Source organism: Arachis ipaensis, chromosome B9, assembly GCF_059453495.1.
Source record: "Arachis ipaensis isolate K30076 ecotype BB chromosome B9, ASM5945349v1, whole genome shotgun sequence".
NCBI lineage: Eukaryota > Viridiplantae > Streptophyta > Magnoliopsida > Fabales > Fabaceae > Arachis > Arachis ipaensis.
The window spans coordinates 132,675,745-132,747,833 of NC_142444.1; the positions used below are offsets into that span (position 1 = coordinate 132,675,745).

At 35.6% G+C, this 72,089-nt stretch overlaps 1 protein-coding gene, 1 long non-coding RNA gene, 1 other non-coding gene and 1 pseudogene across 4 annotated transcripts; 1 reads left to right on the forward strand and 3 right to left on the reverse strand.

Annotated features, from left to right (window-relative positions):
* The first annotated feature begins 6,766 nt into the window (after positions 1-6,766).
* On the forward strand, positions 6,767-24,699 carry LOC107617708 (uncharacterized). Of its 2 annotated transcripts, none has more exons than XM_088498318.1 (24): positions 6,767-7,081; positions 18,031-18,248; positions 18,687-18,792; positions 18,885-18,986; positions 19,100-19,159; positions 19,268-19,346; positions 19,455-19,602; positions 19,855-19,978; positions 20,084-20,264; positions 20,687-20,715; positions 20,918-21,066; positions 21,312-21,414; positions 21,514-21,609; positions 22,040-22,095; positions 22,180-22,303; positions 22,607-22,669; positions 22,787-22,846; positions 22,936-23,097; positions 23,281-23,354; positions 23,449-23,542; positions 23,645-23,781; positions 23,881-23,961; positions 24,100-24,205; positions 24,348-24,699. In XM_088498318.1, exons 1-24 carry the CDS (start codon positions 6,908-6,910, stop codon positions 24,417-24,419), a joined length of 2,598 nt encoding a protein of 865 aa, XP_088354444.1. In that variant the 5' UTR covers positions 6,767-6,907; the 3' UTR covers positions 24,420-24,699. The 2 variants fall into 2 exon arrangements, 1 of the variants encoding a protein (XP_088354444.1); XR_015899381.1 differs by having other exon boundaries at positions 6,841-7,081; positions 23,436-23,542.
* LOC107617709 (uncharacterized) lies at positions 13,920-14,542 on the reverse strand. Its single transcript, XR_001615049.3, has 2 exons — positions 14,408-14,542; positions 13,920-14,317 (listed from the first exon to the last, which is right to left on the reverse strand). It is a non-coding gene; the product is annotated as an uncharacterized LOC107617709 (long non-coding RNA).
* A 2,921-nt stretch (positions 24,700-27,620) lies between the features above and the next one.
* LOC148546378 (dof zinc finger protein DOF5.8 pseudogene) lies at positions 27,621-28,268 on the reverse strand (annotated as a pseudogene).
* Positions 28,269-42,254: 13,986 nt separating this feature from the next.
* Positions 42,255-42,362, reverse strand: LOC148546379 (small nucleolar RNA R71). The gene has a single exon (XR_015900225.1). It is a non-coding gene; the product is annotated as a small nucleolar RNA R71 (small nucleolar RNA).
* Positions 42,363-72,089: the final 29,727 nt, after the last annotated feature.

Sequence of the window (72,089 nt, forward strand, 5' to 3'; positions counted from 1 at the left end):
TGAAAGATGTCAAGCTAGTGACAATAAAAGAGCGCTTGTTGGGAGGCAACCCAACCGGAGGTAACTTTCTTTTCATAACTATTTCAATAAAAAGGTTAATTAGTTTTATCTATATTGAGAGAAGCTAAGTTTGGTGTTTCACACCAAAACAATCTAAGGGAGAATGAAGGATTCTAAGTTTGGTGTTCCACCAAAATCCCATCATAAAACACATTCTCATTTTCTGCATCATGCTAGCTTCAAGCATTTGGATAAACTAGTTAACTATTTTGCTGTTTCCTAGTTTTCAGTTTTACTACTTTTAGCAAAGAAAAAGAGTTTCACATCTGGTTAGTTTGATGAACAAGAACCATTGGCAAGGTACTAAGTTTGGTGTTCCCACACCAAAGTAAGTACAAAGGCCCACAAATAAATCGTGCATGCTAACCATTGTTTCTAAGTGCTTGGGGAACAAGCAACTTTCAATATCACTGCAGAATATCATACAAACTCTTGGGAAGATTTAGCATCATCAATCAAAGAGATGAAAGAGGAATGTGAAGACCAGCAATGATGATGAGGAAGAGGACAGCAAGTAAACTCCAAAAGGTTGTATTATTCATTATTAGATATTGCTGTGATTGAAAGTTATATTATACCCCTATCTGCCCTTCTGTCTAGTATAGTTTTTCTGCAAATCAATAATCAAGATGCTTGATCATTTACAACACTATACTCTCCAAAACTTGTTTGCACTCAATATTTCAAAAAAAAAATGCATTACATGAAAGTTCTTTGAAAAGAAGGATTGAGGAATTAAACCATTTTGAGGCAAGCAAAAGATTAGGAGAAGTGGTGGTTCTAGTTGTACGATTATGCATTGAGGTTGCATGCTTATGAAAACTTGCATGGGAGCTCATAGGCAGGACATAGAGTTCAAAGAAGTATTGTGGAGATTCTCAAACATTTATTGATCCAAGAAGCAGTGACCAAAAGAAAATAAAGAAGACATCAAAACAAAAAGAACATAGCCCAAGGCTCTGAGCATCAATTACTAGGCAAAAAAGAAGAAAGAAACAAGAACTCAAAGAGTTGTTATCCTAGTAAATGCTTGTGGTCGAACTGTGTCAAAGAGAGAGGCTTGAGCAAGTAAATCCTAAAGGGTGCTTCAACACCTAATACCTTAAAACCAATTGGTTTAGGAGTATTGATTGAAAGCTTATCTAAAGAGCCGCTTTGAGACATGACACTTAGAGTCAAGGCCAAAGCACAGAAACGATAAGCTGCTTCAAGGTGATTACCTATAGAGAGATCTCTATGATATTATTTGGATGAAAGTTCTAAGACCTAAGACTCCCAAGATGTAGGGACTAGTAAGCATTGAAGCCCTTGCATGAGCACATAATTTAGAGTTCACCCCACTGTCACTTAATCACTTCACTCACAGGATAGTACATGTAATTCTTCAAATCCATTCTAATTGAAAGGACCTTTTAGCATAATTCTTTTCTTGCTTGGGGACAAGCAAGTTTTAAGTTTGGTGTTGTGATGACAAGTCATCTTAGCCTAGTTTCACTAGTCTTTTTCCTTTGTTTTCATTTAGTTTTATGCACTTTCTTAAGCCACAAGTAAGCCAATTGGGTGGAATTTCATGTTTCCTTAGATTCAATCAACTATGGATGAATTGATGCATTTTCATGAGTTTTATACCATAATTGCTTATATGACAAGAAAAAGAATAACTCTCATGATTAGAGCATAGCTTTGATGCAATTGTTGGTTGATGATAGGTAGAAGAAAGCTTGGAAGAAGGTTGAGGAAAAGGGTGATAGCAAGAGGCAAGAGGAAGGACTCACGTTTGAGCCAAAGTTTGCCTCAAACTTGGGCTCAAACGTGAGGAAGAGTGCAACCACACCCTGGAGAAGAGCCAACGTAGGCTGAAGAAGGAGCAAGGGAGGGCAACGTTTGCGCCAACATTTGCCTCAAACGTGAGGTCAAACGTTGGCGCCAAAGAGAAGAGAAAGAGAACTCCTGGGCATGGCAACGTTTGAGCCAACGTTTGCCTCAAACGTGAGGTCAAACGTTGGCCACATATTAGCAAGGAGAAGCACCCCTGGAGCAAACCAACGTTTGCGCCAACGTTTGCCTCAAACGTGAGGTCAAACGTTGGCGCCATAAAAGCAAGGAAAAGCACCTCTGTTTGATGCATTGAGTGAGCCACGTTTGCGCCAACGTTTGCCTCAAACGTTGGGCCAAACGTTGGCCAAAGGAGTAGCATGGGGGAACCACGTTTGAGCTCACGTTTGACCTCAAACGTTGGCTCAAACGTGGAAGACAGCAACTTGGCCGAGCTGCATAATGTCACACAAGGGACATTTGAGTCAACGTTTGCCTCAAACGTTGACTCAAACGTGAATGGTTCATGGCCCGGTTCACTAATGAATTTCTTCCCAACACCAAGAGCAATCAACGGAGGCTACTATCAACCCAATTCCATCAAGGCTAAAGGCCCAATTCAAGGCTTAATGATCATTTGAAGAAAGTGTATAAATAGCTTAGGATTTGAAGTTTTAGAGAGCTTTTTTTCTTTTAGAGTTTTCTTTAAGAGTTTTCATAGTATTCACAGTAGAGAACTTTTGGGTTTTGAGCTATTTGGAGATTTAGAGTCTTGGGTGTTGAAGAATTGAGGAAATTCTGTCTCAATCTCACCTTGAGATCTCTTTTTGTTTCTTTCACTGCACCATTGGAGAATTGAGATTTGAATCCAAGTTTTCTTCTGTTTTGATTTTAATCTCTTGCAATTGAATTCTAAATTTGGATCTAAGAAGGCAGTGAGATCTAGACTTGGTTATCTAGTCTCTTGAGTCCTGAGATCTACATCTTTCAATTTCAATTTCCTTGTTACATTGCTACACCAAGTTTATTTTCATTTGCATTTAAGATCCGGTTCGATTAGATCCATCTTCTACGTTTCTGTTTGTTGATATTTACTGTTCTCTTGTTTAATTTTTGCAATCCCACATCCCTGATCCATTTACAATTCAAGCCATTTATATTTCTTGCATTCTAAGATTCTGCAATTTACATTTCTTGCATTCTAAGATTCTGCAATTTACATTTCTTGCGTTCTAAGTTTCTTCCATTTAATTTCTTGTTCTTTAAGATTCAGCACTTTTATTTTCTGTTCTCTTTAATTTCCTGCAATTTACCCCTCTCCCTTTACTTTTCATGCAATTTAATTTCTGTTAATCACAAATCACTCAACCAACTCTTGATTTGCTTGACTAAATCAACCACTAAACTAAAATTGCTCAATCCTTCAATCCCTGTGGGATCGACCTCACTCATGTGAGTTATTATTACTTGATGCGACCCGGTACACTTGCCGGTGAGTTTTGTGTCGGATCGTTTTCCGCACATCACAGACTATCTCAAGAATCGACATAGACCCTTAAAAAAATTCACTATTACATATATGTATATATGTCAGCAGGTGAATATACTAACAAAATCATGTAATAATAGAAGCAATATAGAAAAATAATGGACAGTTTGAGAGTCAAGCTATTCTCCCAATGCGGCTACTAAATCTTCGTCAAACTCAATTTTATATACATAAAGTCAAGGAATAAAATCCGTTTGTTATACTCAAGAATTTTTTTTAAACAAAAAAATATAGGCAATAACAGCTAATACACCCAACAAATTTAGAAACTAGAAAGACGTGAATTTATTCTAAAGTTAATAAAACGGGCTAATCACAATGTATTTAGTCAAAGTTAATGAGGTACAAATATACCATTCTTAAAATTCTCTCGTAACAGCGGAAGAAACCACTTCCAATTGTCTTTCGTTTTTGCAGTAACAATTGCATAGACTATCAGATAGATGTGGTTGTTAGCATCTTATCCGATAGCCATCAACAGCTTCTCCCCGTAGTACCCTTTAAGAAACATCTCATTTAAGCATATAAAGGGTTGACATCCATCCAAAAAATCCTTCTTGCAAGTATCAAGACAGATATATATTCTCTTAAACAGATTATCCAAATCAGACATCAGTGTTTTTTCAATAATCACATTTGATCTAGGGATACATCTTAAAACCTTAAATCCATAGTCTCGAAACAATGAAGATTGTGCCTTTTCCGATCCCTCAATCCTCTTCCTTGTTTTGACTATATACTGGTAGATCTTTCTTTCATTCTAATATCTTATTTTATATCATTTTAAAAATTATCACGATTTTTTTTTATATTTTTGAAAATGTTATATATAGTATTTTGTTTTATTATTCATGAGCGTAAGTTTTAAAGTCAAGTATGATGACGTGACACGTTTTGATGCTAGTCTACATATTGATGCTATTTTTGGAAAATGTTATGTATTAAATTATTAGATTTGTTAATATTTAATGATTAATTATGGTAAAATTTATCAATAATTATAATATTTTATATTATATCTTTTTAATAATGATCTTGATTCTTTTTTATATCTCTATAAATATTATATATATCTTATAAATAATTTTTTATTTTTATATAATATTTTGAGTGTAGTATATTTTTTATTTTTGTCTATTAAATTTATCTAAATTGTTAGAATATTATTTTTTAATATTTTTTAATAATATATTTTTATTTTCTACTACTCAAATTAATATTTTTTATTATTATTATTATTATTATTATTATTATTATTATTTTGACAACATTTAATGAATACATATAAGATCCACTTTAAAATATTTTAATTCATTTTTTATAGACATTGAGTTATTTGTTTTGCATAGGCCAATTTTTTTATTAAATATAATTACTTTGTTAATTTTTTATTTTATAGATTATTTGGTATGAGTACAAATAACAAAAGAATATATGAAGCTATTTTAGACAATATAAATATATTCATGAATAAATTATATTAAAAATGTATTTCAGACATAAATATAAAAAATAAATATTTTTTTGTACATGTATAAATATATACACAGTAAATTTTAATACAACAAAGAGAATATATTTGTTTCTCGCTTCTAACTTTAAAGTAGGATCAATATTAAGTGTGTTTAGTTTAGCGTTTAAAGCATTAAACATACATTTAATTTTTTTTTAAAGTTTCACTTTTTTTTTATTATTTTTTTCTTTTTCTAAACGCAAACATAAATTCTACCCTCTAATCCATGTTTACCTAAAAGTAAAAATTTTAGTTTTTGTGTTCACTTTTTCTATGTTAGATTAAAATTTATTTTTTATCTAATAATTTTATCCTTATAAATTTTATTATTTTTTTATAATATTTTTTCTAATGTTCTCTTATATATTATTATTATTATTATTATTTTTATAAAATTCTTATTATTTTTTGTTTATATAAATTTTTTTTATCATTATTGTTATTTTTTTTGTATAGAATATTTTTTTGCTTTATATTATGATTCTATTAATTCTATTAGAGTACTAAAGAATATTACTAAGAGTATTAGAAAAAAGAATATTACAAATTATTTAAATATTTAAAATAAAATATAAAATAATATAAAATAATTATTTAAATTTATATATTTTTAATAATTTTTTATCTAAAAATAATTTTAAATAATATAATCTAAATAATATTTAATTTATTACGATCCATTTTGATATAAAAATTATCAAACATAAATTATATTAATATCAATTTATTTTTTATTAAAATTAATTTTATAAAATTAATTTTATACAAATTTTTATTTACAATTTTTTATCCAAACACACACTAATAATGAATTGGTACCCAGGGTAAAAGGTAAATACCCAAAGCTGATTAAGAACAACCCACAACCACAAAACCCAAGATTTTTTTTATTATCAAAAGTCTCTCACCTTCTCTCTCTCTCTCTCTCAAACAACACTAAAATAGACCCTCTTATAATTAAATTTTCACAATTCAAAAATAACAAAACCCCCTTTTTTTTTAATTTTGTAAAACACAGACCGGTTGAATAAAAATTTAATTCATTTCATAAAAAAAAATATCAAAGTTTAAATTCTCTTATAAATTATTTTTTATCCGCAATTCATCATATAAATGTATAGCATTGAATTTCTTTTAACAGCTTATAGTGGGATTAAAGAAAATAATTGAACATCAGCGAATCCAATTAAATAGGCCACGTGAACAAAAATATATATATTTTTTGGTGTCTAAACATAAAATAAAAATATATTTATACATTTGTCATATATAATATAAATTTAATTTTAATATATTATTTAAATAAAATAATTTTATACATATATTCAATTATATAATATTACATTAATTAAAATAATTATTTGTTATATTAACTACGTAAATAATTATCTAAAAAAAAATATAATTATACGATTGTATAAAATATTTTACATTATCAATATATCAAAATTAAACTCATATTATATATTATATATAAAAAAATGTTAGTAACTATTAAAATTTATTATTTTTTATTATTATTTAACTATTAATTTAATTTTTTTAATTTAGTAATTCAATAATATATTTTATTTCATATTTTTAAATATCAATAACTAATTAATGATAAAAAATAATAAATTTTGATAATTATCTAAATTTTTTCTTATATATAATCCCACAAAAGTCACGCACAAAATTACAATATTCATAACACCTTATAAAGCTGTTTGCCGGTCAAAATATCCACCAATGCCACTCCCTTAATACTGAGCACACACCACGTGTTTTAAGATTGGATTGACAACAATGCAAAAAGTACAAGGCGTTCCAACTGCCTCATTTGGTCAGGTGTAGGCTAGAACTCACCTCACAAATAGGGATAGTGTGTGCGCCTACATATATAAATTTCACTGCGAGCAATTTATATTTTATACAACTGAATAGTAGTATTAAGGGGAAAAGAAAAAAGAAAAAAGAAAAAAGAAAAGATGAGAGTGGCAGTGGTGGGTGGTGGAATAAGTGGATTGGTTTCAGCGTATGTATTGGCCAAAGAGGGAGCGAAAGTGGCACTTTACGAGAAAGAAGATTATTTGGGAGGCCATGCCAAAACTGTGAATGTTGATGGTATTCATTTGGACCTTGGATTCATGGTCTTCAACCGGGTAATAATTACTTGACTCAATTTTTTCATTGCATTGTTTTTCTTTTTAATTCTCACATTGTTTGGTATATTTCGATTTGCATATTATGAATGCTGAAAGGCTGAAACATTCTTGTAGGAATACTTTGAATGATTTGGTTTGTTGTTAACTACTCCTATTTCGTTGCCTTCAATTTTGGTTTTAATTGTTGCCACTCCTCTTCTGCTATTGGTTGGTTCGTTGGTTGCTTTCTACTACTTATTTGGAGAGATTGAATACTGCAAAAATTGTTCTTGGTTTCAAAATCTTGGCCGCATTATCCAAAACAGTACTAACAAGGGAGATAGGCAACTAGCTTTAAACTAGAAGGATTTTTCTTTTTTGTAAAAGAAGGAAAATTAAAAGAAACAATTGGATATTTTCTTTTTCTTGTTATATTAAAAAAATGCTAAGAGACTAATATTTTTAGTGTAAAAAACAAAGTATAGTATTAATTACCCAATTTTTTTTCAACTATATTAAAATATATATTAAAATATAAAATACATACTAAAAAATTAAATTATAATATATTTATTTATATTTATATATAAATATATTAATAATTAATTTTAGTATGTAAATAATATTTTTAAATTTTTCAATATAAAATATTACCTAGTACACACTGATGATGAGCATGGTAAGTCGTTATCATTATTCTTAATCTTACGCTATTCATTTCGCTGACTAAATGACAAAGTGATCAGGATGGAAAAAATGCATTAATGCTATTGATAGCAAATAAAAATTCTATTTATATATTAAAATTAGTTATTAATAATTAATTTTAATTGTTGATTTTGGTATATAATGAATCAGATTGATAACAAACTCAACATCCATGTAATTACATTAGTTTCGTAGATAATATATGTGTTTCTACTTTCTCCAATTAAATAATGATATTTTATCAATTTTCTTAAAAAGGTGAAAATTGATTTCTTTTGTTAGTTCAGTAATCAGTACCATAAATATATTGATGAGTGCATGTATCGACACGTAATAGACTAATAGTAGAACATCGGATCGGAATTGACTTGTCAAAATAGAAGAATTTTCCTTTGATGATGCTTTGATTGCGATAAGTGGAATAAAACCTAGTTAGCGTTTGTAGTGTTTAATTAGTTTGTGTTGGGTCATTTTTAGCCGCATATAAACATACACGTTACTAATGTCTATTTTTTGTCGGATGAATTATCAAAATTGTATAAAAAATTTATATTACTGATAAAAATTATAAATAATAAATAAATCTTAAAATATTTATGAACATGACATAAATAATTAAATATTAAATATATATTTAAAAAATACAAAATTATATTTGAATGTGATTTTTTTTAAATATTAATAAAAATTGAGACAATTTTGTTTCTAAATTTTATGATTTTATTTAAATTGAATATTATTTATTTATTTTTTTGAATGACGAAAATGTTTCTTATAAAAAAATCTATAAATTAAATTTTATTTGAATCTTTTTATACATCTTTCAAATAATTATCTAAATATTTACACACAAAAATTTAATTAACTGAAGAAGTCATTTATTATATATAATAATCGTTATTTTTAAATTATTTAAAAATTTATTTATCGTTCGTATCTCCTAATAAAAGTTATTTAATTTTTGTCGAATATGAACATTCAATACTGTTTTGGTAGTTTGAGCATTCTTTTTATAAATATTTTTAATTAATTTAATTCAGAAAAGCTAAAGAGGAAAAAATACAAAAAAATCTACAAAAATAACATGTGTTTCTGTTTTTGTTCACTGAATTGATAACTACTGAATTGATAACAATCTGTGGACCAAAGCATGGTGGGTGTCAGATGTGGTCCTGGTGATGTGGTGCAGTCCTCATTCCTCCTTTCCTTATTTGGGGGGCCGCCTCTCTTTTATTGGCACACCACTCATTCATTTTATTGACAAAATTACCCTTTTCAATCAATTTGGGATTTTGTGTTACTCAAATAGTTAATTCACTCATTCGCCAAAGTATAAAGGTTTAAATTTTACTTTGTACATGTAATAATTTAATGGCTAATAGTGACAAACCCTTAATGAAATTTAAATTTGCGACAGATCAATTTTTAATGGACAAAAAAAGATCTACTTTTTTTAAGAAATTTTAAAAAATAAATTATTATATTAATTATTATATATCTATGTATAAATATATTATTTAGTTTATTTTTAATATATATTTTATATTTTATTATGTATTCTATATCAATAATTAATTTAATATTTTACTTTTTATGTGCATATGACTGTAAATTAAAAGAAAAAAATTTCACTAATAAAGAGTTTTAAAAATATTAGTTAAAGTGTTTAATAAAAAATTTATGAAAAAATTAACTAATTAAAATTTTTAATATATTTATAATACGTAGAGATATAACTATTTATATTATTTTTTTGTTAATTTAAATTTTTTTAAAAAATAGTATCATAATATGTTATTTTTATTAAAAAATAATTTTAAAATTTTTATACATAATAACCTTGAATAATACTTGACGCATGTCAGTACAAATTTTAATTTTATTATAAAAGAAGTGTATTTAATGGGTAATTACTCAATTAAGCCAATCAGAGTTTAAAATTACACAATTCAGCCAGAAGAAAAAATGCTTCATGAATGGGTTAAGTACTGCCGTTCCTAAGGTCGGGGGCGAAAATCAAATTCGTCCCCGACCTTTTTTTGTTATTAAAATCATCCCTAACGTTACAAAACATTATAAAATCGTCCTTTTTTATCTCAATTTTATTTTTTGACCAAATTACCCTTAACTATTAATAAAAAATAAAAAATAAAAACAAAAACAAAAACAAAAAACTCCTCCCCCACCCCCACCCCCACCTCCGATGTCTCTTCCCAGTGAGAAAACACAGCTTCTTCCTCTTCTTGTTCAACTTCAACATCGCCACCCTCCTTTGCCCTCCCTTCGCGCTCTCTCTCCTCTACTCCTCCGCCACCAGCAACTCCATTCTTGACCCCTTAACGCCTCTCACTTCTTCCACCCCTTCCTCCGCCACACTCACTGGCCTTGGATCTTGATATCCCCTTCCTTATGCTCTTTGCAAACTTCCCCTTCTTTTTTTCTTCTTCACCAGCAACAACAACAAATCCAGCAAATTGAACAATAACAAATTCAGCAGAATAAATCACTAACAAATTTAAATTTGACAACAGTTCAACAATCATCAATTGCACTTCAAATCCAAAATCAACAACCACAGAAATTAAAAAAAATTTTAAAAAATGATGTTCATGTTCTTAAATCTCAGCATGTCGAACACCGAAGCTGAGCACCGCGAAGAGGAGGAGGCTCCTACCGGCGAGGACGAGGACACCCAGAGCTCAGGTAGCTCCGATCGTCAGACTCAAAGAGGTCGCCGTCTCTGGTGGAGAATAGCATCTTCGTTTTCTTCTCCAGTGAAAAAAGTTCAAGCAGAAGCAGAAGGAGAAGCAGAGGCAGTCAATCACAGAAGAAGAAGCAGCGCCGGCTTCCTTTTCCTCCCCCAAGATCTGCCGCAAAACTGCCACTGTTATCGAGCCCGAAATGGAGAGGAGAGAGCGCGAGTGAGAGGAGGAGCTGTTCATTATTGCGTCTGTTGCTGCAAGGGATTCGTCGTCGTCATTGTTGGGCCATCGCCGAACTGCTGCCGCCATTGAGTGCGCTGTGGCCGTGGTGGTCGCTGGAGGAAGAGAGAGCCAGAGGAGAAAGAGAGCAAGCGAGATCTGAGGAGAGAGAGAGCGCTCGGGTGCAGAGGAGAGAGAGGAGAAACCCGTGCTCAGCCACCGCCGTGCCTCTGCCGCCGAGAAACGCCGTCGGGAGGGTGAGTGAGGGAGTGGGGTGAGGGAGTGAGGGAGGGGTGAGGGTTGAGGGGTGGGGGTGAGGGAGTGGGCTGAGGGGGTTACGGGAGGGTGAGTGAGGGAGGGGGTGAGGGAGTGAGGGAGTTACGAAGGGGTGAGGGGTGAGGGTTGAGGGTTGAGGGTGGGGGAGGGAGGGTGTTTTAATTTGTTAATATTATTTTTAATTATTTTTATTAATAATGAAAGGGTAATATGGTAAAAAAATAAAATTGAAGTAGAAAAGGACGATTTTATAACGTTTTGTAACGTTGAGGATGATTTTAATAACAAAAAAAGGTCGGGGACGATTTTGATTTTCACCCCAGACCTTAGGGACGATTTCAGTACTTAACCCTTCATGAATCAACCAGAGACACAAATCTATATAATTCGAATTAGGTTAATTCGAATTGCATCTCTATGTAATTCGAATCACACTAATTCGAATTACACACACACGCACACATTCACTAATTCGAATCAACCTGATTCGAATTACACACACGCTGCACTTAGTAATTCGAATTGGCCAGATTCGAATTACTCAATCAAGGCATAATTCGAATTATACTGTTTCGAATTATACAGGGCCAGAGGTGTATAAATATGGTGTGAACGTAAATTGATCCCATTAGAGTGAGAAAATAGCTAGTGAGGAGAGTTTTGTAGTATTGGTTCATCACAGAGGATCGATTAAGAGAAAATACGATCTGGTGTGAAGTTCACTGATAAGGGTCCTCTTAGTATTTTTATCAGGCCTACGACGAGCTATGATGAGTTTGTGAATTCTATACTACAGAAACTTGGTCTGCAAGGCGTGAAACGGGTTCAGAAGTTATTCTATCGCATTTTGATCTCAGTGCTGCAAGAAATCGTGAAGTATGATTGTTTCATGATAGGGAGTGATGAGGACTTGCAGGTCCTGTTTCATTATCGTCGGCAGTTTTTCGAGGTTAGGACATCTGAGCTGTTGGCGAAGCTGGTTGACGTGGTATCTAGCTCGGGAGGTTCGAACCGAAATACCCACACTATAGGCACGGTAGCCGGTTCTAGCTCCAGACCTGTTGGTGCATCTTCACCCGTCCGTATGAATGAACCTCCGGACGAACCTGTCGCCTCCCCGTCGTTCGCTGTTGATCTCAACTGTAGTGGAGGCGGAGAGGTTGGTATCGTGGATAGGGTGCCGACTTCTTTACAGTGTATGGCACCGGCTGGTCTGGGCGATGCATTGTTGGATGATGTTGACGATGATGATGTCGAGCCGGATCTCATTGCTGATGATAGTAGCGACGAGATTGTAGCGAGTAATCCAGGTGGGGCTGGAGGTGGTTCTAGCTCTGGGACACAGCAGTACCCTCCGCACTTTTCATCTTTGGACTTGGATGCCATGAGACAGGAGGGGGTTCCTGGGGAGCCTACTTGATTTGGTGCTAGAGATGCCCAAGGGTCTGGTGGTCTTACAGAGTTTCAGGTTGGTCAGCAGTTTCAGGATAAAGATGAGGCTGTGTTAAGTGTGAAGACGTATAGCATCCGACGCGGGGTACAGTACAAAGTGGTGGAGTATGACTATCGCCGGTATGTAGGGAAGTGTTCTGAGTTTGGGAATGGGTGCACATGGTTGATTAGGCTAAGTCTCCGGCAGCGCAAGGGTATTTGGGAGGTAAAACGCTACAACGGACCTCATACATGTCTCGCGACGTCCATCTCTAGCGACCACAGGAGTCTGGATTATCATGTGATCTCGACAGTCATCATGCCAATGGTTAGAGCTCTGTCCGGATTATCTCCCATGGGCTAAATATCCTACTCAACCCTTTGTTGGAGTTGTTTTAGGTCGTTTTCTCTGGGATTTGGTGGGGTAGGATAGTGGAAAAGTGGTTCGAATGAGGTTGGTTCGAACTCCTTTTATAGCTGAATCCTGAGTAATTCGAAACACCCTCATTCAAATTACTACTTGCAGCCAAATTGGAGTAATTCGAATCACCCCAATTTGAATTACTTTGGATTGCGTGCGTGTGACTAATTCAAATCAGCCTGATTCGAATTAGTGAGTGTGTACGTGTGTAATTCGAATTAGGTTGATTCGAATTACATTGAGAGTGAAATTTGAATTAGGGTAATTCAAACTATATAGAATTGTGTCTTGGTTGATTCATGAACCAATTTTGATTTTGGCTGATTGGTTTAATTTTTTACACTCATTGGCTTATCAAGATGAATTACCCATATTTAATAAAATTTTCATAATGTTACGAAGGAGATAATGTACAGAATAAGTGTTATAGAATCTGCACAATCTGTTTATTAACACAAAAATAATTTCAAAAGATTTTAAAAGGCAAAAAAAATTCAACATTAAATATATATTTTTAAAAAATATTTTAAACATTAAATTTTAATTCAGTTTTTTCACAAATATGATAAAAAAAAATATTTTTATTTTTAAGGTTTTGTGATTTTACTCTTAAAGTAGATTTTTTTTGCAATTTATTTATGTTAATGGCCAAATAAATGAAAAAAAAATTCTATAAATCAAAATTTTATGTGACTTTTTTATGTACTTTATAATAATTATCTAAATATTTCTATAAATTTTTGTGATCAAATACATAAGTGATTTACTAAATATAAAAATTATTTGCGACTTATAAAAACTGTAAAGAGTATTTTGCCACCCAAAAAATTCTGTTTTTGTCAAAATAAACCCCAACTTTTGTTTTTAACAGAATAAACCTCAAAAAATAGGCACGGTTTGACAAAATGGTTTCGATGTTAACTCCTCACTCTGGATATTAATAAAGATGTCTAGCTGGCAATTAAGTGCTTACCTAGAGGGTTAGATATGAAATTACAATATTATTCTGTTTTAGATGAGAGATTATTAAACTTGAAATCCCTATTTCACTCTTTCACATTGCAGTTGATCCCCATTGACTCACAGTAAAAATCTCATCTGATAAAGAATCGTCATTGTTGCATTTAGCACATGTTCAGGAAATACATATTCATTTTGGATACAAATTCAACATTCATCACACCTAAAAGTAGCATTCTCTATTACTAATTTTTACTATCATACAACAACAACACTCTCACTACCTAAATAAAGAGAACATGTTCATAAATATAACTATAGCTACCCCAATTACAAGCACCAACAACAAAGTCTCTATCCTCCTCATGTACTGTTCAAACACAAATGACCTCATAGCTGTTGCCTTGTAATTCTCTCATTGTCCAAACTTTTCATCGCTTTACTCCTTTCAACATTCAATTTAATTTTTTTTAATGTCTTCTTCCTCTTCATCAATCCAAACAAAATACTCACATGGCCACATCCCATTCTCAATTTCTATCAAAATAGAAAGAGAAAGGGAAAAGATTCAACAAATAAGAAGAATCACAAACTTTATTTCAATGGGTTTCATTCAAAATAACATACCTGTCAAAAAAATCAACATCAAGGGTTGACCCGAATTAAACCTCCTAACAGCATAAGCAGGTTTCATCAAATGGTTTTTCCCTTCTTCAGCCCTCATAGTTGTCTCGCAGATAAAAACGTTGTTCTCTGTCAACAAAGATTTCTTTTTCATTTTTGCTCCACCACCTACTCAATTTGGAACTTAGGGTTTTCTTCAGGTTAAAATGTGAATCAACCCCACGTAAATCACTCTAATCCTTTAGGTAAGCCCTTAACGTGCCACTTAGACATTTCCGTTAACGTCGAAGAGTTACGTTGAGGCTATTTTGTCAAATAGTACATATTTTTTTGGATTCATTTTATCAAAAATAAATTTTGGGGTCTATTTTAACAAAAACAGAATTTTTTAAGTGTCAGAATGACTATTGACTCTAAAAAATATTATTTTTAGTTATTTTTATTGTGTTTTATAATAGTTTAAAGATATTTTGTTCGTTATCAAAAGTGAAAAAGTATTTTTGTTTGTATTTTAAAAAATCAAGGGCGATTTTGACGGTTCACCTTTCATATTGGATATTGGTAAGAAATTTACAAAGTCATTTCTTATGAAAACCACAATAAATAATAAAACAGAAATAATAGTTGGTTTATCTTAAAAAAATTTCATCATTTTTCTTTTCACTTTTAGTTATAAGTATCTATCCTCGATCAAATTATTTTGCCATCCCACCAGAGATGCCAATATTTATACAACACACAAGATATATAATATGCAGTGACGGATCCAAAAAATTTTGATAGTGGGAGCAAAATATATATAATATGATAATAATTTTTATAATAAAAATATTAAGTTTACATAAAAAATTAGGTATCAAATTATCTACTATAGATTTATGTATAAATATATATATTATTTAACTTATTTTTAATATGTATTTTGTATTTTAAAATTTGTATTTTAAGATTTATTTTATACAAGTAATTATTTTATGTATACGTAGTATAATTGTTGTTATAATTATATTTTGTTATCGTAAAATATGATTAGGTTTCAAAATATCTAATTACAAATTAAAATACTAAAATAGTAATTTAAATAATAACATAATTTAAAATTTAATTTTTTATATTTCATATTTTGAAACCTTGACAATATAATCAAAATGTTTTTTTTTTGTATATGTTGTTGAACAATCATTTAAAATTCAACTTTCATACAATTAGCTCTTGATGATATTCATTGTTGAAAAAGTTCATTCAATTAGTGTAGTTATAAAAAACTAAAGCTAATTTCAAAAGAAGAAACACAAATGGATAGATAATATTCTTTCGAGTCGATTTCTAAGAAAGAACAACAATCTTATTTAAATTTAAAAATTCATCATTATAATGGACATCTAATATGAAGTACTCAAATTGACTATTAAATGTCGAAAGTTTAATAAAAACTTATTGTGGAGTCAAATTTAATAATTTAGTGGGGGCAAATAAATATTATTATTATATACTACTCAATAAAATTTCAAATTGTAGTGGGGCGCTTGCCTCCACATCCGTAAGAGTAGCTCCGTCCCTGATAATATGCTATGATAAAAAGTTGTAAACTAGATGAGTATGAAAAGACTATGCCATTTGAGATATAACTCATTAGCAACTAGGAATACTATTGCAGGAGAGCAAGCAGTTGAAAAATATTCCTGATTTTGAAAATGTTAGTTTCTAAATGCAGTTTTGTACTTTTGTAACTTGACGCTGCTAGGAATTTTTAGGTGATTCGAGAATAAAGTTAGTTATTTATTTTGTTTCAATTGATTATCTGCTACATTAGTATAGTGAGTTTTTATATTATTTTAAATAAATAATTTTTTTTATAATTTAAAAGATAATTAACTATGGTAAATAATATAAATATCTACTATACTTATGTGACATATGCTAAGAACAGAGCAAATCACTAATTTTGCTATTAAAACACCAATTTTTTTAGAAAAAATGACAAATATATCTCGGATCATTAAATAAGTTATCGACTAATTGAAAATATAAAAAGTGTCCCTCAATTTTTAAACCGCGAGACATTTAAGTCCCTTCGAGGAACCTATTTGCCCTTATATGTTTTAGATGAGTAAATAGTCAAATTGGTTCCCGAAAGATAACCCGATCTTCAAACGAGTCCTCGTAAGAAAAATATAATAAAATTTGTCCCCGAAAAATTTAAAATTGGTAACGTTAGTCCTTCCGTCAGTTGGATGATGACGTGGAGGGCTAATGCCACGTGTCACAAGATGATTGGTTGACATGTCAGATCGGTGACACGTGGCATGCCACGTGGCACTTGACATGTAAAAAAGTTATTTATAATCAAAATAGTCCTTGAAAGTTCAGATGTAAGTCATATTCATCCCTAAAATTTTAAAAATTAATCAAATTAGTCATTATATAATTTTTTTTATTTTTTCTTGATAATATTAAATTTAAAATATTTTTGATACTACTAATTTTAATAGAAATGTAATTGACAATAAAAAAATTAGTAATTGTATCTTTTCTTCTTAAAAATTTGTTCAATAAAATTATCTCTCTCCTCTAATTCTTGTCAAAATCTCTCTTATTCTTTTCTATTCTAAAACTTTTTTCTTACATTATTACATTTTGCTGGAATATATATATATATATACTCAAAATTGAAATGTATGTATTTGTTACCCTAAATAAAGTTATATGCTCAAAATAAAAATTTATGTATGTTAACCTAAACAAATTTAATAAAAATTTATACATTTTTTTTTTTCATTACGTTATTACTTTCATTTAGATTAACATACATAAATTTTGATTTTGAGCATATAACTTTATTTAGGTTAACAAATATCTACATTTCAATTTTGAGTGTATATATATATATATTCCAACAAAATGTAATAATGTAAAAAAAAGATTTTAAAATAGAAAAAAATAAGAGAGATTTTGACAAGAATTAGAGGAGAGAGATAATTTTATTGAACAAATTTTTAAGAAGAAAAGATACAATTACTAATTTTTTTATTGTCAATTACATTTCTATTAAAATTAGTAGTATCAAAAATATTTTAAATTTAATATTATCAAGAAAAAATAAAAAAAATTATATAATGACTAATTTGATTAATTTTTAAAATTTTAGGGATGAATATGACTTACATCTGAACTTTCAAGGACTATTTTGATTATAAATAACTTTTTTACATGTCAAGTGCCACGTGGCATGCCACATGTCACTGACCCACGTGTCACCGATCTGACATGTCAACCAATCATCTTGTGACACGTGGCATTAGCCCTCCACGTCATCATATGCCACGTGACACTTAATGTGACACGTCATCATCCAACTGACGGAAGGACTAACGTTACCAATTTTAAATTTTTCGGGGACAAATTTTATTATTTTTTTCTTACGCGGACTCGTTTGAAGATCGTGCTATCTTTCGGACCAATTTGACTATTTACTCTGTTTTAGATGAAAGAACTTAAATGTCTCACAGTTTTAAAAAATGAGGATATTTTACATGTCTTCGAGTTAAAAAGTCAAAGAACTATTTATTTATTTTTTTTCTTTTTATGAAACTAATACATTGAATGTAACATGAATGATTGAACAGGTAACTTATCCTAACATGATGGAGTTCTTTGAGAGTCTTGGAGTTGACATGGAATTATCTGACATGTCATTTGCCGTCAGCCTTGATAGCGGCCGCGGCTGCGAATGGGGCAGCAGGAATGGTTTGCCCAGCTTGTTTGCACAGAAAAAGAATGTAATAAACCCTTATTTCTGGCAAATGGTTAGAGAAATTATCAAGTTCAAAGATGATGTTATAAGGCAAGTAGTTCTTTATCTATGCCTACACTTTTTATATGCTTAATGCTTGCTTCAAAATAGTACTATATGAACATAGTTAATGCATAGTTAATGCTAATGACTCCATTATTTGTTTGTGGTTGATTGTCAATGAAATGTGAGATATATATCCAAAAATTGAAAGGTTGTTTGTTACCTTATTTATTAAGTTTTCTCTGTCACCATCGAAGGATTCAGAAACTTTAAAGACTAACTTGTTAAATTATTGGGTTTCTAAAAATTAAATTGTCAATATATTAAATATATGTTTTTTAAATATAATAAGAAAAATATACTACATAGAGAGGGTGCACTCTGGAATTAAAGAAAATTGAGAAGCATAATGCTATTTGCCAGTTCATGAGTGATTATATCATGATAAATTGAGTTTATTGTCTCATTTTTGAATTAAATATGCAGCTATCTTGATATGCTTGACAACAATCTTGATATGGACCGGAATGAGACTTTGGAACAATTCATAAAGTCAAGGGGTTACTCTGAATTATTTGTGAAAGCATATCTTGTGAGTTTATTTGCATTTTATTAGACTCTTTTGATTTTTATAAATATTTCTTTGGTTAGTGATTTGTTATTATATTGAATGAATGAATGTAGATTCCAATATGTGGTTCTATATGGTCCTGCTCTTCTGAAGGAGTTATGAGTTTTTCTGCTTTCTCAGTTCTCTCTTTTTGTCGCAATCACTATCTACTTCAGGTATTAAGGAAATTAAATTGCTTCCATTTTTGTCACATTTTGCATAATGATGAAAATGATATACTTATTATATCCAATAATGCTTCTTGATTCACTTGGCCCTTCCTCCACAGCTCTTTGGAAGGCCACAATGGCTAACTGTTAGATGGCGCTCGCAAAGCTATGTTAAGAAGGTGCCATTTATGACTGAGTTTGTAGTACTTTTAAAATTTTGAACCTATGTTATTCAGCTTAAGTTATGAAAAAAATGTTTGACATTGATTACATGTTATGAAAATTAGGTCCAAGAAGAGATTGTGAGTAAAGGTGGTCAAATAATTACCAACTGTGAGGTGGAATTGGTTTCAACAACAGACGGAGGTGAGTGATTAGACCATTCCTTTGTTACTCTAATTTTTGGCATGCACTTTTTTTTTAAATCAAATAATTGATGTTGTTCAAGTAAGAAGCCTAGAAATTTTATTGCAGAATGTGTTCTGCAATACAAAGATGGTTCTAAAGAAACATACGACGGCTGCATAATGGCGACACATGCTCCAGATACACTGAGATTATTAGGAGACGCAGCGACATATGATGAGCGAAGAATTCTCGGTGCTTTTCAATATGTCTACAGGTAAAATTTCTTCTAACATGGAATATGAAAACACAGCTTGTCATAGTTACATTTTTAAATTGGAATTAATCAAATTCATCAAAGGAAGATGACTTTTTCCCTTGGGACTAGAAACTTTTTTGCTTAGGGATATGAAACTTCATGTGTCCATGAATAAACTAAGCAACTAAGAGCTAAAAAAATCAAAGATCTTTTATTTTCTATCTTCAAATAAGTCCAAATGCACAATTATTGTTTGATCTCTATTGGCAGTGACATTTTTCTTCATCGTGACAAAAATTTAATGCCTCGAAACCCAGTAGCATGGAGTGCATGGAATTTTCTTGGATGTAAGGATAACAGAGTTTGTGTGACATACTGGCTCAACATTCTTCAGGTTAGCAACAATTCCTATAATGCATTTGTATATAATTGAAATCTACTAGAAGAAAAGTGAACTATGAATAAAACTTGTTAGTTGATCTTGTATTTCTATTTGCAGAATCTTGGAGAAACAAGATTACCTTTTCTTGTAACTCTAAATCCAGATCATACACCGGAAAATACCTTGCTTAAGTGGTCAACTGGACATCCAGTTCCATCAGTTGCTGCATTCAGGGCTTCACAAGAACTTGAAAATATTCAAGGAAAAAGAAGAATTTGGTTTTGCGGCGCCTACCAAGGTTTGAGGCCCTAGCTTTCAGGCTCTAGTTTTCACCATTCAATTTGGTGTTAAACACTAATACTGTTTGAGATCTTTCAAAATGATGGGAATAACAAGTTTTGGTTTATAAGCTTTTATATGGAAAATCAACTTTTAATAAAGGTCTGATATATATATATATATATATATATATATATATATATATATATATATATATATATATATATATATATATATATATATCAGAGAGGACTTGTTGAATTATCAAACATTATAGAATGTGAATACACAAATACTGCAGGAAAATTCTTGATTGATGACATAACTTATGCTTAGCTATCTAATCATTTTTTTTGTTTATATAATAACCTTTACTATGTCCGGGCACTTTGATATACTTCAAATATACATATGATGTATGCCTATATTTGTGGTTTTCAGGTTATGGATTTCATGAAGATGGATTGAAGGTAGTTAAAGCAAATTTTATTATGATGAAAATGAAAAATATAAAAGTAATATTTTCTTGTATTTGAGACATCTAAGGCTTAATGCTTCTTTCTATATATACTACAGTGATGGCTAACATAAATTGTAAATTTCTTTTGATGAACCTATTTTCTTTTCAAATGTTGAGTTGTAAGAAATGGTATATAAAACAAAAATTTTCAGGCTGGCATGACTGCTGCACATGGCATTCTTGGAAGATGTTGCTCCCTCCAAACCAACCCAAAACACATGGTGCCTTCTTGGAAGGAACTTGGAGCGCGCCTTTTTGTGACAAGATTCCTAAGCTCCTATGTTACTACCGGTTGTTTAATGTGAGTTCATTTCTATTAATGGGTAGACATTTATTTCATATAATCTGGGCCTTTTACACTCTCAAGTTAGTAGTATCATGTTCAATTAACATTATGCTCTCTAGATGATATTTGATTCAATTTTATTTCAATTCTTGGCAGTAACTAAATCCAAAATATTCCATCTATTCCATGTTCTATCTATTGAATTAGACATGTAAAAGCTTATTGAATAACTTATGTATTTTGTCTTGGGGAGTTTGTAGTTTATTGGAAGAAGGAGGAACAATGTTTACCTTCGAGGGAACTGATATAAAGTGCTCTCTGAAGTGTGTTATGAGAATCCATAGTCCTCAATTTTATTGGAAGGTATTTGCTTTTGATTTATGCATAAATTGAAGTTATTGATTTCATTCTAGTTGTTGGCGAGAAAATAAAATAATTAACACAGTTTTTTGTGGTTGTTAGGTTATGACCCAAGCTGATTTAGGCCTTGCAGATGCATATATTAATGGAGACTTTTCTTTTGTTGATAAAAATGAAGGTCTTTTGAATCTTTTTCTGGTAAGCATAATCATTAGAGCATCTCCAATGCTCGTTCTAATTTCATTTCATTTTGGGTCCTACAAGAACATTTTTGGGACCATGTCATAAATAGTAATTTGAAATTAAAAATGAAATTTACTTCTCCAATGCTTAGTATTAGTTAAATTAGAATTTTATATTATTTTAAATTATTTCATCAACATAATTATACGAGTAGTTAAATTTTATTGGTTCTCTATCAAGGTGATATCATATCTCTAAGGTGATACTGATTTCATTTCATAAATCAACTCCAATGCATATTTTAATTCTAAATTAATGCACTTCTTGAAAGTATCAAAAGTGATACTCTAAAAACACTCCATTGGAGATACTATTAGGATCTAATTACAACTGTCTAATTCAGACTTTAATTTTTAGTTCCATGTATCTTTTGTGTTCTCTACAGATTCTCATAGCAAGCAGGGATTCTAATGTTTCAAATTCAAAATTGAAGAAGAATAGGTAAGTTGGTTATGATTTGTTTGAAGTACTGATATTGTTGTAATTATGCTTTTTCAAACTTTTACTCATTTTTTATGTCTTCAGGGGTTGGTGGACACCAATTTTCCTTACAGCTAGTTTAGCATCTGCAAAGTTCTTCATTGAGCATTACTCAAGGCAAAATACTCTCACACAGGCGCGCCGCAACATTTCTAGACATTATGATCTGGTATAAGTTTTTCACTGAACAAATAATGCACACTTAGAAATCATAGATGTATATTTCGCTAAATGTATCCATCTCTAAAAATATTTTCATAAGAGTTGCTACATGCATGAACATCTAGGAGGTTATATCTTTCTATGTTTTAGATCTTTCTTTCAACTTTTTGTGACTAGAATAGAAAAGAAGTCAATGCGTAATAAGTTGCAGTTTATGTTAGATACAATCTTTTAGCTACAAATTACAATCAAGCTTGTTTTTGGATCTTCTATATCATTTACTTACAATCAATCATTGGTTTGTTTGTAGAGCAATGAACTCTTTGCATTATTCTTGGACGAAACAATGACATATTCAAGTGCAGTGTTCAAGGCAAGCGTTACGACATTTTGATGCTCGATTCCAATTTACTTTTCAAAGATATTTCTTCCTCAATTTCTAGGGAAGCTATTGTTCACATTTTCCCTCTCTTATTAAAATATTTGATAGAATGAAGATGAAGACTTGAAAGATGCACAAATGAGAAAAATCTCTCTTCTCATTGAAAAAGTAAGTACCTTTGAATGCTATTTTATCAATATTTTAGTTGCTAGCTTGTGAAAGGCCTAATGTATTCAATTTTCTTTAAATAAATGAAGGCTAGAATAGGTAGGAAACATGAAATTCTTGAGATTGGGTGCGGATGGGGAAGTTTAGCTATTGAAGTCGTCAGACGAACCGGTTGCAAATACACTGGTATCACTTTATCTAAGGAGCAATTGAAACTTGCAAAAGAAAGAGTTAGGGATGCTGGACTTCAGGTATATGACAAGCTAGTGTGATTTCATCAATTTTCTTAACATAAAATATGATGCAAAAACATGGTAAACTTAATATATGGGCCAACTGAAACATGTTCATGATAGATATTAAATCACTTCATTTTAGTAATTGAGAGTATTTTAAGAGTATCATGCTAATTGTGATGAATTCATGATTTTCAGGACCATATCAAATTTCTTCTGTGTGATTATCGCCAACTACCAAAGACATTCAAATATGATAGGATTATATCTTGGTAAGCTATTTTTCATTTTAATTATGCAGAAGTAGAACTACCTACAATAGCAGTATTTCCAACATGTAGCATAACTTGCAGAAGGATATTTCAGTGAAATGATAGAAGCAGTTGGTCATGAATACATGGAAGAGTTCTTCGGCTGTTGCGAATCAGTACTAGCAGACGATGGACTTCTAGTTCTTCAGGTATATCTTTCATGAAAAGATGTAAATACATGCTACTACTGCTACAAAAATTTGGAGTTTACATTGGTGCTAACTATTGAAGATGGTTATCTTATTTATCAGTTCATATCAATCCCAGACGAGCGTTACGACGAGTATCGACGCAGTTCTGATTTCATAAAGGAATATATTTTTCCAGGGGGATGCCTACCCTGCCTAAGCAGGATAACATCAGCCATGGCGGCTGCATCAAGACTATGGTACAATTCATATGCATGTTACTGCTGAGTTAAATGACCATGAGAGAATCCATTCATTCTTCTCTTTCTTAACCATGAAATGAAAATTCTTGAATGCAGTGTGGAGCACACTGAGAACATTGGAATTCATTACCACCAAACGTTAAGGCGGTGGAGAAGAAACTTCATGAAAAAGCAGAAGTATGTCATTAATTTCATTGTAACATATTTACTGTGTTTCAAATTGAACTTACTACTTGCATTACTAGTTTAACTCTTGAAATTTCTTTTGTTACTACTTACACTAACAATATTTGAAAATTCTATTTGTCTTATTAGTGAAATCTTGGACCTCAAATTTGATGAAAAGTTCATCAGGACATGGGAGTACTATTTTGATTATTGTAGTGCAGGTTTTAAGTCGCGGACACTAGAGAATTATCAGGTACTTGAACAATTCTATGATACACCAATTAAGATAAACTTAATGCATTGTATATTAAGATAATAATCTAATAATATGTTCTTCGAGTTGAGTCAAGTTAAATTAATCGGTTTTCGTTTATGTAATGGAACCATGCATGTAGATGGTTTTCTCGCGGCCTGGCAACACCACTGCACTTAAGGATCCATATAGAAGCTGGCCCTCGGCATGTTGAGAATAAACCATGACACATTATTTGCACGTCGGTGCCATGTTTGTCTTCTTTATTCACAATCCCAAAATTCTTATTTATTCCTTAATTGTACATTGTTTAGTACTTTAGCGAGAAGATTGGTGATTTTTTTTTTAGGAATAAGGAATATGTTTTGTTTTGCATTTCAAATTAGTTACCACCAAAAACTAAGCATGTGATGATTTTATATGGTCTTCATTGTATTTAAATCACATAAATATCAAAATAAAATATTATTGCAGTACTTTTTATACCTTGGAAATAGCAGTAGCATTGCCACTTTCTAAGTTTCTATACTCAATATTTGTCTTTTTGAAAAATTACTAAAATGTAAAAGCATCTTAATTTTACCCGCTCAAACTGTCGATCAGATAGTGATCCAAAATTTTCCAATTTGATTGGAAGTCACGTCTATTGGATAATATCTGATAAAATTTAGACAAGAATAAAATTGGATAGCAAATTTAGAGAAATATCTCTGTATTGAATCTAATCCAATAGACACTGCCAGTAAACAAAGAGTCTCTCTAATATGTGATTGTGGTGTGTGGACTTGGAGTATTCATTGTTGGAGGTCATTAAGGGTGTGGGAGGAAGAAAGCTATATAGAGCTATTAAAAATCCTAGAGAAGGTTGGATTGCGAAGAGGAGAAGAGGATAATTTGATAAATCTGGAATGGTTTCTATAAAAGCTTTGAAGAGAAGGAGCTGAAACTTAAAGAGCTCTAGTAGGAGATTGTTTCACTTGATTTTTGGTAACCTTAACAGGGTGTCGAATCAAGTTTGTATTAAGATCTCATTTCGGGGAGTAGATATGATTCTTCTGCAAAAAAATGGACTCGACTTGAAAATTAATTAGTATTTGTGTTGAAAAGTATATAAAATGCTCAATAATATTAAACTGTGACAAATAATGTAAAGAATTGCAATAAAAGAAAGTATGTACAATAAATGAAAGCTTTAAATAGATAAAATAGTGAAATTGAAATAAGAAAGAAAAATACTTGAAGAAAGAAAAAGAAATGCTCAAATAAAAATGAAGATAAAATGAATTAATAGGAAAAGAAAGGACAAAGGAAATAAAAGCAAAGAAAATGAAAGAGATAAATAAAAGCTGGACTCTAGACACTTACATACACTTGTACTCTATGATTTTCCTTGGCGTCAGTGTGACTTGGATTTTTGTAGAGTTTGTATGATAGTGAAGTGTTCAGATTGAAGTCCCTTATTCCTTCTGAACTTCTCCTATTTATAGACCATGAGGATAGATTTGCAAAGTTTTTTTCTCTTCCCATGATCTAGTTCCTTTTTTTTCCTCAGGCCACGACCTTGCCTTGACCATGAAGAATCTTGACATCCAAGTTTGCCATCCCTTAGTCTCCAAGTCCCACGTTCTCTCTTCTTCAGCTTGCTCTCTGAAATCGCATCCATGTTCTCAACTCAGTTTGAAGGTCAAACAAAAGTCTTAACGTTCAAGAAAAAACAGTAACTGCTTTTTGACCTATTTTCCATGTGTTAAAAATCTTCGACTTTGACACTCTTGCACCATCTGTTATTAGTTTCAACTAATTCTTTAGATCGATACAATCTGTAGTTGAAACGCATCCTCATCGAGGAATCCATCTTTGGCACCAACAAAATCCCACGTTCTGTATCATGCTGTCCGTTTGGAATTGCTCTAGCTTCGACTCCAATCATTCTCGACTCGACTAATAATTATTGGTCTGCTTTTACCATAAACAAATTTCATCACCAGTCAAATTCTTGTGTTAACAAATTGCCCCTTAAACTTGTCTTTTTAGAAAACGAAATGACAATCTTTTATTTGATCACGTGCCGGACCTATGCCAATTTTAAAATTTTAGAATTTGAAAAGACAGTTACGCCATTTCTGAAATGATTTGCGCATTTTCTTGAAAATACGTAATGTTCTCATGAGCTTTAATGAGCCATTTCATTTTTAAATCTCTTCATATTCCCTTAGGAGTACTTTGTTCATTCCCATTCACTATCATTATCTTCACCATTCCTCATTGTCTTCGAAAATTCTTTTCTTCTCTAAAATCGCTCTTTACTATTTCATGGATTCTCAATCAGCTTAGCACCAAACTACTTCTCCATCCATTACAGCTGCTTCTTCTGCTTCAGTTACAGTTGTAACATCCAAAATTTTAATTATTATCAATTTATTTTAAGTTATGATTTATATATTAAATTGAACTCATTATTTTTAGATATTATTTTATTAAAAATAATTAAATTAATTTTATAACTATTGAGTTCAATTAAATTTGAATTTATATATATATTTTTGTTATGATAATATATTTTACATAATTAAAATTATGATTTTAATAATTTATAAGTAATAAAAATTATATATATATATATATATATATATATATTAATTTGAGTAAATGATATTTTTTATTTAAAATAGAGTTTAGTTAATGATATTATTATCGAGCTCGATATCTGCCGATATGAGTAAATATCGGTACTCTTTTATGAATTTGGCTTTGCTAATACTTAATCGTATATCTTTTATCATTATGTTACTAATGTCATTTATATTAGTAACTCATACATATTTATCCCTGTATATATTATTACTTGTATTTTAATATATCCAGTTTTCATAGTTATCCATTTAAAATATTTATAATTTAAATCGCTGACTCAGCAGTTTAAGAATGTGACACGTGCCCCCTCCCTTGCCACCACACCACCATAATTAATTAACTAATCCTATTTTCTCTCATAAACCACCGAAACCATAAGGAAAACAAGAGAGAAAGACTGTGAGAGAGAAAATGAATACCTCCATGAAACCGTGACCTTCAAGCTTCGATTTCTTACGATCTGTAACTCCAATAAAAAAAATGGGTTAAGTACTGAAATCGTCCCCAAGGTTTGGGGTGAAAATCAAAATCGTCCCCGACCTTTTTTTGTTATTAAAATCATCCTCAACGTTACAAAACGTTATAAAATCATCCTTTTCCACTTCAATTTTATTTCTTTTTACCATATTACCCTTCATTATTAATAAAAATAATTAAAAATAATATTAAAAAAATTAAAACAAACTCCCCCCACCCCTCTCAACCCTCACCCCTCCCCCCTCCGGTAATTCCCTCACCCCTCACCCCCCATCCCTCACCCCCTCACCCACTCACTCACCCCTCACTCCCTCACCCCACTCCCGTAACCCCACTCCCCCTCACCCCACGTGTGCCCAACACCAGAGCCCGCAACACCGCCGCCAATGCTGCCTCCGTCCGCCACCACGCCTGGGAAAGCCCAACCGCCTCTCCCCATCCCCATCCCAAATCCAACATCTTCGAGGCCAGGCCCAAGACCAAGCCCGAACCCACCCAGAGCCAGAAACCCACCAGGACCCTGCTGTGTGTTGCTCAGCAACGAAGTGAAGCTCCCACCGAACTGCACGGGTGCTCCGGGGTGGTTGTTCCCGGCCACGGGAACCATGGTGAGCGGGGTCACAGAAGAAACCGAGGTGACGGCCGCACCCGCGGAGGAGGAGGTTGTGGCGGTGGAGGCTGAAGGAACGGTGCGAGAGCACTTGGCGTTTTTACGGCTTCCACTGCCGACGGGGATGTCACGGAGAGTGCCGCCGTGGGTCCAGTAGCGGCGGCAGGACTTGCAGAAGTGGCGAGGCTGGGAGAAGTTGTAGTTGTTGTAGTAGCAGAACTTGGTATTAGTAGAGTCGCAGGGAGGGCATGGCAGGTGCTCTTGCTCGGCCGGCGGTGGGGCTAGGGAAGTGTTGTGAGGCTTGGCTGATCGACGGCTTTCGCCGGAGTCGGAGGAGGGCATGACATTGTGAAATGGGGTGAAGGTAGAAATAGTATATAGTTGAAATTTTATGGGTGAGGGGGTGAGGGAGTGAGTGAGGGGGTGAGGGGTGAGGGGTGGGGGGTGAGGAGAGTTACAGGAAGGGGGAGGGTTGAGAGGGGTGGGGGGAGGGGGAGGTTTATTTTAATTTTTTAATATTATTTTTAATTATTTTTATTAATAATGAAGGGTAATATGGTAAAAAAATAAAATTGAAGTGGAAAAGGACGATTTTATAACGTTTTGTAACGTTGAGGATGATTTTAATAAAAAAAAGGTCGGGGACGATTTTGATTTTCACCCCAGACCTTAGGGACGATTTCAGTACTTAACCCTAAAAAAATCTAATCCAAAATGTTCGTATCTTCCTCTTCTTCACGTTGACGTCACTTTTATTCGGGAGAAATTGATGGTGGAGCTGCTATCCTTCCATGTAAAGTTCGGCCGAGAGAGCCCCGGAAGTGGAGTAGTCGATTTTGACATTTTTATCTTCAATTTTTCATTCAGAAACCTTCTTTGAAGCTTCGATTATTGTGATTTTTATACGGAGGTAGGGTTGTTGAGATCATATATACAATCAAGTATATGTTTTCTTGTGCACTCCTTTTTCTCAGCCATATAGGCTAAGAGTTGAGCCCAATTGCCCAATATATCCATCAAATGGATTGTGTGGCCAAACTTTCCTTGGCCTTAAAGACCAACTTCATACTATGGGCCTCGACATAACAACTTTTGATAAGAGATGGGTCAAAGATGCTCATATCAATATCTAGTGGTTGAACACTAGTATGATATTCTTTAAAGTTGACATTCATCTGCTCGACATAGTAAGTAGGGCTATCATCAGCTTCAATTTCTTCAATTCTTCCATCCTTGTCCTAGAGCACCAAATTTTGATGCAGTGTCAAGAAAATTGTCCCTACTCCATAGATCCAATCTCTCCCCAACAACATATTGAAAGTTGCCTTGGTAGGCACTACTATAATGATTGTTGGTCTTTCGACACTTCCTACCTTGACCCTAAGTGAGATCATTCCCAAGACTGTTGTTAACTTACTATTGAATCCAATAACAGCCAAGTTTGTCTTAACCAAATCTTTGACTGTCTTTTGGAACAAAGGTAGCATACTTTCAAGTAGTAAATTAATCGTTGCTCCTCCATCAACCAGAATGTGATTAATCACCAATCTTTCGACCTTAGCTTTAATATGCAGAGGTCGAAGATGATCTTTGGTTATCTCATTAGGCCTTTCAAACAACCCTTCTTTAATCAACTAACTTTCGATAAACCTACATTAGTCCCTGGGATGATATCATCGTAATCCCTTTTGAGACAATTCCAAGGGCTTACAGAGTCACCCTGAAAATCAAAAGGGAGTACTAACACTGTGGCTACATAACCAAAACCAGTCTCACCAAACATGACATTTAAGTCATCTTCAAATTCGGAGTCGAAGGTCTTAGTTAATGCCTCCTCCTCTTCCTTACCCTTGGATGATTTTTTGACAGCCGATGTTTTCTTTGACAAATCCATTGGTTCTTGGTCGAGGATGCTTTATTCTCCTCTTGTTCCTGTTTATTTGGTGACTTGCTCTATTTACTCAACTTGGGATATGGGTCTTCTATGCTGAAATAAGCCTCTTGTGCTTGAGCCACAGCTCTTGGAATGAAGGGAGCTTTGTCCTGAAAGTTTCATCCAGATCTAGCTCGACTGCCACCTCTTTTGCTTACCCCTCGTCGAGAAGCACCTCTTTTCTGGCTTCTATCCCGATTTTCAAAACCTCCTCCAGGAACATTAAAGCTATAGTTCATTGAGTAGTTTGGATCATTGTTCTGTACCCACTTATTGTTCGACACATTAGCAAGCGGGACTCTAGTTCGATTTGACACTCCATAGAGTTTCTGATCGATAGTAACCACCGTACGCATCTGTTGCTTAACAGGGCCACTTGAAGAGTCTTGACTCTTATTTCCCTGCTTTAGTCAAGCTTGCCTCAATTCTTCTTGATGCACATGTTCTCGACTCTTTTTGTATGAATCGAAAGCCTTAGCCGTTGAAGCATCGAACAAAGCACTACATCGAGGATAGATAGCAACATTTTCTTCTTCTTCTCTTTGCCTTAAAAAAATGTCCAACAAATCCTCTCCTGTTTTTGGGTAAATTGGCCTTTCCGCTTCGAACATATCCAGTTTAAATTGATCATCCTTCCCCATAGGCTCGACAGAAGCCATGTTGACTGAGAAAAGCATTTCTTCGATTTTAGCAAAGTTTGACGTGACCTGAAAAGGACCAGAATCTACTTTCATCTCAGGTTTCTTTGCAAACTTTAGTTGACCATCTTCAATTGCCTTCTGTATCACGTCCCTGAAACATACACAAGTATTAGTATAATGACCGAGAGCTTGATGAAAAATTTACAAAATTTGTTATTTCTAATTTCAGAAATAGATGGCATCCATTTTCCTTCAAGAAGCACGAGTTGTTTGTCTTTTAAAAGCATGTTGAATATTTGTTCTGTTTTTATCAAGTCGAAAGAATATGTCATGACCCAAACCAAGTCATGACTGGCGCTCAAGGGACAAGTCCCTCCGCAAGCCAAACGACCTACTTTTCTAGAAAAACGGATAGAATCTCCTCGTTTCTAGGACCTTACCAACATAAATATTATCTTCCTGTATCAATAATAAACATCCATTTTCAGAGGCAACAACAACAACATATTCCAAACATGTCCAAAATATGCATCATATATATTAAGTTGATAACTAGAGTATATAGTTAAATCTATACGTCTTACATAACCAAATTATAATTACTATCTAAAAAGTTCGAGATTTAAAATATCATAACCCACACAAGGATCCTGCTTGTGGCATATGGAGCATTGACATAATCTAGATTTTTAGCAAATGTTCCATTACATAATTACTTAACCCTTGGAAAGAAGAAGGGCTCATCGAAATGACTAAGATATACTAAGGGGCAGGTGGAATGGAACTTGGAATGACTCCTATATCTAAAAGACATGGGAATATAATAGGGTGACTTTTGCAACTCAATGAGCAAACATTACATCTACAACCCACACGAGACAATACAAGTTTTATCATAAAAAATATATTTCTTTCCAAAGATGAGAAATTCATATTAATTAATTATGCAAATAAATAGATAAATAATTAAGCGGAATGAACTGAAATGAGAGTTCTCATTCCAAAAGTCAAATCAAATCGAATATTACACACTTAGGGCAGCTCCACCTCTAAGGGTAGCCCTTTCCTTTAGTGTGCCCGTACGGTATAACAGATCCAACATGTGGCCTACACATTAGGCTAGCAACACTCCTGCTAGCTGAGGTCTGAGCCAGATGCATCTAGGTTAACGTCATAACCGCCGTTAACTATGGTTTTCTAATCAGAGCCTCCCAAACCAATCTAAACCAAATCACATATAACCATTTCTAGTACTTGTAACATATTAATAATTTCATAAAAAATAGAGTATATATAAGAATGCATATTAAAAATTTAATTAAAGTTTAACAAATACAAATAAGAAAAACAAGTATGCTTTAGAAAATACATAAATATCGTCTCGTGTGTATCTTTATAAAATTATGAGATTTTCAGAAATCGATATCCGTTCCAATTATTCAAAAATCACAACAATCAAATATTTTCAAATGCTAAAAATAATTATTCAATTTAAATATTGATAATAGTATACTTAAAAATAATTATAGACATAATATCCACTCACAACTTGGTTCTAATGAACTGGAAGCAACTCTGAACGCGCTACCGAGCTACCAATTGATGTCCAATAACTTTACAACTCTAGAAATATGACAATAATAATATTTGTAAGCTAACAATATTGTCAATTAATAAAATCTTACTCAATTTGACAGAAGCCCCAAATTTCCTAACCCTAATAACCCTAATTCAGATTTATGCATACCCATAAATATAGGAATGATAAAAATTGGGGATATGGCTAATTTTTTAGTCAAAGAGTTCCCTTGAAACCTCAATAATAATCAAAACTCAAAGTTGAATACTTCCTGCACTCATTAAATTGAAATTCCATGATTTGGGAGTTTTAAGAAAATGAGATTTTGAATAAATAGAGATAGAGTAAAGAAGAAAAAGGAAGTAAGATGATGAAGGCAAGTTTGATGATATTGGGTAGTTGGTTGCAAAAAGAAGAGATGAGAAAATGTAGTTGGGAAGAAAAGGGAAGTGAAGGTTTTAAGTTTTTTATTTTTGGGAAGAAATGAAAAGAAAAGAAAGACAGAAGGGGGGAGGGGATCATCGAAGGAGGGGGCAAGAGAGAAAGAAAATTTAAGTGGGGCATGTGCCCCTCACGTGCTCTCCCTTTTTTTTCCTCTCTCTCTCGATTACTACATTCTCCCCCCTTAAGAAATTCGGTCCCCGAATTTCAAACTTATATGATAATTACCTCCAATCTCAAAACAAATATGGATACTTGTCGCGCATGGCATCCTCAACCTCCCAAGTTGCTTCTTCTTCTGAATGATTTTTCCAAACAACTTTCACCGATGCTATCTCTTTAAAATGTAGTTTCTTTACTTGGCGATCAACTATAGCCACGGTTCCTCTTCAAATGATAAATCCTCCTTTAGCTCTATGGCTTGTGGTGCAAGCACATGAGATGGGTTAGAAAGGTATTTGCACAACATTGATACATGAAAGACTGGATGAATCACAGACAACTCAAGTGGCAATACCAAGCGGTAAGCAACTGCACCTATTCTGTCTAATATCTCAAATGGACCAATGTAGCAAGGACTAAGCTTGCCTCTTTTTCCAAACCTCATCACTCCTTTCATAGGCGACACTCTAAGAGATACCTGATCACCTACTGAAAACTCTAAGTTACGCCTTCTGTTATCAACATAAGCCTTCTGCTTACTTTGAGCTGCTAATAAACGTTCTCTTATTATGTGAACCTTCTCAACTGTATCTTGTACCAAATTTGGCCCCAAAAGCTTAACCTCACCAACCTCAAACCACCGAATAGGTAACCTGCATCTTCTCCCATAAAGAGCCTCAAATGGTGCCATTTGAATTCTGGCTTGATAACTATTATTATAAGAGAACTCGATCAAAGGTAGATAATTGTCCCAATTCCCACCAAAATCTAGAACACAACACCTTAACATGTCTTCCAATATTTGGATCGTCCTCTCTGACTGTCCATCAGTTTAAGGGTGAAAAGCTGTGCTAAGATCCAGATGAGTTCCTGGTGCGGAAATTATAACCACAAACTAACCGGCAAGTGCACCGGGTCGTACCAAGTAATACCTCAGGTGAGTGAGGGTCGATCCCACGAGGATTGAGGGACTAAGCAACAATGTTTGATTAATTTACTTAGTTAGACAAATAGAAAAGAGTGTTTTGGTATTCAAAAGTATTAAACAGTAATTTAGAATATCAGAAGACAGGCAAGTAAATAAGTTGGGAATAAAATATGGAGAAGGCAGTTAAGGTTTTAGAGATATCTATTTTTCGGATTGACTTTTCTTATTAATTTATTTTAATCATGCAAGATTTAATTCATGGCAACTATATGTGACTAGACCCTAATTCCTTAGACCTTTCTAGTCTCCTCTAACTCTCATCAATCGCCAATTCCTTGGTCAATTAATTCCAATTAGGGGGTGAAGTTTAATTCTAGTTATTATGCCACAAAAATCCTAATTACCCAAATATAAGAGGATTATATGTCACGTATCCCGTTAAGTCCAGAAAATTAGAATTTAGGAGAAATTATTTTCAAGCTGTTGTTCAAGTAAAGAGCTTTTCCAAGTTATACAAGAATTCAATTAGAAAAGAGGGTCATACTTCCGTTCCACCCAAATTCATAAAATAAAGAACGAAAATAATTCTTGAAATAGAAATCAATACATGAATTAAAATAGAAAAATAATAGTATCAATCTATACAATAGATAGAGCTGCTAACCTTAACAGTGGAGGTTTAGTTGCTCATGGAAAAGAGTGAAAACTAGGATTCTGGTCAACTGTAAATTGGGCTGAAGTGGAATGAAAAGTGGAATAATGTTCCCCCCCAGAAGAGAAGTTTCTTTCCTCTTTTATATCTAATCCTAATTAATTTAAAATATATTTTCTAAAACTAAAATAATATCTTTTCCTATTTTAAAATAAAAATAAAGTTTAAATCAGAATTAATTAAATAATCAGTGTTTTTTGTGTTTTCTGCACGTGGCGCATGTCACGCGTACGCGTCAGTCATGCGTACGCGTCGATGGTCTTCTTTGCGTGTCATGCATACGCGTCAGGTACGCGCACGCGTCGCTGAGCAAATCTCCAAATCACGCGCAAGCGTCAGGTACGCGCACGCATCGCTCCTCGCTGTCATCTCCTTTAATTCTTGTGCTGATTCCATTTGTGCAAGCTTCCTCTCCATCCTTTAAGCCATTCCTGCCCTATATAGCCTTCTTCTCTTTTTCTGTGAAAGCTCCATCAAATTCAACCAAATACTACCTAAAATAAACAGAATTGCACACAACTCAAAGTAGCATCCATAGTGGCTAAGAGATAATTAATTCTTGATTAAACTCAACAAATTAAATGCAAATTCACTAGGAAAAGATAGGAAAGATGCTCACGCATCAGTTCATAACACTTTCTGAACAGATTTTCAAAAATGAGAGGTGAACTGAAGTCCGCAATCTAAAATAATGGACATTGGAATTCCATGCAGTTTAACTATCTCATCAACATAAAGTTGAGCATACCGAGCTGTACTAAAAGTTGTGTTCACCGGAAGAAAGTGGGCTGACTTCGTCATTCTATCCACAATTACCCAAATTGAATCAAAACCTTTAAAACTACGAGGAAAACCTATTGCAAAATCCATCGTAATCTTTTTCCACTTCCATTCAGGTATCTCAATTTGTTGCAATAACCCAGCAGGTCTTTGATGTTCAGCTTTAACCTGTTGGCAAGTTAAGCAATGAGAAACAAAAACTCCTATGTCTTTCTTCATGCCTTCCCACCAAAACAATTGTTTCAAATCTTGATACATCTTATTGGAGCCTGGATGAACTGTGTACTTAGAATTGTGAGCCTCCTCAAAAATAGCTTTCTTCAAGTCGTGGTTATCTAGCACACATAAGCGTTGACCACAACGCAAAATATCTTGATCAAGAGAAAAGTCTGAGTTACTCCCATTGCAAACATCTTCCATAAGATTTTTTAGTTTCGGGTCATCACTTTGTGCAACCTTGATCTGTTCTATCAGGGAAAATTGGGCTCGAACAAGTGCTAAAAAAACTTCTGATTCTCCAAGGTCAAATTGAATTCCATAGGCCTCTAATTGATGGACTTCTTCAACAATTGGTCTTCTTGCAAGAGTGATATGGGCCAAGCTACCCATAGATTTCCTACTGAAGGCATCTGCTAAATATTTCTTTCCAAGATGATACAAAATGGTACAATCGTAATCTTTTAGCAACTCCGTCCATCTCTATTGCCTCAAATTTAAATCCTTCTGTTGAAATATATACTTCAAACTCTTGTGATCCATATAGATCTCACAGGTCTCATCATAAAGGTAGTGTCTCCAAATCTTCAAAGCAAAAATGACCGCTACCATTTCCAGGTCATGAGTTGGATAATTCTACTCATGCTTCTTGAGTTGTCGTGAGGCATAGGCAATAACGCAGCCGTGTTGCATCAATACACAACCAAGTTCTATCCGAGATGCATCACAGAAGACTGAGAATCCCCCAGACCCAGAAGGTAAAACAAGAACATGTGCTGAGGTTAGACAAGCCTTAAGCGTCTAAAAGCTTTCCTCACAAGCTTCTGCCATTGAAACTTTACATTCTTCTGAATTAACTTGGTTAATGGTGCAGAAATTCTCAAGAAGTCCTTGATGAATCGCCGATAGTAGCCATCCAACCCTAGAAAGCTACAAATTTCCATCACTGTAGTAGGCATTGGCCACTTCTGAGCAGCTTCAACCTTCTTTGGATCCACCATGACTCCATCTTTTGATACCATGTGCCCCAAAAATGTCACTTGATCAAGCCAAAACTCACATTTAGAAAACTTAGCATAAAGCTTGTGATCCCTTAAGGTTTGTAACACAATCATCAAATGATACTCATGCTCTGTAGCACTTTTCGAATATACCAAGATGTCATCGATGAAGACGACAACAAAATGATCTAAGAAAGGTTTGAATACTCAGTTCACCAGATCCATGAAGGCTGCTGGCGCATTTGTCAAACCAAAGGACATTACTAAGAACTTATAGTGTCCATAACGAGTACGAAAGGTAGTTTTTGGAATGTCTCTCTCTTTTATCTTCAATTGATGGTACCTTGAACGTAGGTCAATTTTAGGGAAACAGGTAGCTCCCTGAAGTTGATCAAACAAATCATCAATCCTCGGCAATGGATACTTGTTACGGACAGTTATCTTATTGAGCTGATGATAATCCACACATAGTCGCATCGTTCCATCCTTCTTTACGAATAGAACAGGAGGTCCCCATGGAGAAGTTCTAGGATGAATGAATCCTTTCTCCAGCATGTCCTCGAGTTGAACCTTTAATTCTCGTAACTCAGTTAGAGCCATACGATAGGGAAGAATAGACATAGGCTGGACTCCCGGGACTAATTCTATGGAAAATTCAACTTCGTGGTCAGGTGGCATCTTTGGTAGCTCATCAAGGAACACGTAAGGAAATTCCCTAACAATAGGGACCTGATCAAGACTAGGCACTTCAGCATTAACATCTCTAACTACTGCCAAAAATTCTTGGTTTTCCTTATCCATAAATTCCATAGCACTCATAGATGAGATGATGCTAGCTAAAGTGGGACAATCGTCACCTTTAAAAATAAAAGGTGAGACACCCGAAATGTCAAACTTCATAGTTTTGGAGTAACAACCCATATCAGCATGACAAGCTGCTAACCAATCCATACCTAGGATAACATCAATATCTTCCATTGGTTCTAGAAGAATTAAGTCAGCTAAGGTATCAACCATATTAATTCTAACAACACAAGATCGATACACGACCCCAACCACCATGGAGACTCCAAGTGGAGTGCCAACATGAAATGGGTGAGATAACAGTTCAGGTTGTTTATCGAAATGAGATGCAAGATATGGAGATACATATGAATAATGAGAACCCGTATCAAATAACACTCGAGCATATAAAGAACAAACTTGTAAAGTACCTGCCACCACAACATTAGAAGCTTGAGCATCCTGACATGTCAAAGTGTACAGACATGCCTGACCTCTCCCTCTTTGACTCCCTCCTCTGTTATAAGTCTGACCTGTAACACCCTACTACTCAGAGCTTTACGCTTATGTCGTAGAACAGAGGTAGTGTGGTGTTATGGACCTCTAATCAGTAAATACATATGTATAATAGTGGAAAAATATAATATATTAGGAGCCTTGAAAAACGGGTAAGAAAAATTGCAAAATAAAAAGCGCAACACTTAGAGAACGGAATTACTTGCGTGCTAAGAAACCTAAAGGTTATAGATATGAATAAGCAAAAGAGTGAATAGAGAGGCAAGAATACAGCATAACTAGCTCCTGACTCAGCCTGCGAAGCCAAGGCTGGCCAGAGAATATTTACATACATATACAAGTATCCTAAAACACCCAAAATATAGAAACAAGGCCTTAACTCTCCTGTAACCTCTATGAGGGAAAAAATAATCAAGTTTCTTGGAGAGAAAGCTAAGTACATATATACATAAAATGATAACCAGAAGAACCCAGGGACTACTCCGCTGTAGGAATCCAGATGCCTAGTTGATGAGCGGATAATTTATACGCTTTTTGGCATAGTTTTTAGTATATTTTTAGTAGAATTTAGTTACTTTTAGGGATGTTTTCATTAGTTTCTATGTTAAATTCATATTTCTGGACTTTACTACGAGTTTGTGTATTTTTCTATGATTTTAGGTATTTTCTGGCTGAAATTGAGGGACTTAAGCAAAAATCAGATTCAGAGGTTGAAGAAGGACTGCTGATGCTGTTGGATTCTGACCTCCCTGCACTCAAAGTGGATTTTCTGGAGCTACAGAACTCAAAATGGCGCGCTTCCAATTGCGTTGGAAAGTAGACATCCAGGGCTTTCCAGCAATATATGATAGTCCATACTTTGGCCGAGTTTAGACGACGTAAAAGGGCGTTGAACGCCAGTTCTACGCTGCTGTCTGGAGTTAAACGCCAGAAACACGTCACAAGCCAGAGTTGAACGCCAGAAATACGTTACAAACTGGCGTTCAACTCCAAGATTGACCTCTACATGTGTAACATTCAAGCTCAGCCCAAGCACACACCAAGTGGGCCCCAGAAGTGGATTTATGCATCAATTACTTACTTCAGTAAACCCTAGTAACTATTTTATTATAAATAGGACTTTTTACTATTGTATTAGAGATCTTTGATCAGTTTTATGCTATCTTAGACTTTCATGGGGGCTGGCCATTCGGCCATGCCTGAATCATTATCACTTATGTATTTTCATACGGTAGAGTTTCTGCACTCCATAGATTAACGTGTGGAGCTCTGCTGTTCCTCAAAGATTAATGCAAAGTACTACTGTTTTTCTATTAAATTCAACTTATTCCGCTTCTAAGATATTCATTCGCACTTCAACCTGAATGTGATGAACGTGACAATCATCATCATTCTCCCACGAACGCGTGCCTGACAACCACTTTCGTTCCACCTTAGATTGAATGAGTATCTCTTGGATCTCTTAATCAGAATCTTCGTGGTATAAGCTAGATTGATGGTGGCATTCATGAGAGTCCAGAAAGTCTAAACCTTGTCTGTGGTATTCCGAGTAGGACTCTGGGATTGAATGACTGTGACGAACTTCAAACTCGCGAGTGCTGGGCGTAGTGACAGACGCAAAAGGAGGGTGAATCCTATTCCAGTATGATCGAGAACCTCAGATGATTAGCCGTGCTGTGACAGAGCATTTGGACCATTTTCACAAGAGGATGGGATGCAGCCATTGACAAGGGTGATGCCTCCAGACGATTAGCCATGCAGTGACAGCGCATCAGACCATTTTCCAGAGAGGATAAAAAGTAGCCATTGACAACGGTGATGTCCTTACATAAAGCCAGCCATGGAAAGGAGTAAGATTGATTGGATGAAGACAGCAGGAAAGCAGAGGTTCAGAGGAACGAATGCATCTCTATACGCTTATCTGAAATTCTAACCAATGAATTACATAAGTATTTCTATCCTTATTTTCTATCTATTTATTATTTATGTTCGAAAACTCCATAACTATTTTGATATCCGCCTGACTGAGATTTACAAGGTGACCATAGCTTGCTTCATACCAACAATCTCCGTGGGATCGACCTTACTCACGTAAGGTTTATTACTTGGACGACCCAGTGCACTTGCTGGTTAGTTGTATCGAAGTTGTGAATGAAAAACGATTTATTAAGATGTGCGTATAGAGTTTTTGGCACCGTTGCCTGAGATCACAATTTCGTGCACCAAGTTTTTGGCACCGTTGCCGGGGATTGTTCGAGTTTGAACAACTGACGGTTCATCTTGTTGCTCGGATTAGGTAATTTTCTTTTTGTTTTATTTTCAAAAATTTTTCAAAAACCTTTCAAAAATTTCTCATCTGTTTTCGAAAAAAAAAAATTAAATCTTTTCAAAAATATATTTTTCTTCAGAATTTTTAAGAATGAATTCTAGAGTTTCATGAAGCATGTTGAAGCCTGGCTGGCTGTAAAGCCATGTCTAATTCTTTTGGATAGGGGGTTCCAACCATCAGCATAGAGGCAAGTTAATTGGAATGTCAGCCGTGGCATGTCTGAGTTACATACTAAAGCTTGGCTGGCTATTAAGCCATGCCTAACCCTTGGATTGGAGCTTTAGACTAAGAATACAAGATTCCTGGAATTCATATTAAAAAATTTTGAAATCCTTATTTTCTTTTTCCTATATGTTTTTTCGAAAAAAATATACAAAAATCCAAAAAAATAAAAAAATCATAAAAATAAAAAATATTTCATGTTTCTTGTTTGAGTCTTGAGTCAAGTTGAAAGTTTGGTGTCAATTGCATATTCATCTTGCATTTTTCGAAAAATTCATGCATTCATAGTGTTCTTCATGATCTTCAAGTTGTTCTTGGTAAGTCTTCTTGTTTGATCTTGATGTTTTCATGTTTTGTGTCTTTTCTTGTTTTTCATATGCATTCTTGCATTCGTAGTGTCTATACATGAAAAATTTTTAAGTTTGGTATCTTGCATGTTTTTTTTGCATTAAAAATTTTTTAAAAATAAGTTCTTGATGTTCATCTTGACATTCAAAGTGTTCTTGGTGTTTATCTTGACATTCATAGCATTCTTGCATGCATTCATTGTTTTGATCCAAAATTTTCATGCATTGAGTCTTTTTCATGTTTTTCCCTCTCATCATTAAAAATTAAAAAATAACAAAAAATATCTTTCCCTTTTTCACTCATAAATTTCAAAAATTTGAGTTGACTTTTTCAAAACTTTTTAAAATATAGTTGTTTTTATGAGTCAAATCAAATTTTCAATTTAAAAATCTTATCTTTTTCAAAAATCTTTTTCAAAAATCAAATCTTTTTCATTTTTTCTTATTTATTTTCGAAAATTTTAAAAATATTTTTCAAAAATCTTTTTCTTATCTTTATCTCCTAATTTTCGAAAATAACATCATCAATTAATGTTTTTGATTCAAAAATTTCAAGTTTGTTACTTGCTTGTTAAGAAAGATTCAAACTTTGAGTTCTAGAATCATATCTTGTGATTTCTTGTGAATCAAGTCATTAATTGTGATTTTAAAAATCAAATCTTTTTCAAAAATAATTTCAATCATATCTTTTCAAAAATATCTCCTTATCTTATCTTTTTTCAAAAATTTGATTTTAAAATATCTTTTCTAACTTCTTATCTTCTTATCTTTTCAAAAATTGATTTTCAAAATTTGTTTCAACTAACTAACTAACTTTTTGTTTGTTTCTTATCTTTTTCAAAACTACCTAACTAACTCTCTCTCTCTCTCTCTCTCTCTCTCTCTCTCTCTCTCTAATTTTCGAAAATATCTTCCCTCTTTTTCAAAATTTCTTTTTAATTAACTAATTATTTTAATTTTTGATTTTAATTTTCGAAAATCACTAACTCTTTTTCAAAAATTATTTTCGAAAATTCTCTCTCTCTCTTATCTCCTTCTATTTATTTATTCATCTACTAACACTTCATCTCACCCAAATTCGAACCCCCTCTTCCATTTGTGTTCGAATTTTTTCTTCTTCTTTTCTTCTACTCACACAGGGGAACCTCTATACCTGTGGTAAAAAGGATCCCTATTATTATTTTTCTGTCTCCTTCTCCTTCATATGAGCAGGAGCAAGGACAAGAATATTCTTGTTGAAGCAGATCCAGAACCTGAAAGGACTCTGAAGAGGAAACTAAGAGAAGCTAAATTACAACAATCCAGCAAGCACCTTTCAGAAATTCTCGAACAGGAAGAGGAGATGGCAGCCAAAAATAATAATAATGTAAGGAGGATGCTTGGTGACTTTACTGCACCTAATTCCAATTTACATGGAAGAAGCATCTCCATTCCTGCCATTGGAGCAAACAATTTTGAGCTGAAACCTCAATTAGTTTCTCTGATGCAGCAGAACTGCAAGTTTCATGGACTTCCATATGAAGATCCTTTTCAGTTCTTAACTGAATTCTTGCAGATCTGTGATACTGTTAAGACTAATGGAGTAGATCTTGAAGTCTACAGGCTCATGATTTTCCCTTTTGCTGTGAGAGACAGAGCTAGAATATGGTTGGACTCTCAACCTAAGGATAGCCTGAACTCTTGGGATAAGCTGGTCAAGGCTTTCTTAGCCAAGTTCTTTCCTCCTCAAAAGCTGAGTAAGCTTAGAGTGGATGTTCAGACCTTCAGACAGAAAGAAGGTGAATCCCTCTATGAAGCTTGGGAGAGATACAAAGAACTGACCAAAAAGTGTCCTTCTGACATGCTTTTAGAATGGACTATCCTGGACATATTCTATAATGGTCTGTCTGAATTAGCTAAAATGTCATTGGATACCTCTGCAGGTGGATCCATTCACTTAAAGAAAACACCTGCAGAAGCTCAAGAACTCATTGACATGGTTGCTAATAACCAGTTCATGTACACTTCTGAGAGGAATCCTGTGAGTAATGGGACGCCTATGAAGAAGGGAGTTCTTGAAATTGATACTCTGAATGCCATATTGGCTCAGAATAAAATATTGACTCAGCAAGTCAATATGATTTCTCAGAGTCTGAATGGAATGCAAGCTGCATCCAACAGTACTCAAGAGGCATCTTCTGAAGAAAAAGCTTATGATCTTGAAAACCCTGCAATAGCAGAGGTGAATTACATGGGTGAACCTTATGGAAACACCTATAATCCCTCATGGAGAAATCACCCAAATCTCTCATGGAAGGATCAACAAAAGCCTTAACAAGGCTTTAATAATGGTGGAAGAAATAGGTTTAACAATAGTAAACCTTTTCCATCATCCACTCAGCAACAGACAGAGAACTCTGAACAAAATATCTCTAATTTAGCAAACTTAGTCTCTGATCTATCTAAGGCCACTGTAAGTTTCATGAATGAAACAATGTCCTCCATTAGAAATTTGGAGGCACAAGTGGGCCAGCTGAGTAAAAGGATCACTGAAATCCCTCTTAGTACTCTCCCAAGCAATACAGAAGAAAATCCAAAAGGAGAGTGCAAGGCCATTGACATAGTCAACACGGCCGAACCTGGAGAGGAAGGGGAGGACGTAAATCCCAGTGAGGAAGACCTCCTGGGACGTCCAGTGATCAATAAGGAGTTTCCTTTTGAGGAACCAAAGGAATCTGAGACTCATCTAGAGACCATAGAGATTCCATTGAACCTCCTTATGCCCTTCATGAGCTCTGACGAGTATTCATCTTCTGAAGAGAATGAGGATGTTACTGAAGAGCAAGTTACCAAGTACCTTGGTGCAATCATGAAGCTGAATGCCAAATTATTTGGTATTGAGACTTGGGAAGATGAACCTCCCTTGTTCACCAATGAACTAAGTGATCTGGATCAACTGACATTTCCTCAGAAGAAACAGGATCCTGGAAAGTTTGTAATACCTTGTACCATAGGCAACATGATCTTTGAAAAGGCTTTGTGTGACCTTGGTTCAGGGATAAACCTCATGCCCCTCTCTGTAATAGAGAAACTGGGAATCTTTGGGGTGCAAGCTACTAAAATCTCATTAGAGATGGCAGACAATTCAAGAAAATAGGCTTATGGACAAGTAGAGGACGTGTTAGTAAAGGTTGAAGGCCTTTACATCCCTGCTGATTTCATAATCCTTGATACTGGGAAGGATGAGGATGAATCCATCATCCTTGGAAGACCCTTCCTAGCCACAGCAAGAGCTGTGATTGATGTTGACAGAGGTGAATTAGTCCTTCAATTGAATGAGGACTCCCTTGTGTTTACAACTCAAGGTTACCCTTCTGTAAACATGAAAAAGAGGCACAGTAAGCTTCTCTCAAAACAGAGTCAACCAGAGCCCCCACAGTCAAACTCTAAGTTTGGTGTTGGGAGGCCACAACCAAACTCTAAGTTTGGTGTTGAACTCCCATATCCAAACTCTAAGTTTGGTGTTGGGAAGTCTCAACAATGCTCTGAACATCTGTGAGGCTCCATGAGAGCCCACTGTCAAGCTATTGACATTAAAGAAGCGCTTGTTGGGAGGCAACCCAATTTTTATTTATCTAATTTTATTTTTCTTGTTCTTTCATGTTTTATTAGGTTCATGATCATGTGGAGTCATAAAATAAATATAAAAATTGAAAACGGAATAAAAAACAGCAGAAGAAAAATCACACCCTAGAGGAAGACCTTACTGGTGTTTAAAGGCCAGTAAGAAGCATCTGGCTGGCGTTCAACGCCAGAACAGAGCATAGTTCTGGCGCTGAATGCCCAAAATGGGCAGCATCTGGGCGTTTGAACGCCATAATTGCACCCTGGAGAAGAGCTGGCGCTGAACGCCCAGAACAAGCATGGTTCTGGCGTTCAACGCCAGAAATGGGCAACAAATGGGCGTTCAACGCCCAGAACAAGCACCAATCTGGCGCTGAATGCCCAGAGTTGTGTGCAAGGGCATTTTGCATGCCTAATTTGGTGCAAGGTTGTAAATCCTTGAACACCTTAGGATCTGTGGACCCCACAGGATCACCTCAGGATCTGTGGACCCCACAGGATCCCCACCTACCTCCACTCACTTCTTCTCACCCCTCTTTCACACAATCCCATAAACACTCTTCCCCAAAACTCTTCACTAATCACCTCAATCTCTCTTCCCTATAACCACTTCACCACTCACATCCATCCACTCTTCCCCATAAACCTACCTCATAAACCCCACCTACCTTCAAAATTCAAAATCAATTTCCCACCCAAAACCCACCCTTATGGCCGAACCTTACCCCCTCCCTTCCCTATATAAATCCCTCCATTCTTCTTCATTTTCACACAACACAACCCTCTCTTCCCCTTCTTGGCCGAATACACCCCTCCCCCCTCTCCTCCATATTTTCTTCTTCTTCTTCATCTATTCTTTCTTCTCTTGCTCGAGGGCGAGCAATATTCTAAGTTTGGTGTGGTAAAAACATAAGCTTTTTGTTTTTCCATTACCATTGATGGCACCCAAGACCGGAGAATCCTCTAGAAAAGGGAAAGGGAAGACAAAAGCTTCCACCTCCGAGTCATGGGAGATGGAAAGATTCATCTCCAAAGCTCATCAAGACCACTTCTATGATGTTGTGGTCAAGAAGAAGGTGATCCCCGAGGTCCCTTTCAAGCTCAAGAAGAATGAGTATCCGGAGATCCGACATGAAATCCAAAGAAGAGGTTGGGAAGTTCTAACAAACCCCATCCAACAAGTCGGCATCCTAATGGTTCAAGAGTTCTATGCGAATGCATGGATCACTAGGAACCATGATCAAAGTAAGAACCCAAGCCCAAAGAATTATATTACAATGGTTCGGGGGAAATACTTAGATTTTAGTCTGGAAAATGTGAGGTTGGCGTTTAACTTGCCTATGATGCAAGGAGATGCACGCCCCTACACTAGAAGGGTCAACTTTAATCAAAGGTTGGACCAAGTCCTCATGGACATATGTGTGGAAGGAGCTCAATGGAAGATTGACTCCAAAGGCAAGCCGGTTCAATTAAGAAGACTGGACCTCAAGCCTGTGGCTAGAGGATGGTTGGAGTTCATCCAATGCTCCATCATCCCCACTAGCAACCGATCTGAAGTTACTGTGGATCGGGCCATCATGATTCATAGCATCATGATTGGAGAGGAAGTAGAAGTTCATGAAGTCATCTCCCTTGAATTCTACAAAATAGCCGAAAAGCCCTCTCCTGGGGCAAGGCTAGCTTTTCCTCATCTTATTTGCCATCTATGTTACTCAGCTGGAGCTTTCATAGAAGGAGACATTCCCATTGAGGAAGAGAAGCCCATCACTAAGAAAAGGACGGAGCAAGCAAGAGAGCCCATTCATGGATCTCAAGAGACGCATGAAGCTCATCACCATGAGATCCCAGAGATGCCTCAAATGCATTTTCCTCCACAAAACTATTGGGAGCAAATCAACACCTCCCTAGGAGAATTAAGTTCCAACATGGGACAATTAAGGGTGGAACATCAAGAGCACTCTATCATCCTTCATGAAATAAGAGAAGATCAAAAAGCAATGAGGGAGGAGCAACAAAGACAAGGAAGAGACATAGAAGAGCTCAAGGACATCATTGGTTCCTCAAGAAGGAAACGCCACCATCACTAAGGTGGACTCATTCCTTGTTCTTATTTTCTGTTTTTCGTTTTCTCTATGTTAAGTGCTTATCCATGTTTGTGTCTTCATTACATGATCATTAGTATTTAGTAACTTTGTCTTAAAGTTATGAATGTCCTATGAATCCATCACCTCTCTTAAATGAAAACTGTTTTAATTCAAAAGAACAAGAAGTACATGAGTTTCGAATTTATCCTTGAACTTAGTTTAATTATATTGATGTGGTGACAATACTTTTTGTTTTCTGAATGAATGCTTGAACAGTGCATATGTCTTTTGAAGTTGTTGTTTAAGAATGTTAAATATGTTGGCTCTTGAAAGAATGATGATAAGGAGACATGTTATTTGATAATCTGAAAAATCATAAAAATGACTCTTGAAGTAAGAAAAAGCAGCAAAGAACAAAGCCTGCAGAAAAAAAAAATATAGGCAAAAAAAAAATGAAAAGAAAAAGCAAGCAGAAAAAGCCAAAAGCTCTTAAAACCAAGAGGCAAGAGCAAAAAGCCAATAACCCTTAAAACCAAAAGGCAAGGGTAAATAAAAAAGATCCCAAGGCTTTGAGCATCAGTGGATAGGAGGGCCTAAAGGAATAAAATCCTGGCCTAAGCGGCTAAACCAAGCTGTCCCTAACCATGTGCTTGTGGCGTGAAGGTGTCAAGTGAAAACTTGAGACTGAGCGGTTAAAGTCAAGGTCCAAAGCAAAAGAAGAGTGTACTTAAGAACCCTAGACACCTCTAATTGGGGACTTTAGCAAAGCTGAGTCACAATCTGAAAAGGTTCACCCAATTATGTGTCTGTGGCATTTATGTATCCGGTGGTAATACTGGAAAACAAAGTGCTTAGGGCCACGGCCAAGACTCATAAAATAGCTGTGTTCAAGAGTCATCATACTGAACTAGGAGAATCAATAACACTATCTGAACTCTGAGTTCCTATAGATGCCAATCATTCTAAACCTCAATGGATAAAGTGAGATGCCAAAACTATTCAAGAGGCAAAAAGCTACAAGTCCCGCTCATCTGATTGGAGCTATGTTTCATTGATAGTTTGGAATTTATAGTATATTCTCTTCTTTTTATCCTATTTGATTTTCGGTTGCTTGGGGACAAGCAACAATTTAAGTTTGGTGTTGTGATGAGCGGATAATTTATACGCTTTTTGGCATAGTTTTTAGTATGTTTTTAGTAGAATCTAGTTACTTTTAGGGATATTTTCATTAGTTTCTATGTTAAATTCACATTTCTGGACTTTACTATGAGTTTGTGTGTTTTTCTGTGATTTCAGGTATTTTCTGGCTGAAATTGAGGGACTTGAGCAAAAATCAGATTCAGAGGTTGAAGAAGGACTGCTGATGCTGTTGGATTTTGACCTCCCTGCACTCAAAGTGGATTTTCTGGAGCTACAGAACTCAAAATGGCGCGCTTCCAATTACGTTGGAAAGTGGACATACAGGGCTTTCCAGAAATATATAATAGTCCATACTTTGGATGAGTTTAGACGACGTAAAAGGGCGTTGAACGCTAGTTCTATGCTGCTGTCTAGAGTTAAACGCCAGAAACACGTCACAAGCCAGAGTTGAACGCCAGAAATACGTTACAAACTAGCGTTCAACTCCAAGATTGACCTCTACACGTGTAACATTCAAGCTCAGCCCAAGCACACACCAAGTGGGCCCCGGAAGTGGATTTATGCATCAATTACTTACTTCTGTAAACCCTAGTAACTAGTTTATTATAAATAGGACTTTTTGCTATTGTATTAGAGATCTTTGATCAGTTTTATGCTATCTTAGACTTTCATGGGGGCTGGCCATTCGGCCATGCCTGAATCATTATCACTTATGTATTTTCATACGGTAGAGTTTCTGCACTCCATAGATTAAGGTGTGGAGCTCTGCTGTTCCTCAAAGATTAATGCAAAGTACTACTGTTTTTTTTATTAAATTCAACTTATTCCGCTTCTAAGATATTCATTCGCACTTCAACCTGAATGTGATGAGCATGACAATCATCATCATTCTCCCACGAACGCGTGCCTGACAACCACTTCCGTTCCACCTTAGATTGAATGAGTATCTCTTGGATCTCTTAATCAGAATCTTCGTGGTATAAGCTAGATTGATGGCGGCATTCATGAGAGTCCAGAAAGTCTAAACCTTGTCTGTGGTATTCTGAGTAGGACTCTGGGATTGAATGACTGTGACGAACTTCAAACTCGCGAGTGCTGGGCGTAGTGACAGATGCAAAAGGAGGGTGAATCCTATTCCAGTATGATCGAGAACCACAGATGATTAGCCGTGCTGTGACAGAGCATTTGGACCATTTTCACAAGAGGATGGGATGTAGCCATTGACAAGGGTGATGCCTCCAGACGATTAGCCATGCAGTGACAGCGCATCAGACCATTTTCCAGAGAGGATAAAAAGTAGCCATTGACAACGGTGATGTCCTTACATAAAGCCAGCCATGGAAAGGAGTAAGATTGATTGGATGAAGACAGCAGGAAAGCAGAGGTTCAGAGGAACGAATGCATCTCTATACGCTTATCTGAAATTCTAACCAATGAATTACATAAGTATTTCTATCCTTATTTTCTATCTATTTATTATTTATGTTCGAAAACTCCATAACTATTTTGATATCCGCCTGACTGAGATTTACAAGGTGACCATAGCTTGTTTCATACCAACAATCTCCGTGGGATCGACCCTTACTCACGTAAGGTTTATTACTTGGACGACCCAGTGCACTTGCTGGTTAGTTGTATCGAAGTTGTGAATGAAAAATGATTTATTAAGACGTGCGTATAGAGTTTTTGGCGCCGTTGCCTGAGATCACAATGTCGTGCACCACTAGTGAGGAGCCTCTCGACCTGCATCTAAAAACAACAACACAGTATGGGGGTGAGAACCGAAGGTTCTCAGCATGGTAAAGGTGCCAGGCATATAATATATAAGGTCCTGAAAATGCCAGAGGCAATCCTAGAACGCCAACATATAGTTATAAAACTTAAACCTCTAAGTAGAAGCCATAAAAGGGGTAGTGACCCTAAGAATTCTAACCTTACTTATTTTAAACCTAACATTACACCAAACCGATCACCATTGATTCAGCAGAGACAAACAACCAAACAATTTCACGCATAAGTAGGAAACAGATAGTGCAAGTAGCAAATATAACAGTTAGCATAATATATATTCAATTAGGCAATCCCAAGTAATGCATAGCAGACAAAACAAACAAAATGCACATGATGTATGCCTGTCCTATGGCTGATGAGGCTCATCTGTCGGTTATCCAGCCAACCTGACAAGTCCAAAAATCTTAGACTGTCCCTCGCCGTGCATCCCCATGAGTCTATGCATAGATTTCTCATTTATTCATCATTTATACAATCATTCATTCATTTATATCTCACTCAATGGGGGATATCTATTCCCGAGAATTTATACGTGCCCGGTCACCCTTACAACGTAAGGTCAACAGAGTATCGAGTATCGACTTGGAACACGTGATGGCAAGCCACGGTACTTTACTCAGGGAAACTCGTATCTCAGATCAAATGAGTATATAAAGCCACAATAATATTCATAACCATTATAAACTTGCAAAAGCATATCATACATGCCATAATATCATACATACTCCAATAACACCCATTTTTTTTACTTGATTCATCAATTTCCTATTTTACTTCACTGCCAAGTTATCCCAATTTTCTATCTCCATCCTAATACTAGACCTCATACTATGATTTGAAACTAAAAGAATGAAAATAGAGGTTTAGAAGTTTAGAATTCGGTTTAAAAATTCAAAATCTGGTTTTGCAGAAAACAGGTCCACGTGTACGCGTGGGAGTATAAAAAGGCAGCTCGCACGTGCATTCCTTTACCATGTGCACACGTAGGTGAGAACATCATGTCATGTGTACGTATGGTCATGCATGCTGGTCCATTACGCGTACGCATGGGCTTCTTGCGCACGCACAGTTTAAAATTCCATGCCACACGTATGCGTGGGCCACGCGTACGCGTGGACGTACGTTTTTCAAAAAAAAAAAACATCAGATCACCCAGAAAGCTGCACAACCATGAAATAGTCACCTGCATAATACATATTTTACACCAAAACTTCCGACGTGCATAACTTGATCGTTTTAAATCGTTTTTCTTTCGTTCTTCGAACGACATAAACTTTACGAACCCAATGTTCATTTAAAACAAGTTGGAAACAAATTGAGGGTCCAGAAGCCAAGTTATAGTTCATCAAAGTTCGGCCAAAAATAACTTTTTTGTAAACTTTCAAAACCTCATTTTTAACCAAAACAAATCCTATGCCATTAATCACCAAACCTGCACTTTCCAACACAATATGTCCTTCTTCTTTAACATAACAATCACCATAACAATTATGCCTCATACCAACAATAAAACTCATACATTTCCCCAAAATCTATCATTCAAAACTATAAGTCACAACCTTTAAATTTATTTACTTATATCCTCAAATCATTCAACAACAATCCATCAATCATCAGCAACCAACCAACAAGTATCAAACCACAATAATCTATCATATCACCAATTATCCAACAACTACCAAACCAAACATGTTCATCAACAAGATACTAAACATTAAATATACACCTGCATTTCAACTTATCCTATAGTCATCTAGCCTAAGTTTTCACAGGACATTATATATTAAATACGCAAAACCTAAACCATACCTTAGCCGATTCCCGCGTTTAGTCCAAGGTAGCCACTTAAGCCACACACACACACAGCCTTCTAAGTTTCAAAAAATCACCAAAACCTTAGCACCAATCCTCCGCTAAGCTTCCAAATGCCCCCAATCAATTCCAATATATATATATATATATACCTAGTTCGCACCTATTACACATATATACTTCAAAATTCAGAATTCACATAATAAAATCAAGAATTGGCTAAGGTTAGTGATCCTTACCGTACCCACGAGCAAAATAACCCAAGCCCGATAAACTCCGCAAGTTAAATCGAACCTAGAATACCAAATTCGACAAAATCTCATTACAAGGGCACAATTTCGAAAATCAAAAGGGGGTAGAGAATTTGAGATGGGATTGTGGCTTACCCGTGAAATTGATCCGATAGAAACGTAGAGCTCAACGCGCTGGACACGTGGCCGCAAATGGTGCGGCGATCGGAGCTCGAACGAAGGAGTTATGGTGGTTTAAAGTGGAGGTGAGGGTTAGGAAGCTCTCCTCTCCCCCAAGGCTGTTCAGCGTGTTTCTTTGCTGAATGGGGAAGGAGATGGCTTCTGTCCATTTAAGTGATTGGGTCTGGTTGGGCCCACGAGCCCGGTTCAATCGGTTCGATCCAATCTTAGGCCAAATTTTTCGAAATTAGTGTCAAAATTTTTGTTTTGAAGAGCTCTACCCTATTTTAATATTAGATTTACATTTTTAATTTTCCTAATTAAAATTCGATTTATTGACTAATTATTTACTAATTTTAGCGGGGTTTACATGACCCCTACCACTAGCTCCTCTCCCACTAAGACCAGAAGAATTCCTAATAGACATAGCTGAAGATGATGACATTGGTGTTGTCGGACGTGCAATACCTGGAGCAAAGCCTCCTCTAAAATTAGGATAATCTCTCCTGAGATGACCAAATTGGCCACAATTAAAACATGCTCTAGTGGCCTTGAAACATATACCAGAATGGTAACTCCCACACTGATGGTAGTAGGGCTAAGCTGGCCTTGTCTGATTCGAACCCTGTGCACTAGATTGAGAAGTGCCCTTAACAAAAGGTCTGGGACTCGAAACACTCATCGGAGCAAATCCAGAAGAAGCAACCCCACCAAAAGATGTTTGAGGACGAGCTTGATAACCCGAATAACCTTGCTGATTAGTCTGACCATGAAGAGACTGAAATCCTCCTGAACTAGATCCACCAGAAAATTGTCCCTTCGTCTTGGGCTTCTTACTAACATCCTTATAAGCATTTATCTCCGCTATCCCAGCTTTAATTCCATAAGCAGATTTTAGGATATCTTTAAAAGACATGCGTCCGACTTTAGGCATAAGAGTAGTGAACATAGGTTCTGCCAACCCACAAATGAACCGACGAACTTTCATCTCTTCTGAATTCACCAAGTACGGATGATGAATCCATATTTGACGATAAATTTTGGATTGATTTGAGTGGAATTTATTATATAAACCCACATTTAATCATCTAAATAGCATACTTTTGTGTTTTCTCTCTAAATTATGTCCAATTGTGAAAACATGCTATTTTGTGCTTATTTTAATCAATTTTATTCCACTTTCATTCCATTCGATGCTTTGATGATTTTGATGAGTGATTTCAGGTATAATAGGTTGGAATGGCTTGATGAGAGTGGAAGATAAGCATGCAATTGTGAGAAAACATGAAGAAAACAAAGGAGAAGCACACAGCCATGTGTGCGTATGCACAACATCCTGTGTGTACGCACAAGAGGAAATCAGCATGTGTGCGTACGCACAAGTTCCTGCGCGTGACTTCATTAAAAAGTCACGTGGCTCGCAAATTTGGGGCTTTCTAGGCCCATTTCTGAAGTGCTGAAGCATATAAGGGAGAGATTAGCAACAACCATTGATACCATACATTACACAATACACTTAGATAGTTTTTAGGGTAGTTCAGCTTAGGTTTTCTCTCAATTTTTCTTAGGATGTAATTAGGGTTTATACTACAATTTTGCATTTCTCCAATTTTGATTTTGGATATTTGCTTATTTCCATTGTAAGTATTTCTTAATTTTTTCTTTTATTACATTACTTGTTCTACACCTTCTTATATTTCAATTTCCTTTATCAATATATATACTTTTGCAATTTTGAGTTCTAGTTCATGAATTTGATGTTTGATGGTTATTTTATGTTTGTTGAGTTGCCTTTATTGATTTTGATAATTGGTTGTTCATAATTTCAAGTAATTTTATAATTTTGCCATGTTTTGTGAATATGCCTACCATGTGTTTGATGAAATGTCAATTTTGATTATGGGGTAGATTTCCACCCCTTGGCTTGGGGAAGTGAATTTATGGAATACTAGAGTCATAATGTCCGACATTTAGTGATAATTCTTGGGTTGTTAGTTATTGTTTCCACTAACGCTAGCTTTTTACCAAAGGTAATTAATAAGTTAGCTAGGATTTGTGGATTAATAATAATTATTCTCACTTGACTTACTCTTCAATGTTAAGGGTTGACTAGGTGAGATTAATCCATCATAATTATCATAGTTGTGGTTATGGCAAGGAAGGAATTCCATAACTCATCCCAAGTCAAGGTTCCATTTATGTTTTGAACCACATTTCTCTCACTTTAAAGCTTTACTTATTTATATTATATACATAATTCTTTTATTCCTTTATTAGTTTATTAATTGCAATTTTGAGTGTTCTTTAATTCCTTTAATTGTTTGCTTTTTTTTTATTGAAAATACCCCTTGATTTTCACAACCAAAATTGTGCACTTATTGTCACTAGTTCCTAGGGAAGACGACCCGAGGTTTAATTACTCTTGGTTATTTTAATTTAAAAAATTAAACTTTGATGGTGGGAGTTAGTCGTTAATTTGGGCTATACTTACAACGAAGAGATTCTATTTTGTGAAATTCTAGATCAACACTAATTCTCGCATCAACGGAGCACTCTTAGAAACTCTAGTAAACTCCTTGGCATACTCAGTCACTGTCATATTCTCTTGCCTTAATCTTTCAAAGGCAATTGCATCTTCTGCTTCTTCTTTTTTTGGACATGGGCCACTTTCCATCTTTATCTTAGTTTTTTGTTTTAATTGTGGGTTGTTGGTGATTTGGTTTGTAATGAGATGTGTTATATCTTGTTTTATCTTGATTTGTGTGTCTATTTTCTAGTCTGGAGGATTGGTATAATGGAGAAGGGCTCTGTAGTCTCTTTGGTATGTTTGTTGGGATCTAAATTTTGGGTTGTAAGCTTGTAGGAATCAGGTTGGGTTGGTCTAGTGGTTGGCTCACTAGTCCGCTCAAGCAAGTGTTAGAGGTTTGGATCCCATCTTGTGCATGCATCGACTTATTGGACAACAGCAAACCCTTAAATGTAACTCCGATTTGTGATGGATTAGTCCTTGACCTGTCAGGTTATGGGTTACCATGAGAAACTAGAAAATAAAGTGGGTTGTGTGAACTAAGTTGGGTTGGTCTAGTGGTTAACCGCCAGTTCTCTGGTTAGTTTTTTGCCAGACAGTTTTTATAGTCAACCGAATCGACCATATTGATGGTTTCCGTTAATTCGGTTGAACCGACCAGTCCAATTCGATTTTTAAAACTATGGTTGGAGAAGCTATGCTTGAAGTTGCGGCCATGGCTGTGGAGGAAGAAGAGGCTGAAGGCGTGGTTGAGATGGTGCTTGAATGAATAGCAGAATGAGAAGCTATAATGCTTTCTTGGTTGATGGACGGATGAAATCTTCAGAAAACAGAGATGAGAAAGAAAAACCTTCAAAGGGTTAAGGATGATTGAAATGATTTGATGGAGAAAGAAAGTGAATTGCATGGATTGTTTTTTCGAAAACGGCCTATTAAACCCACGGAACGTTATGTATTCACAAAAAAGCGTGCGCCATTTTAAATGCTACGTAACTATCTTTTCAAATTCTGAGAACTTGAAAAGGTTGCACGTGCCAGGCATGAGGAGTATTAAAACTTGTATTTTTGAACAAAATAACAAGTTTTAAAGGGGCAATTTGTTGGTATTAAAAATGGATTTCCTCGACGGGAAGGCGTTTCGACTACCGATTGTGTGTTGATCTAAAGAATTAGTTAAAGCTCGTAATAAAAGCAGAAACAAGCAAGCTGAAGTCGAAGATGGTGCGAGAGCGTCGAAGTCGGAAAGCAATTATTGTCTTTCATTGAACATCAAGACTTGTTACTCGACCTTCAAGCTGAGTTGAGAACATGGGTGCGAAATTTGAGGAGCAAGTTGAACAGAACGTAAGACTTGAAGACCAAGGTAAGAGAAGATGTGGGATGTCAAAACTTGGGAGTCAAGATTTTTCATAGTCAAGGCAGGGTCATGGCCTGAGAAAAAGGAGAAAACTAGATCGTGGTCAAGATTCTTCATGGTTAAGTATATTCTCATGGTCTATAAATAGGAGAAGTTCAGAAGAAATCGGGATTTTAATCAGAAACACTTCACCATCACACCAAACTCTGCAAAAATTCCTAGTCTCAGCGACGCAACGGAAGATCATGGAGTGCAAATGCATGTGACTGTCAGAGTTACATTTTTATTTTATTTTCCTTTGTTTTCTTTTTTCGTTTTAATTCATTTCTTTTCATTTCTTTGCTTTTAATATTTTATTGTTATTTTGTTTTCTTTCAATTTCAATTTTACTCCGTCATTTATTTAAAATTTTTATTTATTTTACGTATTTTCCTTTATTTGCTACAATTTGTCATCAATATTTTGACGTAATTTGTTTTAACATAAATACTAAGTAATTTTCAGGTCGAACCCACTTTTTTTCAAAAAAGTCATACCTGATTTCTGAACTATCTTAATACAAGTTTGATTTAACGTCTTGTCGAAGTTACCAAAAATAAAGTTGATCCGTCACCTTATAACTCGGCGTTAATTATCATTTATTCTTTACTTGTAACCGACACCTTCATTACCGACTTAATGACCGTCATTTCAATCTTAATGACCAAACCATTATAACATGAATATCATTCATCAATTCTATGCCTATAAAAGGAACCTTCTATATCTAATCTCACGAGGCAACATGATAAGTTCTATAAGTTCTATATCATGTCTTACATTCTATATTCATAGAATTATTATACACAACACATGATAACTTCTATTTCATATCTTACATTCTATATTCGTAGAATTATTCTTATACCTCTTAAACACTTATTGACTTGAGCGTCGGAGTGTCTTTTGCAGGTACCCACCCCCTTGTTCTCTCCTTACTGACGTATAACTCATCCCGACGAGAAGCTTGAAGACATTTATCGACGGACGAGCTATACACCGGTCAACCTTTGCAAGAACAATTGGCGCCGTTTGTGGGGACGAGTAAAATAATTCCTACTCCCCTTAGGTTCATAAAATTTGATTTACATTCAAATTTTTGAACCAATCTCAACAATCTTCTTGAAGATTTTATTTAATACCTCTTATCAAATTTTAATCTATCGTAACTTTTTATAAAATATGTACTTTATACATTTGATTGCTTTACTTTTACGTATCATAATCTTTCACATATCATAATCGATCAATGAACGAATCCGAGAATAAACTCGGCTTTCAATCAATCCGAGAACAAACTCGGTTTTCAATCAATCCGAGCACAAACTCACTTATCAATTTTGCTTACTTTTTCAAAATTTTCTATTTACACAAGTAAAATTATATATTTAATTCAACATACTTTTGCATTTATATTTTGTGTAACTAATATTTATTGATTTATTAGTTATATTCAAACCTCAATATATGTTCTTTACAATAATGACATATAACAACTATGTCAATTGCATTTTTATTTCATTATGTATTATATTCTTATTGATTAATGATTTCGTTTATACAATATTAATGACAGTAATGATGAGTTTAAATCTTAAAATTGGATTCTATCAAAAATTAATTATATATCAATTGTATATAACTGTTACACTATTCACTTTATGCTATTAAATTTTATGTTACTATTTGTTTAACGTAGAAAATTAAACAAGCAATTTACTATTATTGCACGAAAAATATCCCTCGTCATACTGTAACTGCAAGAAACATTATACTAAATGTATAATTCAATAACTGTTATTGATGAGCGGATATTTTATACGCTTTTTGGGGTTAATTTCATATAGTTTTGAATATGTTTTAATTAGTTTCTAGTTTATTTCCAGTAGTTTTTAGGAAAAATTCATATTTCTGGACTTTACTATGAGTTGTGTATTTTTCTGTAATTTCAGGTATTTTTCTGGCTGAAATTGAAGGAGCTGAGCAAAAATCTGATTCAGGCTGAAAAAGGACTGCTGATGCTGTTGGATTCTGACCTCCCTGCACTCAAAGTGGATTTTCTGGAGCTACAGAACTCGAAATGGCGTGCTTCCAATTGCGTTGGAAAGTAGACATCCAGGGCTTTCCAGAAATATATAATAGTCCATACTTTGCACAAGAATAGACGACGTAAACTGGCGTTCAACGCCAGTCCTCTGCCCAATTCTGGCGTCCAACGCCAGAAAAGGATCAAAAACTGGAGTTGAATGCCCAAACTGGCACAAAAACTGGCGTTCAACTCCACAAATAGCCTCTGCACGTGAATTGCTTAAGTCTCAGCCCCAGCACACACCAAGTGGGCCCCAGCACACCAAGTGGGCCCCAGAAGTGGATCTCTGCATCATCCATCATAGTCCACTCATATTTTGTAACCCTAGGCTACTAGTTTAGTATTTAAACGACTTTTAGAGACTTATTTTGTATCTCATGACATTTCAGATCTAAACTTTGTATTCTCTGACGGCATGAGTCTCTAAACCCCATTGTTGGGGGTGAGGAGCTCTGCTGTGTCTCGATGAATTAATGCAAGTATTTCTGTTTTCCATTCAAACACGCTTGTTCCTATCTAAGATGTTCATTCGCGCTTAACTGTGATGAAGGTGATGATCTGTGACATTCATCACCTTCCTCAAACCATGAACGTGTGCCTGACAACCACCTCCGTTCTATATCCGACTGAATGAGTATCTCTTAGATTCCTTAATTAGAATCTCCGTGGTATAAGCTAGAACTGATGGCAGCATTCATGAAAATCCGGAAAGTCTAAACCTTGTCTGTGGTATTCCGAGTAGGATTCAAGGATTGAATGACTGTGACGAGCTTCAAACTCCTGAAGGCTGGGCGTTAGTGACAGACGCAAAAGGACAGTAAATCCTATTCCAACCGGATCGAGAACCAACCGGTGATTAGCCGTGCTGTGACAGAGCGCGTGAGCGTAGTTTTCACTGGAAGGATGGAAGGTAGCCATTGACAACGGTGATCCACCAACACACAGCTTGCCATAGGAGGACGTGCGTGCATGAACAAGAAGACAGAGGAAAGCAGAGATTCAGAAGACAAAGCATCTCCAAAACTCCAACATATTCTCCATTGCTGCATAACAAGTAACCTTCAATCCATGCTCTATTGTTTAATTACAATTCAACTGATAAACATAATTGACTTCCTGACTAAGATTTACAAGATAACCATAGATTGCTTCAAACCAACAATCTCCGTGGGATTCGACCCTTACTCACGTGAGGTATTACTTGGACGACCCAGTGCACTTGCTGGTTAGTGGTACGCGTTGTGAAAAGTGTGATTCACAATTCGTGCACCAAGTTTTTGGTGCCGTTGCCGGGGATTGTTCGTGTTTGAACAACTGACGGATTATTTTGTTGCTTAGATTAGGAAAAATCTTTCTTTTTTTTTGGTTTAGAGTCTTTTATTATTTATCCCTTGTTAAAACACTTTAAATTTATAACTCAGTTAGTTAGAATGTGGTGTTTATGTTCATGGTAAATTGGCTATCACATTTTTAAAACCTTTTTCAAAAATAATTTTCCTATTAGATCCTGTGCAAAACTTTAAGTTTGGTGTTTTCTTGAGTGATTTTCCTTAAAATTTTCGAAAATTTTGGTTTAGTTTTCTAAAAAAATTTTAAGTTTGATGTTCTTTCTTCGTGTTCTTGAGTTTTCCTTGTGACTTGATCTTAAAATTTTTAAGTTTGGTGTTCCTTGGTGTTTTCCCTCCAAAATTTTCGAAAATAAGGAGCATTAGATCCAAAAATTTTAAATCTTGTGCTATCTTATTGTTTTTCTCTTCCCTCTTAAAAATTCAAAAATATCTTTTCTCTCTATTTTAAAAACAAATTTTCGAAAATTATATAAAAAAAAAATAAAAAAAAAATTTTAACTTCAAAATTCAAATTCTTTTTAGTTATTTTATTTTATTTAAGTATTTACTTCTTATAAAATAAAATAAATAAAAAGGTAAATCAGTCCAAGTTATATCCATATATCCATCATGGACATAAGTGGAGATGGACAGTCCAGGAGGACTTTGGGGTCATATTCTAACCCCTCTACTGCTTCATATGGGAGTAGCATCTGCATACCCTCCATTGGAGTTAGTAGCTTTGAGTTGAATCCTCAACTCATTATCATGGTGCAGCAAAGTTGTCAGTATTCCGGTCTTCCACAGGAAGAACCTACAAAGTTTCTGGCACAATTTCTACAAATTGCTGACACAGTACATGATAAGGAAATAGATCAGGATGTCTACAGACTATTACTGTTTCCATTTGCTGTAAAAGATCAAGCTAAGAGGTGGTTAAATAACCAACCTAAGGCCAGCATAAGAACATGGAAACAGCTGACAGAAAAATTCCTGAATCAGTATTTTCCCCCAAAAAGGATGACACAGCTAAGGCTGGACATCCAAGGCTTTAAACAAGGAGATAATGAATCTCTTTATGATGCCTGGGAGAGATACAGAGAGATGCTACGAAAATGCCCCTCTGAAATGTTTTCAGAGTGGGTTCAGTTAGACATCTTCTACTATGGGCTTGCAGAAGGAGCCCAGATGTCTCTAGATTACTCAGCTGGTGGATCTATCCATATGAGAAAGACAATTGAAGAGGCTCAAGAGCTCATTGATACAGTTGCCAGGAATCAGCATCTGTATCTAAGCAGCAACCCTTCCATGAATGAAGAGGTTAAAACAGTAACTGCTGAATTCAGTACTGTAAAACAAGCTGCTGAATTCAATCAGCAATTGGATTTTCTAACAAAGCAGCTAGCTGAATTCAAAGACAGGCTACAGGAGACAAGGATAGCTAATATACATATGGACGAACAGTTTAAGCAAACAAAGCAGCAGCTATCAAGGCAAATAGCAGAAGAATGCCAAGCAGTTCAATTAAGAAGTGGGAAAACATTAAATACCCCACCTCAAGGCATCAAAAATTCAAGAAATGAGCGACCCACCAAAGATTCACCTGAGGACAGTAAGAGCCCAGGGAAAAATAATTCTGGCACTAAAACGCCAGAAAATAGGTGGAAGGCTGGCGCTGAACGCCCAGACCATGCCCAAAACTGGCGTTCAGCGCCAGAAACAAGGCAGGATTGGCGTTCAACGCCAGAAATGGGCAAGAATCTGGCGTTGAACGCCCAAATGGGGCAGAATCCAGCATTGAACGCCCAAAATGGGCACATTTCTGGCGTTCAGGCGCCAGGAACAGACAGTGAGCTGGCGTCTAACGTCACTCCAGCTTCTGGCTCTGGCACTCAATTGCCAGTAAGGGATCAGACACACACAAGTGCTGATAACAACCCCTCTAAAAAGGCTTCTTTAACCACTAAGGTTGAGGAATATAAAGCCAAGATACCTTATCCTCAAAAACTCCGGAAAGAGGAGCAGGATAAGCAATTTGCTCGCTTTGCAGATTATCTAAGGACTCTTGAAATAAAGATTCCATTTGCAGAGGCACTTGAGCAAATACCTTCTTATGCCAAGTTCATGAAAGAGATCTTGAGTCATAAAAAGGAGTGGAGAGAAACAGAAAGAGTTCTCCTCACTGAAGAATGCAGTGCAGTCATTCTGAAAAGCTTTCCTGAAAAGCTTAAAGACCCTGGGAGTTTTCTGATACCATGCATATTAGAAGGTGATTGCACCAAGACAGCTTTATGCGATCTTGGGGCAAGCATCAACCTGATACCTGCATCCACTATCAGGAAGCTTGGCTTAACTGAAGAAGTTAAACCAACCCGGATATGTCTCCAACTTGCCGATGGTTCCACTAAATACCCATCAGGCGTGATTGAGGACATGATTGTCAGAGTTGGGCCATTCGCCTTTCCCACTGACTTTGTTGTGCTGGAAATGGAGGAGCACAAGAGTGCTACTCTCATTCTAGGAAGACCCTTCCTAGCAACTGGACGATCCCTCATTGACGTTCAACAGGGGAAATAACCCTGAGAGTCAATGATGATGAGTTTAAGTTGAACGCTGTCAAAGCCATGCAGCATCCAGACACATCAACAGATTGCATGAAAGTTGATCTCATTGACTCTTTGGTAGAAGAGATCAACATGGCTGAGAGTCTCGAATCAGAGTTGGAAGACATCTTTAAAGATGTTCAGCCTGATATGGAGGATTCAGAGGACATAAAAGAGCCTCTGAACTTTCTTCTGAAAGAGGAAAAACCTCCTAAACCCGAGCTCAAGCCACTACCACCATCCTTGAAATATGCATTTCTGGGAGAAGGTGACACTTTTCCAGTGATCATAAGCTCTGCTTTAAATTCACAGGAAGAGGAAGCACTTATTCAAGTGCTAAGGACACACAAGACAGCTCTTGGGTGGTCCATAGGTGACCTTAAGGGCATAAGCCCAGCTAGATGCATGCACAAAATCCTATTGGAGGATAATGCCAAACCAGTGGTTCAACCACAGAGGCGGCTAAATCCAGCCATGAAGGAAGTGGTGCAGAAAGAGGTCACCAAATTACTAGAGGCTGGGATTATTTATCCCATTTCTGATAGCCCCTGGGTGAGCCCTGTTCAAGTCGTCCCAAAAAAGGGAGGCATGACAGTGATTCATAATGAAAAAAATGAACTGGTTCCTACAAGAACAGTTACAGGGTGGCGCATGTGTATTGACTACAGAAGGCTCAATACAGCCACCAGAAAGGATCATTTTCCTTTACCATTCATAGACCAGATGCTAGAAAGACTAGCAGGTCATGATTATTACTGCTTTTTGGATGGCTACTCAGGCTATAACCAGATTGCAGTAGATCCCCAGGATCAAGAGAAAACAACATTCACATGTCCATCCAGAGTGTTTGCTTATAGAAGGATGCCCTTTGGGCTATGCAATGTGCCTGCAACCTTCCAGAGATGCATGCTCTCTATTTTCTCTGATATGGTGGAAAAATTTCTGGAAGTCTTCATGGATGACTTCTCAGTATATGGAGACTCATTCAGCTCCTGTCTTGATCACCTGAAACTTGTTCTGAAAAGATGCCAAGAAACCAACCTAGTTTTAAACTGGGAAAAGTGTCACTTCATGGTGACTGAAGGAATTGTTCTTGGGCATAAAATCTCAAACAAAGGAATAGAGGTGGATCAAGCAAAAATAGAGGTAATTGAAAAATTACCACCACCTGCCAATGTTAAGGCAATCAGAAGCTTTCTGGGGCATGCAGGATTCTATAGGAGGTTTATAAAGGATTTTTCAAAAATCGCAAAACCTCTAAGCAATCTGCTAGCTGCTGACACGCCATTGGTGTTTGACACAGAGTGCCTGCAGGCGTTTGAAACGCTGAAAGCTAAGCTGGTCACAGCACCAGTCATTTCTGCACCAGACTGGACATTACCATTTGAGCTAATGTGTGATGCCAGTGATCATGCCATTGGTGCAGTATTGGGACAGAGGCATGACAAGCTTCTGCATGTCATTTATTATGCCAGTCGCGTTTTAAATGATGCCCAGAAAAATTACACAACCACAGAAAAGGAATTACTTGCAGTGGTTTACGCCATTGACAAGTTCAGATCCTACTTAGTAGGATCAAAGGTGATTGTGTACACTGACCATGCTGCTCTTAAGTATCTACTCACAAAGCAGGATTCAAAACCCAGGCTCATCAGATGGGTATTGCTTCTGCAAGAGTTTGATATAGAAATAAGAGACAGAAAAGGGACAGAGAACCAAGTAGCTGATCATCTGTCCCGGATAGAGCCAGTGGAAGGGACGTCCCTCCCCTTTCTTGAGATCTCTGAGACGTTCCCTGATGAGCATCTATTTGCCATTCAGGAAGCACCATGGTTTGCCGATATTGCAAACTATAAAGCTGCAAGGTTCATACCCAAGGAATACAATAGAATACAAAAGAAGAAATTAGTTACTGATGCAAAGTACTACTTGTGGGATGAGCCCTATCTCTTTAAGAGATGTGCAGACGGAATTATCCGTAGGTGTGTCCCCAGAGAGGAAGCACAGAGAATCCTATGGCATTGCCATGGATCTCAATATGGAGGCCATTTCGGAGGTGAGCGAACAGCCACCAAGGTCCTCCAATGTGGCTTCTATTGGCCCACACTCTATAAAGATTCCCGAGAGTTTGTACGTAATTGTGACAGTTGCCAAAGAACTGGTAATCTGCCTCATGGTTACGCCATGCCTCAACAAGGAATCTTGGAAATAGAGTTGTTTGATGTATGGGGAATTGACTTTATGGGACCTTTCCCACCATCATACTCAAACACTTATATTCTGGTGGCAGTTGACTATGTATCAAAATGGGTTGAGGCTATTGCCACACCCAACAATGATACTAAAATAGTGCTGAAGTTCCTCCAGAAACATATCTTTAGCAGGTTTGGTGTCCCTAGAGTACTAATCAGTGATGGGGGCACTCACTTCTGCAATAAACAGCTTTACTCTGCCATGGTTCGGTATGGAATTCGCCACAAGATAGCCACTCCATATCATCCACAAACCAATGGGCAAGCTGAAGTCTCTAACAGAGAATTAAAGAGAATCCTGGAACGGACAGTAAGTACCCGTAGAAAGGATTGGGCACGGAGCTTGGATGATGCTCTGTGGGCTTACAGAACAGCATTCAAGACCCCTATAGGGACCTCTCCATACCAACTTGTGTATGGTAAGGCATGTCACCTGCCCGTGGAACTGGAACATAAAGCCTATTGGGCAACCAGGTTCCTAAACTTTGATGCCAAATTAGCAGGAGAAAAACGATTGCTCCAGCTAAATGAGCTAGAGGAATTCAGATTCACAGCTTTCGAAAATGCCAAGCTTTATAAAGAAAAATAAAAAAAATGGCATGACAGAAAGCTGTCATCTAGAATCTTTGAACCAGGACAGAAGGTCCTGTTGTTTAACTCTAGACTCAGGCTATTCCCCGGGAAACTGAAATCCCGGTGGAGGGGACCATACGTGATTACAAGTGTGTCACCATATGGTTATGTGGAGCTTCAAGATATTGATTCTGATAAGAAGTTCATTGTCAATGGGCAGAGAATCAAGCATTATCTTGAAGGCAACATTGAGCAAGAATGCTCAAGGCTGAAGCTAGATTAAAAGCTCAGCAAGGTCCAGCTAACGACAGTAAAGAAGCGCTTGCTGGGAGGCAACCCAGCCATGGGGCATCAATCCTCTAAGCATTTTTGCCCTATTTTTATTTTTATTTGTTTATATAAAGTTCACTGACACTAAGGTACAGAATCATTTGTATAAGTTTACAGGGTTACAGAAGGAATCTTCACACAAAACAGAGATAGGGAGCTCAATGGCAAGAAAACGCCAGTAAAGAGGCATTTTGGGCGTTCAGCGCCCAAAATGGGCATCCACTGGGCGCTGAACGCCAGTAAAGACAGCAATTGGGCGTTCAACGCCAGAAACAGGCACCCAATGGGCGTTGAACACCAGTAATGGCAGCAACTGGGCGCTGAACGCCCAGGAGATCAGCATTTGGGCGTTGAACGCCCAAAACAAGCAGTGTTTGGGCGTTCAAACGCCAGGAAGACAGGGAGGAGCCAAATCCAGTTATCCCACACGTATTTCCATTTTAATTTCAAATTTTATACTTCAATGCATGATTTTTACATGAACATATCAAGAACCCTGATTTCTAAAATCCTTAATTTCTAAAAATCCATCTTTCCAAATTCAATCCAACTCTTTTCAAAATCTTTTCTGAAAACAAATCTATCTTTTTCACTCAAAAATCTTTTCAACTAATCCATATCTTTTTTTAAATATCCATATTATCTTTTTCAAAATTCAGAGTTATCTTTTTCAAAAATCTATCATATCTTTTCAAAATTAAACTCTATCTTCTATCTTATCTTTTTCAACTCAATCTTTTTATCTTATCTCTTCCAATTTTTCGAAAACCCACCCCCCCACCCCTTTAAAATTGGGTTCGGCCTCCCCCCTCCTCCATCAACAAGTGCACCTCGTTCTCCTTCTATCCCTCTCCTTTCTTTTCTTTTGCTTGAGGACAAGCAAACTTCTAAGTTTGGTGTGTTTTTCCGAGATCACTAAGATCATGGCTCCCAAAGGAAAACAATCCAATCCAAGAGGCAAGAAAGAGAGCGTTCCAAAACCACTTTGGAATCAAGGGAAGTTCTTATCTAAAGAACATTCAGACCATTATCTTAAAGTAATGGGTCTGAGATCAGTGATCCCGGAAGTTAGATTCGATCTGAAAGAAGACGAATATCCGGAGATCCAGGAGCAAATTCGAATCAGGAACTGGGAAGTCCTAGCTAATCCTGAAACGAAAGTAGGAAGGAACATGGTCCAGGAGTTCTATGCTAATATGTGGCAGACTGACAAGCAAAGACTATCTGGAATAGCCTGCTACGAATTTCGGACCATGGTCAGGGGAAAGATTGTTCATACCACCCCTGACAAGATCAGAGAGATATTAAAGCTACCTCAGCTAAAGGATGATCCAGACTCCTTCAACAGGAGGATGATGAGAGTAGACATTGGCCTGGATAAGATCCTAGAGGACATATGTATCCCTGGAGCCAGGTGGACCACCAACACAAAGGGCGTCCCAAATCAACTCAAGAGAGAGGATCTCAAACCAGTTGCCAGAGGATGGCTGGACTTCATTGGGCGTTCTCTGTTGCCCACTAGCAACCGTTCTGAAGTCACAGTTAAAAGAGCAGTGATGATTCATTGCATCATGACGGGGAAGGAAGTGGAGGTTCATCAGCTGATTTCCACTGAACTCTACAAGATAGCTAATAAAAATTCAAGAGAGGCCAGGTTGGCTTATCCAAGCGTGATTTCTCTGCTCTGCAAGGACGCTGGAGTCAAGATGGGAATAACTGAATATATCCTAATTGAAAAGTCAATCACCAAAGCATCAATGGAGAGACAACAAGCACAGGAGGATCCTATCAAGAAGAGAGCACAGGAATTCCTCCCAGAGATTCCTCAAGCAGAATATTGGGAATATCATGAGACGTCTGTCACCAAGATACAGGAAGCTATGGAGCAAATAATAAAACAACAGAAGGAACACAATCAAATGCTGACCTATATGTTTAAAGAACAAGAGGAGCAGGGGCGTGACTTAAGGGAACTGAAGCGCCAAAAGCCTTCTCTACCAAGCATCCCAAGGATCAGAGGAACCCCCGTGCCCCCAGAATAAAGGTTGTTAATTTCCAATTTCTGCCTTAACTCTGTGACAGTGTCCTTATAAAAGTTTACCTTAGAAGTCATATAATAATAATTAGTATCTATTTGATTTTATCTCCAATTAAGCTATAGTTTATTTTTCTCATCATCATTAAACATGAATAAAATAGCAGATCTTTTGAATAAGAAGCAATAAAATTTCGAGTTTAATAAAAGAAATTCTAATTGGTTAAATGTGGTGGCAATGCTTTCTGAATCTTCTGAATGAATGCTTGAACAGTGCATATATCTTTTGAATTTGTTGTTTAAGACTGTTAAATATGTTGGCTCTTGAAAGATTGATGAACAGGAGACATGTTATTGATAATCTGAAAAATCATAAAAATGATTCTTGAAGCAAGAAAAAGCAGCAAAGAACAAAGCTTGTAGAAAAAAAAAAAAAAAAGAAGAAGCAAGCAGAAAAAGCCAAAAGCTCTTAAAACCAAAAGGCAAGGGCAAATAAAAAGGATCCCAAGGCTTTGAGCATCAGTGGATAGGAGGACCTAAAGGACTAAAATCCTGGTCTAAGCGGCTAAACCAAGCTGTCCCTAACCATGTGCTTGTGGCGTGCAGGTGTCAAGTAAAAACTTGAGACTGAGCGGTTAAAGTCAAGGTCCAAAGCAAAAAGAAGAGTGTGCTTAAGAACTCTGGACACCTCTAATTGGGGACTTTAGCAAAGCTGAGTCACAATCTGAAAAGGTTCACCCAGTTATGTGTCTGTGGCATTTATGTATCCGGTAGTAATACTGGAAAACAAAGTGCTTAGGGCCACGGCCAAGACTCATAAAGAAGCTGTGTTCAAGAATCATCACACTGAACTAAGAGAATCAATAACACTATCTAAATTCTGAGTTCCTATAAGATGCCAATCACTCTGAGCTTCAATGGATAAAGTGAGATGCCAAAACTGTTCAGAAGCAAAAAGCTACTAGTCCCGCTCATCTAATTAGGATCTGAGCTTCAATCAAAAACTCTGAGATATTATTGCTTCTCAACCTATTAGTCTTCTATTTTATTTGTCTAGTTGCTTGAGGACAAGCAACAATTTAAGTTTGGTGTTGTGATGAGCGGATATTTTATACGCTTTTTGGGGTTAATTTCATATAGTTTTGAATATGTTTTAGTTAGTTTCTAGTTTATTTCCAGTAGTTTTTAGGAAAAATTCATATTTCTAGACTTTACTATGAGTTGTGTGTTTTTCTGTAATTTCAGGTATTTTTCTGGCTGAAATTGAAGGAGCTGAGCAAAAATCTGATTCAGGCTGAAAAAGGACTGCTGATGCTGTTGGATTCTGACCTCCCTGCACTAAAAGTGGATTTTCTGGAGCTACAGAACTCGAAATGGCGTGCTTCCAATTGCGTTGGAAAGTAGACATCCAGGGCTTTCCAGCAATATATAATAGTCTATACTTTGCACAAGAATAGACGATGTAAACTGGCGTTCAACACCAGTCCTCTGCCCAATTCTGGCGTCCAGTGCCAGAAAAGGATAAAAAACTGGAGTTGAACGTCCAAACTGGCACAAAAACTGGCGTTAACTCCACAAATAGCCTCTGCACGTGAATTGCTTAAGTCTCAGCCCCATCACACACCAAGTGGGCCCCAGCACACCAAGTGGGCCCCAGAAGTGGATCTCTGCATCATCCATCATAGTCCACTCATATTTTGTAACCCTAGGCTACTAGTTTAGTATTTAAACGACTTTTAGAGACTTATTTTGTATCTCATGACATTTCAGATCTAAACTTTGTATTCTCTGACGGCATGAGTCTCTAAACCCCATTGTTGGGGGTGAGGAGCTCTGCTGTGTCTCGATGAATTAATGCAAGTATTTCTGTTTTCCATTCAAACACGCTTGTTCCTATCTAAGATGTTCATTCGCGCTTAACTGTGATGAAGGTGATGATCCGTGACATTCATCACCTTCCTCAAACCATGAACGTATGCCTGACAACCACCTCCGTTCTATATCCGACTGAATGAGTATCTCTTAGATTCCTTAATCAGAATCTCCGTGGTATAAGCTAGAACTGATGGCAGCATTCATGAGAATCCGGAAAGTCTAAACCTTGTCTGTGGTATTCCGAGTAGGATTCAAGGATTGAATGACTGTGACGAGCTTCAAACTCCTGAAGGCTGGGCGTTAGTGACAGACGCAAAAGGACAGTAAATCCTATTCCAACCGGATCGAGAACCAACCGGTGATTAGCCGTGCTGTGATAGAGCGCGTGAGCGTAGTTTTCACTGGAAGGATGGAAGGTAGCCATTGACAACGGTGATCCACCAACACACAGCTTGCCATAGGAGGACGTGCGTGCGTGAACAAGAAGACAGAGGAAAGTAGAGATTCAGAAGACAAAGCATCTCCAAAACTCCAACATATTCTCCATTACTGCATAACAAGTAACCTTCAATCCATGCTCTATTGTTTAATTGCAATTCAACTGATAAACATAATTGACTTCCTGACTAAGATTTACAAGATAACCATAGATTGCTTCAAACCAACAATTTCCGTGGGATTCGACCCTTACTCACGTGAGGTATTACTTGGACGACCCAATGCACTTGCTGGTTAGTGGTACGCGTTGTGAAAAATGTGATTCACAATTCGTGCACCAGTTATCTTATTGCTTTATTATCAAATTAAAGCATGTCCTACAAAATAAAATTCAGATATTCACATTTGGCATGTATGAAATTCATATATGCCATTTTCTTCTCTACAATTATCAACTTTCAAGGTATATTTTTCTACTTTGAACTCTTTTACTTTTACAATATATATTATTCAATATATGTTGCGACTTTAGACATATTCATTTTCTCAATTTATCTTATTCATGTCGTATGACCTTCACTATAAATTGTAAATATTCAATAACTAATTGCTTTGAGCGAGAAATTTATCAATAAGTTGTTGTGGGCCGAAAAAATTCCAAAAACAATTAATCATTATATTCTTGGATCATACAATCGATTCCGTCAATGGATATCTATCTCTGAACTTTTCAGTTCACATACAATCAAATGCTAAAATTGTTCTTAAGTGGAAAAGTATCCCCCACACAACTATCTTGATTGAATGACTCTTATCACTCAATTATTTTTTGAATAAGTGCCGACATAATAACCCGACTAAGCGTGTGGGCTCACCATATCATTATTCACTTATCTTTTAATAGAGTTATAACTCATTTTATTTTCTAAGCTTAGCCTGGATCATATGATCGGCAGACAAAGCTTGGGGGCTATGATCCGTCACCTTATAACTCGGCGTTAATTATCATTTATTCTTTGCTTGTAACAGACACCTTCATTACCGACTTAATGATCATCATTTCAATCTTAATGACCAAACAGTTATAACATGAATATCATTCATCAATTTTATGCCTATAAAAGGAACCTTCTATATCTAATCTCAGGAGGCAACATGATAAGTTTTATAAGTTCTATATCATGTCTTACATTCTATATTCATAGAATTATTACACACAATACATGATAACTTCTATTTCATGTCTTACATTCTATATTCGTAGAATTATTCTTATACCTCTTAAACACTTATTGACTTGATCGTCGGAGTGTCTTTTGCAGGTACCCACCCCCTTGTTCTCTCCTTACTGATGTATAACTTATCCCGACGAGAAATTTAAAGACATTCATCAACGGACGAGCTATACACCGGTCAACCTTTGCAAGAACAAAAGTGAATCAGCTATAATTTGTATTGTGTCGTTTGTACAACCCAAAAATGAGTGTATAGCTCATGTCTAATTGTTTCATTAGATAATCAGTTCGTTATCATTATGTACGTGATTGTGGTGGTTGTTAAAAGTAAATTCCACTATTGCACTATTGATGATGAACCAACTGTCTAAGTAACCGAATGATAACTTTTATTGTTCAAATAACATAATATTTAAGCAAAATTTTTAGTTTATCAATTATAATAAGTCAAATTATGTAATCAATTATATTAAATTAGTACGCAACGTGTTAGCCTAAAATTGATTAGTATTTGCTGAGGGATGTGACTAATTAATGTGTGCTCCTCATTATTAGCCTAGGATACCCCTGGCCTTCGCTAGATATTTTTTAGGGAGGTGACAAATTTCCTCCTTCATCGATCAATTATTGTATGTCCGCCCCTTATTTTATTCAAACGAGTATTGCTCTATTGCATTATTGCCATATGAACAGTTTAGGAAGCCTTTCACATGTTCCAGGCACTTTACTGGAACTGAAATGTTCCGATGTACAGAGCCATTAAGATTTATTATTAACAATTTCAAGGGTAGAGATTGAAGATATACAATTTAAGATGAGCTTGAAAAGAGGTTGTACACTGAGAGGAAGAGACTTGTTGAAGATATACCATTTGCATTTTGCGGAGCTTGGAGAGTGAACCTGATTTTGCTATTACGTTGTAGTCCAAGTCGAAAGTATAGATTGAGGCGTATATGGAATGACTCAATTTATATGACTTAGTGATAGGCAATTTGATTCACATTTGTGGCTTAATCAACATATAAAATGTAGGATATAAGTATCTGAAAAAAATATATCAAGAACTTATGGATTATGTAATTTAATACTTTGGTTCAGATCCACTAAAAAAAACTCAAATCTGAATCAACGCAAACCAATTAAAAAATTTAATGAATCAATTCTCAATTTTTCCCAAATCCAAACAAATGCAACCATGAATACTTCAATCAAACGGAGGCAGAACTATCGACTTTGGCTTGGGGCAACATTTACATGTATGTTTGGCAGAAAAATCGCAGAGTCGCAGACTATATTTATTAATATTATTTAAAACAATTTTAATTTCCTCCTATTATATTCATGTGATAGGATCAATTATCACACACTTAGTAAGTTTTAAACTGAAATATTCATACAATATATTTTCACTATCTTATGCAATTTAAACTTAGTAAGTAAACTACAATTATCAGAATATTTTATGCTAATTTCACAAATTTTATGTAAATTTAGTTATTTTACTTGATAATTATATGCTTTTTTTAAGAAAGAATAATTTTATTTTAGCACTTAAATAAAATAAAAACTATTTTTAGATTAAAAAAATTATGTTGACATTGACTTTTAATTAAATCTAAAAATTATTATTAAAAAAAATTTATTTGAAACAAATTTGTTGTGTAAAAAAATTTAATTGATTTTTTTTTATTATTTTCTTGATTCAATCGGTCAAATTCTTTTTCATCTTATACCAATGTAGCCACTTTTGGACTTTTGGTCACCATTCTTTCTGTCTTTTTAGTTTATAGCCATCATTTAAAGGATTTTTTGGGCATTGCCATAGATGCTAGCGGACAAAGATTTAACTTGTAACCGGTCCGTACTTCGTATAGCAAAGTTCCAATAAAGAGGGATGGAATACGTGAACACTTTCCCAAAGTTTATTATATACTAGAGGATATTTTTAGCTTTTTATAGGCGTGGCACTCTTTTAAACCATGTATTACTCTGCACTCAATAGTAGCGAGGGCCGGATTCACAAATGTTATCATGGGCCAGGTTAATAATATA

Bases quoted from the DNA above. Each gene is read 5' to 3' on its own strand.
- LOC107617708 (XM_088498318.1), top strand. From the start codon at position 6,908: ATGAGAGTGGCAGTGGTGGGTGGTGGAATAAGTGGATTGGTTTCAGCG. The intron at 18,793-18,884 runs GTGAGTTTATTT...GAATGAATGTAG, and splicing joins TATTTGTGAAAGCATATCTT to ATTCCAATATGTGGTTCTAT. The intron at 22,847-22,935 runs GTAAGTACCTTT...AAATAAATGAAG, and splicing joins TCTCTCTTCTCATTGAAAAA to GCTAGAATAGGTAGGAAACA.